Source organism: Ailuropoda melanoleuca, chromosome 12 (genome assembly GCF_002007445.2).
Source record: "Ailuropoda melanoleuca isolate Jingjing chromosome 12, ASM200744v2, whole genome shotgun sequence".
NCBI classification, from domain to species: Eukaryota; Metazoa; Chordata; class Mammalia; order Carnivora; family Ursidae; genus Ailuropoda; species Ailuropoda melanoleuca.
In genome coordinates this window covers 79,102,111-79,172,200 of record NC_048229.1, presented here as the reverse complement: position 1 = coordinate 79,172,200, position 70,090 = coordinate 79,102,111, and the positions used below count along the sequence as shown (strand labels likewise).

The window sequence follows — 70,090 nt, the reverse complement described above, 5'->3', positions numbered from 1 at the left end:
CTCGCTAAGAGGTGCCCGAGGCGCCGGACACGCTGGGTTTCCAAGACTTAGTACCGAGACTTAGTAGCACAAAGAAAATGTAAAGTACCCCCATACAGTCTGGTATTCAGGGACTTGTTGGAATGGACCTATTTCGGATGTGTGGGGTTAAATAAAATACATGGCTAAAATTAATTGCACCTGCTTTTTTAGTTTTTTTTTTTTTTTTTAAGGTGGCTACTAAACATCGTGAAATTACTCTTTCTTGGCTCACCGGTCTGGGAGGTGAAGAGGCCCGTTAGCTTGAAAATCCAAGACAGATGAGAAGATGGCAGAAATGTGGCTTATGCCATCAGCTCGTTCTTGGTTGTGGGGGTCCCACAAAGACGCACAGTGCAGGGTTTGGCGAGCCCTGGGGCTATTGACGTGTTGCGCCAGAAAACCCTGCTGCCTGGGGCTGCTCCGGGCGTGTCCATTTGCTTCCCCAGTTTTCCCCACCTGCACACAAAACCCTCGAGGACACGACCTGGGCCTGGTCCACTTATATGCTCCTAAGGAGTGTCCGCGGCCGGGCGGTTAGTGGGCACTCGCTGGTGGATAGCTGAGGAGCGCCTAGCGACTGATTACAGAAGCTGCTTGGTACAAGCCACGTTCCCATTGGCAGGAAACACGCACCCTCCCGCCGCTGCTCTCAGCATGTCCCTACATGCGTGTGCTTCCTCCACCCCGAGCGGAACGCTGTCCCGTGCAGTGGCATCGAGAAGGCGTGAAGGAGGGCGGGAGCTTCAGGAACAGCTGGCCTCCGTTTCGGACTCAGGTTCTCCCTGACCAGGTGCTCCTGGTCAGCTTCCCTTTCCAGCAACCTCAATTTCTCTCACCCATCAAGCAGGAAGACTCCAGACAAGCTCACAGGGTTGTTGAAATGCTCCAGTGAGATGATGTGTGGCGGAGATGATGTGGCCCATACCTTCTCCCGGGAGGGGAGAGTGATGGAGCCTTGAGTAACGTCAACAGCTGGTCTGCTTTATTCAGCCCCAAACCTACTTTTTTGTTTCTCCGTGCCAAGTGGTTTTTCTGGATAATCCGGGCACTTGACCTCAGACCTTCCCTTACTGATATCGAAACCACTGGTTCCTGAACTCAGCTGCACACTAGGACCATCTGGAGAGGTTTCTGACATACCACCGGGGGTTGTGACCCCGCCATCAGTATTTTGTAAAGCCCCTTCCAGAGCTCAGTCCAGGTAGAGACCCACTGAGCGCAATGGACAGCGGAAGTCCTGTTGCTCACCGGCAGGCATTTCCATGACAGCTAGAAGAATAGGAACGTACATGAAAGCAGAACTTGGGGTCTGGCATGGCTCGAACACAGAAGCCAGCGTGGCACCCCCATGACCCGGAGGGAGGGGACAGGGAGGTCATTGAGCAGATCTGTCAACCAGCCATTACTTGGTGGGGGTCTCTGTCCCCAATCCCCGGTGCCAGAAATGAAAATTAGATTGCAGAATGACTTAAGAATTCTTGTACGAGGGGTGCCTGGGTGGCACAGCGGTTGAGCGTCTGCCTTCGGCTCAGGGCGTGATCCTGGCATTATGGGATCGAGCCCCACATCAGGCTTCTCCGCTGGGAGCCTGCTTCTTCCTCTCCCACTCCCCCTGCTTGTGTTCCCTTTCTTGCTGCCTGTCTCTATCTCTGTCGAATAAATAAATAAAATCTTTAAAAAAAAAAAGAATTCTTGTACGAAATGAGTGTCTCTCACCTCCCTGGACATTTCTTTGTTCCTTCCTGTGATTCTGTAATTATATCAAAACGAAAAGTTTTAATTAAGTAAGCAAAACTTATTTGGGTTCATCTCCCTCTGTTGCTGGGCTGTCACAATGAAGGGGCGGGGCCTTACAGAGGTCTCTGTCCCCAGCACTGTGTGTGTCCCTGCACAGAGAATGTAGAGCAGCTCCTCGGTGACCGGGCGATGGCGATGAGGGTGTTGGCAGTGATGAAGCAAAAGGCAGTTTATACACACGCGTGTGCGTCCGTGCATGCGTGTGCCATGTACCTTTGCCCATCCAGAGGGACCTACCAGAACAGCCTCGAAGTGCCAGCCTTCTAGAATCTCCTGGAGGTGGGATTGTTACAGGTGATCCGGGGATTACAGGTTTGCTCCCTTTCCAGTACTTTCCTGCATGGTCCACATTTCTTTCGTGAACATGTAAACCCCAACGGCAGCTTTAGTGCAGGGCACTGCTTCCCAAAGTACAGAAGGACAGCTGAGGTCATGGAGAGAATCCAGGAGTCTCCTCCCATCACGTAGAAACTGAGTACAGTACAGACAGGTGAGAAGAAAGGATGGGATGGTCCTTCGACCCCCACGGATCAGCGAGACAGCCGTGGCCCCTCACCGGTGTGGCTCTCAATTCTGGCTGCTGAGCAGACTGGCCTGAGCAGCCTTTGGAGACACACTGTCCGGTCCCACCTCAGGCCGACCCGATGGGGGTCCCTGGGGACGTGACACTGGCCCTGGCTGTGGCTGCCCTGCAACAGAGAGAGTGGGCATCACCGCCCCCAGCATCCTTCTCCTCTCGTGTGGAAGTCCAGCCAACACCCAGAACAAGACAAGACGAGCCATGGAACGTGCTAGAAATAGATTTATTTCTCTTTAATCCTCACTTCCTTAAGTCACTGGGTGGCCCTTCCTCAGACACTGGGGTGCCCTCAACCTGACAATGTCTCCCACCCATGCCTCGTGGAAGGAAGAAGTCACTGCCAGGGGACTCGGGCACCAGCGGGAGCCCCAACGTGAATTATTCATCACAACCCCCCCACCACCATCAGGCTCCCAAGATGGAGCCCACAGTGCAGACTCAAAGTCCAAAAATGTGGGAAAGTTTATTTATTTCTTCAAAACATTCCTGATTTGTAATGTGCTTTCTAAAAATGTTCTAGCTGACCAAGCCCTTGCTATATTTAGCCACAGCATTTAAAGAAATGTCCCTTACACTTTATAAGGCGGGCTATGAAACCCAAGAGTTTAAGGAACACTGCTCCTTGGGCCGGTCCCGTTCTCCCCAGGAGAGGGCTGGGGCCTTTGCTTGGCCTGCAGGAGCAGCCCTGGTGCTGAGGGCAGAAATAAAGACTTGCATTCATTCCCAGGGCCCTTGGGTTCACCATGGCTAGATAGCGGCCCTGGGAAACCTCTCTGAACTCCCGCGTGAAGCGAGGAAATGCCAAAAGGACCTTGTTCTCTTCGGCCCGCGGAATTGGCTCTCCTGTGGTTTTCCTAGGACCCCTCGCCACGCATCGTGGCTTATTCTGCTTCCGGTTTCATGCTCAAATGGTTGGAGCACTCCAGAGGTGTAACAGGGCAATGAAGAGACGAAAACGCATCCCAGCCTACCCAGAGAAGTCAGCCCCAGAAGCCTTGTGCCACCTCCAGAATTACAGCACGTGAGCAGGGCTGTCAGGTCATGATTTCATTGCACAACTAGGAAGGCACAAACGGGCCCTGAAACCAGAGTGTTTCGATGAGAGGCTCGCTGTGTACAGACCTCCCATTTACTGAGCGCTTTCTGTGTGCAGGAGGCATCACGGTGATCGCCATTTTGAGATGGGGACCAGGGCAGGCCTTGTTTCATGAACTTATACCCATCATTTTACTTTACCCCTCAGGACAGATCTGTGAGGCCGTTACTGATGCTATCCCCATTTGTACAGATGAGTAAGTTAAGGCACAGAAGTGTTAGGTCACTTTGCTGAAGTCACACAGCAGAAAAGGGCAGAGCTGGGTAATTTGCTTCTGCCTGGTGGGCGCCAAGGACACACTCTTCACCAGGTTAACATACCCCTCCCCAGCCCCACCCCAACTCAACCTACGGAACGGTAACAAGTCAGTAAGAGAGTAACGAGAGGAATTCTTCGTGCTGGTGGGTGTGTCTAGAAACACCTGGAAAAATACTAAGTAGCACACGGTGACCAGCTGCCTGGGAAGGCGGGGACGCCAGCGTGCTGGAGAGGCGCAATATTTCTGATACTTTACGTTGCACATTATGAGGACCCAAGTCGTGCTTTGAACTTGGTGTTGTCCAAGGTGATGTGGTCCTGTGGACACCAGAGTACCCCTCCACCCTTCCCACAGGGCTTGACCTAGATGCCGTCCTGGGACCCAGACACTTCATTCGTGCCCCACTTCCTCTGCACTCGGGCTGGAGGATGCCCTCACCAGTGTGAGGTCCACACAGGCCTCAAGGAGGAGACTGCACTAGCCACAGTCAGGACACTTTTAGTAAAAGGCGACTTTGTTTTAGATTCTCAGTGAACCGAAAGATACCCATGTAGAGCCATTCACAGCCCCCAGCAACTCAGGCTCAAAGTTGTGAAGGCAAAGACTGTATGGCCAGGGACAGCGCCTCCAGGAGCTAAGTCCAGACCCAGGCCCTGCCTCCTTAAGAGGGTCTCCGATAGGTCTAGAGTCACTTCTCTTGGAAGTTTGGCAGGTAGGAGAGTCCGATCTCCTGGAAGCCCAGCGGTAGCTGCCAGTGTTGTCCAAGACACCCTAGTCTTGGCTCTTGGACCAACAGTGTGGTTCGGACAGTTTTCACGACTGGCCTTAAAAGAAAGACCCACCCTTCCCCCCCTCCCATGTGCTGGGCACAGTCTGTCTGCCCCGCTCCCACCCCTGTGCATTCTCAGCCCCTCTTGGCCTTGCAGGTCGACCCTATGTACTGCTTTACCTGGGCTCCCTTATAGGCTGGACTTCTAGCAGGGTCAGCCAATCACAGGTATCCACATGAGGCTAGAAGGCAGGAGAGCAGAGAGGTTGGGGTATTTCTCCTCGGCTCCCACCTGTGCCAACACTGTGGCTGCAACCACACTCACCCCGCTCCCCATGGAGCTGCCCTTCCCCTGCCCCCCTCATACAGTCCCCCCATCCTAGCCTTTTCCATCGGCCCATGTAAGTGGGTTTCTGTTTCTTGCTGGATCCCTGATTCTCATGCCTTATGGAAAAATGTTAGGAGCGTGTCTTTGCCCCACCACCTCCCCTCTGCTCTCCCTCCTCACCGCCAGCATAAATAAAGACAACGGAGTTGACTATGTACACCCCCAGGACCTAGAACATGTTTTCTGGTTGCCCCCCTTCCTTACAGCAGCCTTCCAGGGGCAGAACTGAATCTTGTACTCGCTCTCATCTGCCCACCATGCTGTAAACCCTGGGCTTGAATACACATCGGGCCTGTGTGCCCCTCCCGCAGTCTGCCCAGTGAAATGGGCTTTGGATGCCGTTGGGAGAGGCAGAGCCCTCCGTTCTGCCCAGCTTCCACCTCCCCTACTGCTCATCTCCAGGTTACCGCACACGTGTACGGCGTCTGCCCGGCCCTAGAGGACCCCCAGTCTGGGGTTCCTGAGCAGGGAACCCCTGCATGAGGACAAGTGGAGTAGAGAACTTGCCATTTAGTATTCAGACATATTTTTAAAAACTGCTTGAGATGTGGATCCAAAGAATTTTACCTTTCCAACAAACTCATGCGCCTTAAACAACGAACTTTGCTTATTACCATGTGCATTTTTTACCCAATGGACCCAGCTCCGCTTCCCGCAAGCAAGATATTTCCAGCTCCCATGAAGATGGCAAGTGCACAAAGTGGTTGCTCTCCCTCGAGTGCCTCCCGCTCCTGGAAACGTCACCCGCGTCTCTGATGTTACCATAGTGACATCACGTGTGGCTAGTTCCTTAACCCGCAGGTGGCTACATGCTGACCACACTTCGTGAAACGGTAAAGACCGCATGTGGCATTCTTCACGGAGCGATGCAATTAGATCCAAAGTGGGATCTCACCCTGCTCAGGTTCTGGAAAACCTTCGGAGGCATTTGAGACCCAGCAGGGCCATTAGCTGCTACAAGAGCCAACCAACAGCCAAAACCAAAGCAAACGGCCTTTGCAAAGTTCTCTTCTCCTTGCGCAAGCCATAGAGGTAAAGGTCTCGACGCTGGTGTGTCTTCCAAGGCTCTCTAATGAAATCTTTGTTAGTTTCATTAGAATAGTGCAAAACCCAATTTTTCCCTGGCTTGAACTATATGGAAAAAGAAAATCTTTCTGAAGGTATCAATACTTGGATTAATTTGAAAGGATTCAGCGCTTGATTTGAGCCCATCTGTCCTGCGTATATGCAAAAAAGATGAACTTCTGCGCATTCCTGTGTACAGAACATAAACACCCACATACACACGTGCACACATACAAATACATGCGTGCGTATACACACCCACGTGTATCTATATACACGTTTCTGTCTTTATCATTGTACACGGTTCTCCCGCTATATCCCCATTACGATCAGTGTATCCATCAGTGTGTGTGTGTGTGCACTGAGCTTGAACCAAAGATCGTTTTCAGAAAAACAGTGTCTGTTCCGTTTGTTTAGAAGGGAGCACAGAGGAGGCCTTCAGATTGCATAAGAGGAGATGATAAGGTTGCTTCTGGTTTGCCCTAAATATACAGGAGAGTTTGCTCTAAGTAAGAGTAGAAACCTTTTTTTTTTTTTTTTTTTTTTTGTCTTACTGATCTACAGCTTGGAGCCCGTGGTTAAATCCGGAGCCCTGGCACAGCTCTGTGCATTGCTCAGACTGACAGGTCCTCTTTTTCTTCAGTAGGAAGGAATCTTCATGGGACTGTAGGGATTCCATAGACTCTGTCACCGAACCGTCCGCTCCCCTCAGCCTCCCCAACCAGACGAATGCGAGGATTAGGTAACAGAGTTCCTCTTTATGTGTGCATAAACACTCTTACAAAGCAGATACCTACTCCTGCCTTTTTTTCCTGAGCCATAAAAATAATGTTTATATTATACTTCTTGGAATTTTAACTCTAAAATGCCATCTCTTTAAAATGACAGGATTGGATGATTGGCTTCTCCAGAAAACAGCCATCGTAAATTAACAGAACGCATGAGATAGCAAATCAAACACTAAAAGGAAAAATTAAAAACATAACCTACACCGTGGAGTTTCCATGATGTTCCGGCAGCACCCACTGGCCCCAGGCTTCTCTGCTTTTACTCTACGGCCTGTGGGAACCCACCCTCGGAAGCCGGAGCCCCTGAGATGCTGACAGAGCTCCTACATATAATCCCCGAGTCCTCTCTCCTGGTACACTGTGTGCTATGTCCCCCCCCCCCCAGTCATCCACTGAACCAGTCACTGAGAGGTTAATGAAAAAACAGTTTTATTCACAGAGGCTGAGACTTCGGGATAACAAAAACGCATGACAGCCCTTCCACCGCACATTGTCGGTTAATCACGGTGAACCTGGATCCCAACAATGGGATCTCATCAAAGTTCTTAAAATCAAGGACACTGTGCAGCTCACCAAAACATTCCCACCAACCTGGGCCGAATATGCTCAAGGAAACTTATGGGTCAGTAGCACATGGCTTTACGAATAAATTCTCAGAAAGTCAACTCTGCGCTTACTAATTATTAAATAATTATGCTTGTCTGCAATATCCTTTTGAGTATATTAACCAATAGGCTCTCTTGCTATAAAGTTTGTGTTCATTTTTATGTAAGTCCTGGAATTTATTTTAAAAGTAATTTTGTAGATCTATTGCAGCCTACCTCCAGAACTCATGACTTACTGTGCCTTTCCCACGTCAGATAAAGTTAAAGTAACCTGGAGGTTCAGGAAATTCAGTTTCCCTCCCAAGGCAACCCAAAGAGAGATACTGTAAGAGGTTAGATGCATTTCCCAAAAGTTCCAAGCTGAACTGGGCTATAAAAATCTCCGTCTTCTTCACCAGATCTTTGTTGCAGAACCCACGCCCCCCCAACCTTCCTGCTCCCCACCCCCCAGATTTCCAATCACCTCCATAAGGTGTTTATTTAGCTGCGGGCTCTAGGCCCACCCGGGTAGGGGCTTGGAGGGAGGAGCTGGGTGCAGGCTGGGATGTCATCAGCTGGGAATGTCTGAAAGAATCCTCTGACCTAGCCTCCTATTCTCTGGGGTCCAGAGAGACACCCTCCAGCAGGTATGACAAGACTCCCTTTCTCGGTCCAGCATGACCCATCTCTCCCGGTATCTGCCTTTTGTGTTTGTTTAATCCAACCTTTTTGATTAAAGGTGGTCTTGACTACACAATCCTGGAAAATGTAGCAAAAATCAAACCTAGATCTTGAAAAAAACATGCAAATGGGAAATCTTCTGTGTCTAAGACACCTCCCCCCACACACACACTTCCGGTGTGCTCTGCTATCTTTTGATCTTAAAAACAAAAGCAACAGGACAGGACGCCTGCTGATGTTGGTAACATGTCTTGGAGATCACGGGTACTGACTAGCAGGCTATCATAATGCAACAAAATGCTATTACATACAGTGTGCTTTCTGAATAGAGGTTGTTAATACAGACATTTTCACAGGGCAATCGTGGTAGTAAAAAGAGTCAAGCATCTAGCCAAAGAATATAACATATTCCTTTTACTGTCTAGAAAGAAAAAAGAGAGAAATTCTCTATTTAAAATACAAGTGTGGTTTCTTAGCTTCCACCTGGACATTGGTTGTAAATTCTCACCAGGCCCTGCATCTCCCAAAGAACCTGAAACACCGGGGTCACTGCCAGCGTCCCCACAACTAGACTTCAGGGACAAACCCAGCTGCGAACACCCATCGCCCCATGGATTCAAAGCCAAGGCCTGACCCACAGCCACAACCGACAACCGAGCTGGCCCCAGTCAGACTGTGGCTCTGTTTGAAAGCACCCCACTGTGTCCTTCGGTCCTGCACCCCGTTGTCTGGGCCATTGCTGCTCTGGAATGAAGGAAGATCACAACCTTAGACCGACCTAAGGCCAAGGAATTCTCCTGCTCTAGCGGTAGGAGGTCTGAGATGCCCAAGTCCTAGTCAGGCAGGGTCCTTTAAATCTCTGACGGTGCTCCGGAAAGCTGACCTCAGAGGAGGCAGGCCACCGTGCCCACCTGCGCGCAAAAGTTGGTAACACTTCCCAGGATCCACACGTTGCAGAAGAAAACATCTTTTAAAAAAAAACAAAGAAAAAAAACGTGGCTCCTTCCCCCAGCGGTGGGACCTCTGGCCGCTCACAAGTTCAGCCCAGGGTAGGGGAAGGACCCGTGCCACCGTTGGCGTTACTGGAAGTGAAGCACCGTGTCGGGAAGCTGCAGAGGGAAATAGGAGAGGAAAGGGATCCCGAGCTGGTAAAAGCCTCCTTGGACATGCGGGTCAAGCATCAGGGAAGCGTTGAAAGGCGGTCGGAGGCTTGAGGTGGTGGCCAGAAGCGAGGCACCCAGACAGCTTCCCGGCCCCGGCTTGGCGCTCCCGAAAAGCTCGTCCCCTCCAGCGGGCTTCTGACCCTGCCGCCCGGCCAGGATGCTGTCTATGCTGAAGCTCTTGGACTTGTCGGAGCTCTTCGGAGAGCCCTGGGAAGCAGGGCGTTGAGGGGACCCCGGGCCATCCACCGTGCGCTCTGGCTGGCCTATGGCCAAGGCCGCTGCGCCCTGGACAGCGTCGCCAGCGTCCTCCTCCGGAGACGCAGGCCCAGGCCAGCGGAGGGGCGCGGGTGGAGAGGAGCCGTCCCGGAGGGGCGAGGGGCGCGCGGGCTCTCCCTCCTGGCGGGGGGTCGCGGGGCCACAACGCCCTGCCCCGCTTCCCGCCCGGGGCTGCGCCTCCGAGCCGCCGCGCTCGTGCGTCTCCGCGCAGACCCGCTTGGCCTCGGGGGGCCCTGGGCCTGGCTTGGGCTTCCTCTTCCGGCGCCGGTAGTTGCCATTCTCGAACATATCCAGGCAGCGAGGGTCCAGGGTCCAGTAGCTGCCCTTGCCTGGCCGCCCCTTCTCGCGGGGCACCTTGACGAAGCAGTCGTTGAGCGAGAGGTTGTGGCGGATGCTGTTCTGCCAGCCCTGCCGGTTGTCGTGGTAGAAGGGGAAGCGGTCCATGATGAACTGGTAGATGCCGTTCAGCGTGACCCTCTGCTCGGGCGCGTCCTGGATCGCCATGGCTATGAGCGCGATGTAGCTGTAGGGCGGCTTCTGGGGCGGCTCCGCCCGGCCCGACGCGGCCAGAGCGGCCGCGGGGGCGAAGGCCAGAGGCAGCCCGGGTCTCTCGGGGCCGTACAGATAGAGCATGGGTGAGGCGGCCAGAGCAGGCAGCCTGGGACCGAAGAGGTGGCTCATGGCGAGCCGGAGCCGGCGCCGCGCTCCCCGCGACGCGGGCGACCCAGCGGCTTAGGGACTTCGCCGGGCGCCGCGAGGGCCCTCCCGGGGAGCCCACGGTGCGTCTGCCTCCCGCTCCGCCGCTCTCCCTGGCCGCTCCGTGCTCTGTCCCTTCATGGCTTTAAAAATGTTAAATAATTGTTGTAAGTTTGCTATTATATGTTGACTTAGCGCTGGAAAATAAATTGTCTATGATAAACAGTCGTTGTGTGCTCAGCCCACCCACATTAATTAAAATTTCATTGCTGAAAAACTCCAAGCTTTTCCCTCCACGTGTCTTTTTGATACCAGCCAATCGGTTTCAGGGCTATTCCTTCATTTGTTTATAGAATTAGTCTGTTGATAAGTCCGCCCACCCAAGTTGAATCAAGCTGTGTTTATTTGGAAAAATTTCCGGGCACCCAATATATAAACGCACTGATCTGATGTTTGAAATATCACGTCCACCCCTTGACGCTGTAAGCACACACAGTCAGTGAGGCAGGATGTGGACCGCGGTGGCTCCAAGCGGGGTCTGCGGGGCCAGGAAGGAGAGGTGGGGATGGGCAAGGGCGCAGGGGTGAGTTTTACCTCTGGCCTGGGGGAGCCCAGTTATCCGGAGCCTCCCACAAAAGGTCTTTTCTTCTCCCAGGCTTCATAGATGTGGAGATGGCACGGTCTCCTGCCTCCTGAGGTCTTTGAAATCTTTTAGATATTTGGGTGGTGGGAGCGGCGTGTCTATCTGAGAGGTCTGGGAGTCTCAGGAAAAGAGGAGAAGAGGGTGCAGCCCTCCTTGGAGAAACCATCGGGATGCCCTATGGGAGCTGGAAGTGTTCGCCCCTTGGGGCCTGGTATCCTGGAGGGGGCCAGCCTCTACCTCCAGGGCTCCCTGGGGACCCAGAAGAGGCCTCCAGGAGCCCAGCTTCTCCCGAAGCCAAGGCACAGGGTGCTGGGGCGCTAGAGAGGGCAGGGGTACCTGATCCACGGCTTGATTGAGGGTAGTTCCGAAATAAAACCGTTTGGAGAGGTCAGGGGGAGAAGCTAAGGTCTTTCTGATGGGACTGAGGTTGCAAGCGAGGAACACCATAAAAGGGGAATTTGGCAGCTGTCGCGGGAGAGCTGGTATTTGTGAATGCGGGTCTCTTGCTTTATATTCTGCGCTTTCCTGTTTATAACAAGGAGGGGGGTTATAACAACTTTACAAGTGCACGCAGCTGGCCCGTGATTACATTAAGCATTTGGGAAGCCTGCTTGCTCTCCACCCCCCCACCCACTCACCCTGGGGTGTAAGCGCCCCCACCCCTGTCTCATTTTACATTCAGCCACGTCATGCTTTGAATCAAAAACCCCGAATGATGCTGCTTCAGAAGGAAGTGTCTTCTGTCCCACCGCCGCAGCGGGGGTGGGGGCGGGGGCTTCAGTGCCATTAGTTCCTGTTTATGATCTCTGCTGAGTATTTTTTATTTTTATTTTTATTTTTTTTAAAGATTTTATTTATTTATTTGACAGAGATAGAGACAGCCAGCGAGAGAGGGAACACAAGCAGGGGGAGTGGGACAGGAAGAAGCAGGCTCATAGCGGAGGAGCCTGATGTGGGGGCTCGATCCCATAACGCCGGGATCATGCCCTGAGCCAAAGGCAGACACTTAACCACTGTGCCACCCAGGCGCCCCTGCTGAGTATTTTTTAAAAGAAAAAAAAAAACCACTTGGGGTAATTGAATTAGCGTTTCATTGAGTAAACCCTGTGGGGATGCCAAAGAAGAGAGGGAGGGGTGAGGGTGGCAGGTGGGCGAAGGAGCGGCCCGCCGCCCTGCTCTGCAGGGAAGGGAGCAGGAGCCATTGCCGTGCATGGGGCCACAGGTCAGCCCCCGCCGCTGTCACGGAGAGGCGACATCTGCTTGCAAAAGGCCAGGTCACCCCTGAACAAGGGAAAGACGGGAGAATCCCACGCCAAAATGGGGAATCCATAAAGTAACTCGTATGTTCAGGGGTTCCAGATAGCAGGGAAGTGGCTAAGTTTGACACACGCAAAAGGAAGTCCAAATCAGGGTCAAAAAACCGGTTTGGGTGCAGGGGAGCCTTGAGGGAGAACCAGGCCAGGCGCTGGGACACCCCCGGGGCCTCCCTCGGGGGCTGCATTTCTAACTTAGGCCAACCGTCCAGCCCAGCATGGCTCAGGCCTAGGTGTTGAGGCTGGCCCTCTAGCTGGGAGGGGGCGAGGCTCTGTCCTCTCTCGGGATCTCTGGCTTTCATCGGAGCACCCCTTTCAACCCTGGGGTGAAAAAAACACCCCAGTGCCTGAGCGTATGCAACCCGCGGTTCCATAGTCCGCTGGGTCACCCAACCTCTCCAGACCAGAGCGCCCCGGCAAGCTCAAGCTTGGATCTAGCTCGAAGTCCAGCCTCAACTCCCGCTCTAACAGACCCAGAGGAGGACACCAGTGGGTGTCACTACGCACCAACCCCTGCGCCCCCGGAGCCCTCCCTGGAGCTCGCCCGGCACCCAAAGTCCAGCACGCAATCCCTTCCTCTCCCGAAAGGCGCGCCTCCGCAGCGCTGCTTCTAAACTCCAAGGCAAATCTGAGCTTGAATTCGTACGATAATAAACACCGCCCCGTTTGGGCAGGGGCCGGACGGAGGCGGAGACCGCGCGGCTGGTGGGCGGGGCACTGTTAGGAAAGAAAGAAAGAAAAAAAACCCCACTTCTAGCCTGCGTCTGGAGAGGCGCGTCCAGCCCCGCGCGTTTGCAGATTTGCAGCATCTCCAGGAGGTTCCTTCTGGCCTTAGAACTGCGTGGCGCCCCTGCCCGGCTCCCGCGTGGGGTGGAACCCTGGGCTCCCAGGCCAGGAGTCTGTAACTTGAGCCTAGGAGGAGCCCGCTGTCGGAAGGAGCCCCGCTCTGGGGCATGTTTCCGGGGAGTGCAGGGCACAAGCCTCTGGCGTCCGAGTGCGGATGCGCCCTCGTGCGGAAGCTCGGTGTGTTGAGGCCCTATCTGAGGCCTGCTGGGGGAGGGGGGGGGGCGCAGAAGAGCCTGGGAGGCAGCCAGGCTGACTGAGTATCCCAGAGAGCCAGATGGGGACACTAAGAGTTCTCCCTAGGCTCGTAGTCTTCAGATCGCCCCAAACATGCATTCGTCTCTGAAGTCAGTGCCAGCGCATCTCCCAGCCCGCAGCAAAGCCCTGAGAGTTCCAGCCTGCACAGATGCTCCCTGAAGGACTGTGGGGGTTCCTACTCTGGGATCAGCGTGGAATGAGGGCAGAGAATACAGTTCCCAGCCCCCAGGGAGAAAGCCTGCTCCTTGGGCAGGCTGGGCAGAGGAGGGCACCAGGCAAGACCAAAGAGACCTCAGAGAAAAAGGCTGAGGGGAGGGGAGAGACAGGAGTTCTTCCTACCCCACCCGCCCGGAGGCATCTACCCTTCCTCTGCTCCTTAAGCAAACACTCAAGTTAAGGATGACCTATGTCACCTCCCAAATACCGGCCTTACTTTTCTCTGAGCGCAGACAGTTGACAAGGCATACAATATATACACGAATGAACGATCTCCCACGCTTGCAGTAGGTGTGAGGAGGGGGTGGAAAGATACAGGACCTGCTCAGCCAGGTCCCCTTACTGACATCCTAAACATTTTGGAGGTGGTGATGACAAGGACGATAGTAATAACTAAGATGTCTTGAACGCTACTATGTGCTGGCACCTTCCTAAGATGCCCCTTGGATTGTCACTCCTCCTCTCGGCTCTAAGAAACAGGGGTCTTCATTATTCCCCTTCTGCAGACCAGGACACCGAGGCCAGGACGTCAACACCAGGAGGTGTAACAGCCCCATTATAATAGGACCACTGTGTGTGGATGCCAAGGGTCCCGTGGAAGCTCTCTCGAGAACCCTCACAGCATCGATGAAAGACAGGGGTGATGGATTCGCCCATTTTACAGATGAGATTTGGAATGGGCAGCGAACACCCCCGACAGTGGAGGCCGTAAGTAGCAGCACAGGGTGTTGGAGTGCACACGGGTTCCTGCAAAGGTGGATTCTCTGAGGCCTGACGTCCGCCGGTGTCCGGTGTCGGCAGAGGCTCAGAGAGGGGTGTCTGGAGCAGGGTTTTCTGCTGCTTCTCTTGGGGGAGCTGAGGCACGAATGTAGCACTCAGCAGGTCTGCTGAAGCCCAGAGAGCAGGGCAGGATTTTCCAAACTACTGATTTCTTCAGAGCTCATCTTGTTCCCAGCAATAATTTGAAGGGTCTAAAACGGGGGCGGTTAAGGCACATCAGCCTGCAGCCTGACACACACAGTCACCTGAGACCAATGAATCCGAGCTCTTCTGGGGTTGGGGTGAATCCCGACAGCTCACAACGAGTCCCTCCTGCGGCCTGGGCACTACCAGAGGACTTTCCTGTCGTGTGTTGGGTTCACACATCCTCAACAATACCCCTATTTGAGGATTCTATCCCTTCTCAGTTGAGAAATGGGCCCAGAGAGCTTGAGGCAGCACGGCCGAGGTCGTGTGAACCCTCCGTGGGCCTTCGAAGAGGCCCTGAGTTGGTGTGTGTGGATTCGGCTTAGAAGCTGCCTGTAAAAACAAGATGCAGGCAGAGAGCGAGCCCCCACGGGGCCATTGGGAAAGGTAAGACCCAGGGCCCAGGGCCACTAAGCCAGGGGTCAGAGGGGCCTCTCTGGCCTCCGTGACCTCCAGCCTGGGTGGGCATACAGACTGAGCACAGAGCTGTCCCCCAGGCTGGGGCAGCCCTCCCCAAGCTCCCCAAGTCCATCTCCTTAAAGGGACATGTGTGGCCAGGGAGCTGGTCCATCTGCCAGCCCACCCCCTTCCCTTCACGCCAGCTTTTCATACACACATACGCACACGGACACGCACGTGCACACACACACACGCAGCCCCGGGATGAGGTCCCACCAGCCTGCCACTGGCAGAACCACCTGAGCACAGAGCCACACATTTGAGAATCAGAATTCTACACAGGCCGTGTCCTCCTGTGTTTGCTGTGAAGCAGGAATGTTGCCGAAGCCCGGAACAGGCTGGCACAAATCAAGGCAGGGGCGTCCACTCGGGCCCGGTGGCGGTCCTGACTGCAAACTCTCTGAAACATCCCACCCCCTTCCCTACATGCCTCTGTCAAAAAGCAAACATTTCAAAAGCCTTGGCAAGCCGAGGCCAGGCAACAAGGAGGCAGGCAGGGAATGCTTCTCAGAGTTTGGGAAAGCATTTCGAGTATGTGGTGCCAGAAGGCCCTCTCTGGTGGCACTGGCCCCATGGGTCCTGCTCACCTAGAGTCTAGCCCGCCAGCCATCCCTGGCCTGGCTGCACCGAAGGCCTAAAACCTCAGGTCTCTCTCTCCGCATCCACCACACCCTGAGAGTCAGGAGTGTCCCCCAGGGACAACGCAGGCACCCATGCCCTGACATACCAGGCACAGGTCCTGAGACCCCAGCACATTCCTGAGAAACCCGGTTCTGCCCGTTAATTAATGGGTCTCTTCTCGCTGTCTCCACCCACCTCAGGTTTATGGTGATCAATGAATTCCAATCACACCAACCTGGGCTAACACCCTGTGCAGTGTTTGGGATTTGGGGCAGGGGTGAGGAGGGACGAGGCAAGTGCTCAGGCACCAGGGGCTCAGGGAATTCTGCTGTCTCTGCTTTGAATGCAGCTCACAAGTCTCTCCCAGGCCCAAGGGTGACCCCAGGCAGTCTTGGAGTAAAGGAGAGGGGATGGACCCCGAAAGATTTATGAGCCAAGCACCAAAGTTCCCAGGACCCCACGTCTGCTCCTCCCTCCCACTTCTGATATTTATTTCTTGCCAGCCAGGTAGGGGAGTGGGGATAAGTGAGGGCCCATCATCATGGCAGCATGGCTCTGCTAGAAAGGAAGGTACTGGGCTGCCCCAAATGCCCTTCCAGGCACCTGGTCATTTTACAGATGAGAAGACTGAGACCAGGGAGGGAAGTGGTATGTTCACACAGCATCACCTGGCCTTGGGATTCCTAGCCTGGTGTTCCAGCAATTAGAGGACACATGTCACCACTGATTTTGGTGTGGGTGGGGATAGGCTACTTGAACCAGGGGATGAAGACCACCTGGCCACAGGCCCAAGTCCGGCCTGGGGAGAGAGACCTGGGCTGGGCCACACACACAGTCCCTCTCCTGGAAAGCGGTGAGCTTGGGGCATGTCTCCGAGTCTTACAAGAAGCAGAGGCTACTGAAACTGCAGCCTCTGTGGGTCTGGGAATGTGCAGGATTCTCAGAGGCCATGGAGTCTTTCCCAGCCGCCCATGTCTGTCAGAACGGGGCCCTGGTTAGAAACAGTGGCAGCCAAGGCCAATAGGGCAGGCAGGGTTAACTCAGTGGGCAGTGGTCTCTGCCACGGTGTTGGGGTTGCTTGCATTTTATTTGCAGTATCTTTGAGACCTGCCTCGCTAACTCCATGTTACTGGATCAGGAAGGAACGTGGTTATGCGACGTGCCTTTGTGCAAATTGCGCCTGGCGGACCGCAGAGCTGCTCCGCGGACGAGTCCTGGGAGCCTGCGACCAACATTTCGGTCCTTCCATCCCAACCAACTTTCCCCTTTTCCTGATAGGCCCTGGGTCTCCCGAGGACCGAGGACCGAGCGGCCCAGGCGAGGGGAGGCTAGTGGATACGTGGAGCAAGGACAGCCTGTGTCCCGCGCGCGGTGTTTGCGCGCCGGGCAACAGACACGCGGGGACGGCAGCGACCCTCAAGGCCGCCCCGGATCGTTTCCGCCCCGCGACGCTCAGCTTCGCGCTGCTGGATCTCCGTACCCCGCGGAGGAGCAACCGACGCCCCGAGGCCGCTCAGTCTCTAGGCCCGAGGTCGGAATGACTGCAAGGATGCTGAGCCCAGCCAGCTCTGACAGCGGCGCCCAGCACACAGGGCCTGCCTTCTGGCGGAGCTAACCCGCGCCTACCCTGGCCCCCGGGCCTCAGGCTCAGGAAGCTTTCGCGGGCCCGGAGACGTCCCACCGCGCCCAGGCCTTACACACCCCTCCCCTCTGCCGCCTCCAGAAGCCTGGATAAACCCCAGGCGCAATCCCTCGAGCTGCCCACGTCCCTAGCGAAATGGAAGGACCCCTGGCCATGGCCTCCACCGGGTGCCCGGACCTTTCCTGAGCTGCTCACTTGGGTGATTTGCCGGCGCACAGGGACTACTTTCAGTGGTCTCTCCAAAGATAGAAGATCCCAGTGTGGCTTCAGGGGCAGCCCGGATCTCACCCAATTCTTTCCCATTTCTCTCCTTTATTTCCTGTGTGTCTCTCAGACCTCGTCTGAATTCCAAATCGTGAGATGAGGGCAAGCTTTCAGAACCGACTCTTATGAAGAATCTGGGGAAGGAGAGAGCCAGCTAGACTAGTCTCCTCTAATCCAGCCGCAAACATCATCTCAAGAACAGGAGCAAAATGGAACCAGAGTACCGAGCTGGGCAAGGAGGGTTGGCCTCTGCTGCGGAGGGGAGAGGGGACTATCTGTCTCCCTCGCTTTCCTAGCTGGCTGGTCCGGCTCACTCCACCAAAGCATGGGGGCCTGGGGGCCTGCTGGAGGTCCAGCAGCCAGCACTGGGGCTCCCAGATCCTGAGCACTACAAAAAGGAATAAAACTCTGCATTTATGTCTTACCCGCCAGCCACCTCCGGGACTACAGATCGAAAGACTCTGTGTTGCACATGTGGGGAAATTTATTATGCTCACACGTCCCCCAGTTTTATCTCAGCGTGACTTCGAGACAAAACTGCCATGGTTCAAACAGCAACACAAACCCAGGTTATGTTCAGCGGCACTGCGTCAAGGAAGATCACTTTTTGGAAAACTCATCATCATGTGAAATGTTAAGTTCACAAGGAGCTTCCCTCTTAGCAAAGTACAGCTCACCTACTTGGGTGGGAAACTCATTCCCAGTTTGGAGCTCTGGCCTCAAAATTCACACGCGGAGACCAGCAGGAGAGTTGTGCATTTGGGCCAGTGAAACAGATAACAAAACCGTCCCCTGCCCCAGCCACACCGAACAACGGTTTCATGGCTCTTAAATTTTTTTAAAAGACAAGATACCAAAATTGAAAAGGCAAATAATCTCCCTGTTACTTAAACTCCTGAGAGTTGATAAATTTAGAACTCTAAAAGCATTGTCAATTATTTTTGAAGGCCAATGAGCCTTCACAATTTTTCACTGCAATAGGGTAAGGATTAAGAAATCCAACCAAGAAGTAAAGAAGCTCTGAAACCCACCTCTGATCTAGCCACCACCGGGAGTGGTCGTTAAATGCTCAGGAATCAATCCCCTTTGGACCTTCTCCTGCCCACTTCAAATTCTTTTCTGGAAAACCATTACAGTGGGGAAGGAAGTCCGCATTTTAGGAAATGGAGGGAAAGCAGGACTCCCCCTGGTTCCTAGTAGTTAGCTAATGGAACACGCTTATCTTTCCCCTCCTTTGCCTCCTCAATTGGGGGTGGCTGGACATTGAGATGTAATGGTGCTGTTTGTTTGGACAATCAACGTGTTTTGTTGCATCTTAGCAAAAAGCATATACAGCAAAAGGCAGGACTGTGCCCAGCCCCTCAGGCAACCACATCCAGCCAGGGCTGTTTCTCCACTGCCTAGGCCAGGGTGGGATCTAAATTAATTGAAAGTCTTTTCCACCACTAACAAGACAATAGGGGAGTGCCCCCATTCCTCTGTGAGCCTCTGTGTACGTCTATGAGTTAACCCACCTGTGTAACAAAAATAATCAAAACAGGTGGATTTGCAAATGCACTTTGTTTTTTAAAAACTCGAGAACACAAACACACCGTCCGGACTTTGGGCAGAGAAACAACATGGGTTTATTTTAAGGTAAGTACAACAATTAAGACCACATAAGACAAACACAGGTGAAGTTAAATTTTTAAAGTTTTTTTTTTTCTTTTAGGAATGCTCAGGGAGGAATCTACTATACAAAAGCATCACGCTTTGTAAATAAAAAGTATCAGATACTTGACTTCTTTATCCGCCAACAACAACAAAAAATAAATTATTTCCTTGTTTTGTAAAAGACCTACCACCGGGAAAAGAATGGTATCTCGTAAGTGTACAGGGGGTAAAAACCCCACATAGGTTTCTTGAATTTTCATTTTGGCAGTTAGAAACGGTTGGGCAAGATGAAAAAATTATCCAGTGAACTCAACTTTAAATATTATATTAATGGCTCTGAACAACAACAACAAAATAGCCTGATTACAAATCCACACATTTGTACAGCATGGTTAGAGAAATTTAAAATTACACACAGCACAAACGTAATCTATAGAAGCCCCCATAGACCTATGGGAGTCTCTACAGAGAGTCATTACTGGGTCGCTATGGGATTTGGTCCGTAACTTAATTTTTTGAAACCCCAGCTGGAGCAGTGAGCACAACCATCCTGGTATGGGAGGGGGGTTTAAAATCAATATTCATTTCGCTGGGCTGCGTCCCTTCACGGGGGGGCTTCTTAGGATCTCAGAAACGGGGCAGCGAATTAAAGTTACCTGCAGCTTCACGGAGGGCTGAGGCTGGCGCGTGCTCTCTCTGCTCCGGGGTCTGAGAAAAAGCTGGTGGGTATGTTTTGGTTCTTTTTGCGTCTCTGCAGCCTGAACTGTCTGAGAGGTCCGGGTGTGGGAGGCGAAGCCGGAGCAGGCTAGGCAGGTCAGTATTTCGTGCAGTCATAGGAATAGGGGGCGGCGTGGCGGTAGAGAGACGGCGTGGATCTGTAGGGTAGCTGACAGCTCGCGTTGGCGCTCACCTGCGGTTCCCCGAGGGTCGAGTTCTCCATCCCCAGCCGGTGGGAATTGAACATCTCCCGGACGTTGGGGAAAGTCTGCTGCTGGGCCGCGAACGTGTGGCCCGGGAGGTGGTTCAGGTCCCCGCTGTGGTTGAGATACCAGGAGGCCGCCTGGGCCGCGGCGGCCCCGGGCTGTGGCGCCGGCTGGGGCTNCCCAGCCTCTAGGCCCTGCGCGCACGGCTGGCCGTAGGCGGCGGGCGGCGCGGTGGCGTAGGACAGCGCCAGCGGCGGCACCACCAGGCCCGCGCGCCCGGACGCGGGGCTCAGCTCGCCGCCCGGCGGCGACGTTCTCAGCGTCATGATGTTCTCCACGCTGAAGCCCGGCAGACCGTTGGGCGCGCCAGCGTGGTGCTCCGGCAGCGAGCCGTCGGGGGAGCCGGCGGGCGTGGAGGCCGTGCTGCGCGGGCTGCCCTGCAGCGCGCTCTCGGGGCTCAGCGTCTCCACCTTGGTGATGACCGGCAGCGCCGGCGACGCCGCCTCGCTCTTGATCACCACCTTCTTCTCGACCTCCTTGGGGGCGTCCGCTAGAGGGGGCCCGGCCGGGGCGCCCTTGGCCGTCGCCGGGGGCGGCTCCTTGAGGTGGGCCCGCTCCTCCTTCTCTTTGGGCACGTCCTTTTTCTTGAAGCGCCGGCGGCGCCGCAGGAAGCTGCCGTTCTCGAACATGTTGTAGGAGTCCGGGTCCAGCGTCCAGTAGCTGCCTTTGCCAGGTTTCTTGTCGTCGCGGGGCACCTTGACAAAGCATTCGTTGAGCGAGAGGTTGTGGCGAATACTGTTCTGCCAGCCCTGCTTGTTCTCCCGGTAGAAGGGGAAACGGTCCATGATGAACTGGTAGATGCCATTCAGGGTGATCTTCTTCTCGGGCGCGTTCTGGATCGCCATGGTTATGAGTGCGATGTAGCTGTAGGGCGGCTTTACGAGGTCCTTGGGCGCCGCGGGCTGGTGGTGGTGGTAGGGCGCGTAGGAGCGGCCCATGCCCGCGCCGTACTGCTCCGGGTGGCCGGAGTAGACGCCCATGGGGCTGGCCATGCCGCCGTAGCTGCCCGCCGCCCGGTAGTAATTTTGCTCGCTCAAATAGGGCACCACTCCCAGGGCGTTGGGGTCGGACACCGAGTAGCGCGCCTGCATGCTGCGTCCGAGACGGCTCGCCGCCGCCTGCGCGCACGCACAGCGAGGAAGGCCCTGCGAGAGCGAGAGAGTGCGAGAGAGCGAGGGAGCGAGAGAGCGAGAGGAAGGGAGCCGGCGGGGGGAGCCCCGGGCGCCGGGAAGCCTTGGGGGCGAGGTGGGGGAGGCGCCGGCACTCGGCGCCGGCCTGCGCGCGGAGAAGGGACGCTCGTTGTCAGCGGACCGGGCGGATCGGCATCCTGGAGGGCGCGCCCCGGCGAGCGCAGCGCCGGCGCCTGCTCGCTCGCTTGCTCTCGGGACCGGTTGGTGGCAGCCGGAGCTGGCGGCCGGGGACGCAGTGGAGACGCCACGCGCGCAGTGGACCGAGGCCGGCCGCTCTCTCCGCGCCAGGAGGGTGAAGGCGGCTCTCCTAGCCCCCCAGCAAAGAAGCAGCCCTGAGGGTCAGCGAGCCGGGGTCCAGAGTGGCTGCCCTGCCGAGCCCGGAAAAAGAGGCAAAGTCCCTTTTAGGGATTGGGAAAAGTTTCAAAAGTCTTCTTGCTGAAAGCAAGTTTTTACTTTCCTCCGGCCACGCCCCCTCCGGGAACTTCGGACCAATAACCCGGCAGCTGTGTGGAGTTGGCACCAATCAGGGCGAGGAGCGCCGGAATCCGTCGGCTCTAAGACCCAGCTGCTCAGAACCAGAGTTTTCTGCAGTTCAGTGTTAACTTGAAAAGATTTTTTTAAAAGAGTGATATCTTATTAAAATTTATTCTATTATCACATCTTGGTTCATGGTCCTACATGCCCAGAGCAAAACAAACAAACAAACAAAACAAAACAAAAAACCCAACCCAAAATCCCGTGCTCCTTTGCAGATAAAGTTAGTTTGAAATATAAAATCGAATTGATTAATGTAGTCAAATATCTCCCCAAAGACCTTGCAAGTAGCAAAGACCCTGGGACTATTTTTCTTATTAATGAGTGATGAGGCGAATAATTAGATTTCCTAATTATGGGGGCCCAGGTGTAATGGATTCAAAGCAAGTGTGCTGGATTGGTATGGAAGGGGCCTCCCCTGGATGTTGTCATCATCTAAACAAAAAAAAAATTATTAATTTTCAACAGAGAGTTTCCAGGTTCAGGGCCGTCAAGAATAACATAAAAGCTTTTAGAGGCGAATTATAGAAACTGAATGAATGTCCCTCACCTCCACAGGGGGAGGCAGGCCGAGGCACCTATAGGGGAAAGGCGGTGGAGTGGGGAAAGTAGCAGTATCTTGAGAATTTAATCCTCAAGTGCGCCGCGGATTCGGTAAATCGCCCGGGTCACCGTGAGCAGTTTTGTAGGGTTTGGGGAAAGAGAGTGGAATAATTCCGCTAATTTTCCGCATTCCCCTCCCGCGTAGATGCTCGCAGACCACCTTCTCCAGCTTTGCAGTGCCTCTCCTTTTCCCAGAGATAAATTCCCTTTGACACGCTGACTCCCGCGCTCCCCAAGGACGGGAACAATGAAGCCAGCCACCCGGCCCAGGCAGAGCCGGGGTTCCTCTGCCGGCGAGGAGAAACCCAAGCCTGCTTTCCGCGGGGTCTGTGCCCCAAGGCGCGCGTCCGTAGCGCGGCACAGGGCGGGCTCCGGGCGAGGAAGCTGCCCCCAGCCCCGTCTGCTGGATCGCCCACCCCGGGGCGCAGTCGCCACCTCCCGCTCCCGGCAAAGCCCCTTAGGGACTCTCCAAATTGACTTTCTGTACGTCGTCCTTTTTGGTTGGCTGGTGTTTGATAAGGTGATTTGGGCACCAGAGCTCAGTGGAAGGACGGGGTTAGTGATAGCGAACGGTTAAGACGCCTCCAGAGGTTATGCAGTCGGGATATTGACCTGGAGCGACTCGAAGTCTTCGCCCTTCAAAATGCTCCCCTCTCCTCCGGGTACCTCGAAAAGTTAATCTGTGGACTGAGTATTTATTCCTCCAACACCTCGAACACTCGGCTCACCCTTCCCCGCTTCCCCTCGAAGGGGGAAGGACACTCGTAAGAAGGGCTAAAGACTGGTCAGAATTCTTCTGGAAGCTGTCCCTCAGTTGAGTAGGGAAGACCAAAGATAAAACTTTTGTTTTTATCCTCCCCCCACCCCCCCAGCCCGCCCCTCTTCCATCACTTGCTCACTTGATTCCCAGGGAAAGGGTGTGAGACAAGCCACCCGAGCTCAGCTTTGGGAGGTGAGGAGAAGACATTGGAGACATCTCATTTATTTTCAGTAAAGGGACAAAAGAAAAAAATATGCATGTGCATTATCTATGAATGGAATCACCTCCTGGTAAAATCTAAATCAGAGGGCAAATGCAAACCGGGTTCCTAGTACCTTGAATATTCTACTTTTGAAACACGATTTTTTTTTTATGGGTGCTCTGAGTCTTCCTCCAACTTGATTTTTTTTTTCCGCAACGAAATAAAATCAAGCTTCCCAGTCCTCCGCTCACAGGTGAACGGTCTGAGTGTTCCTCCACCCGACTACGACTTTATTATTTTTTAATATGTTCAGATCCATCTTTTTTTTTTTAATGCCTTCCTCCTGGACTGCATGACAGGCACCTCGAGTTCTTACAGTTTTACGGGAAATGCAGACTATTGATCAAGAAACACCCCTCGGTCTGTCGGCTTCCTGGAGAAATATTCACTCTGCTTTTATGAGGTGCTTTAAAAAAAAAAAAGTTTATCACAGCACAGGGCAAAACCCCCAAAAAACCTGAGGACCATGGAAAATAAAATCCAAAATGGCAGTTTCTGCCTGAGTTTGTATTTACAAGGGTGTCCAGGTTTAAAATAATGTCATCTGAAAAGCACTAGGTTGAGTGGCCAAAATTTTTACCCCCCCTCAAAAAAAAAAAAGCTGGGCTGGGAGGAAAGAAATCCTTATAATCTAGATAGAAAAGGTGAGAGAGACATTTTCCTTTGCCCCTGGAATTAGGTTTCCTCTCCGCTCAGTAGGACTCCGGGAGAGATGTTTGCACAGGTTATTATAACAACACCTTCCGCACACCTGGACCTTGCAAAAACCGTATTTCCGATCTTTTCTTTAACCCGCCAGGGTATTTTGAATTGGGGGCTTCTAATTCACTGATGATTTCTTCCCCTCCTGATCTTGTGGTCACGGCGCCGAGAGCGGAATCGGGCCCCAGAGAGTCCTGTGTGTTACTAGAATCGTGAGCGATGATGACGGCCGGAGAAATTCAAGTCACTCCCCCGCCCTCGCACACATCCCCCCACCGCGCAGCCTCCCGGCCCCGGCGCCGCGGGCTCCTGCACCTGGACGCGGCTCGGGCCGACCTGTGGTGTTGGCGCCATCTGAAGGCCAATCGGGGAACTGTTCCAAAAAATTTTTAATAAGGAACCCGGCCGTTCTTGTTGCCAGGAAAGTGCTGACACCGTGTGGGTGCACCGCAGCATTGCACGGCAGGAATAACGCCTTGGAAAAACCTCTAAACTGTGTGCGGCACAATGAAGAAGAGGCAAAACATTTTCCATAGCTAGGCAATGTGTCAAGAACATGATCTATTGGAAAACAGGAATGTCTTTGAAACTTCTCGGGGGCAAGAAATCCTCTCTAGGGAGATTCGCTGAAGTTCTGCGCCAATTAACTCTGTGTCTCTTCGGTGGCTTTAAGTCTAGGCATCCCCCCGACCCCACCTAAACCCCCGTCTTGTGGAACAGGTTGCTTGTCTCTCGGTGTCTTCCCACCCCAGCGGTCCTTCTGCCCAAGGTGTGCTGTGGGTTTCGGGGGATGCATCATGAAAATGTGTGCCCTGGGTGTGCGGGTATGGCTTTGGCTTGAACGAGAGGGAGGGTTTTAAACACGTCTGCAGCTCCTTCCGCTTTTGAGGTGCAACAGAGAATTCAAAGAGGCCACAAATGAAAGCAGACTGCATCTTTCTCTCACCGTTTTCAAGACATTTGTCCCAGAGCCCTTTCAACATCTCCCTCTGGGCTCACGAGGTATCTTGGGTTTTTGGGAAAGGGACCAGGGATAAGAGCCATCCCAGGCTTCCAAGATCTACTGGGGATCTGATGCACCCTTGGGATGAACAGAATCAATGGTGCTGTGCAGAACTCCAGTGCAACCCACCTCCTAGCCATGATCTTTTTCCAGGACAACAAGCGTGTCCCTGATGAAAACCATCCGAGCATGGCCATCCCCGGGAGTTAAAGCCGATTCGACGCTCTTCACAGACAGCTGTGCCAGGAACAGCATAGTAACGGGAGAGGATTGTCCTTGCTCGAAAGATGGAAGGAACGTGATAACTAAATGCAATACTTGATCCTGAGTGGGGGAAATTTAAAAGGTTAATAAAGGACAGTTTTGTGAGTTCCTGGGAAATTTTGAATCTGGAGTGCAAATTAGATAATAATCTTGCATCGGGGTTAAAATTCCTGAGTGTAATCACTCTATGCAGTCAAGCAAGAACATGTCCTTGTTTCTGGAAGGTACACGTCACCGTGTTTAGGGTTGGTATCATCATCCCTGCAATTTCTAAAAAGATTCCGCTGCAGGTGGGGGTGGGGGAGGAGCGAGTGGGAGTGACACACCTGAAATGTCAAACGGGAGCAATCGCTGAGCCCGAGGTGTGTGGGCATTCGCCGTGCACCGTTCTTGCAACATTTCCGTAAGTTTGAAATCTTTTTAAAAGACTTTATTCATTTATTTTAAAGATTGTATTTATTTATTTGTCAGAAAGAGAGAAAGAGCATAAGCAGAGGGAGCAGCAGGCAGGGGAGAGGGAGAAGCAGGCTCCCTGCTGAGCAAGGAGCCCCATGCGGGACTTGATCCAAGGACCCTGGGGATCATGACCTGAGCCAAAGATAGATGCTTAACTGACTGAGCCACCCAGGCGTCCCAAAGATTCCATTTATTTATTTATTTAAGAGAGAGGAAGAAAGAGCTAGCATAAGCGGGGGGGGGGGCAGAGGGAGAGGGAGAAGCAGACCCCCCCTCCCCCGCCGCTGAGCAGGGAGCCCTACCTGGGGCTCAATCCTGGGATCATGACCTGAGCCCAAGGCAGATGCTTAATCAACTGAGCCACCCAGGCGTTCCTTGAAATTTTTCAAAATTAAAAACAAAGGGGGGGAGAAAAACACCTCTGTTACTCTGAAAGTTTAAAGAGGGATGTGACACAAAGCAAACATCCTTCCACAGAAGGAGTTGTAAGACTTAATGTGGGGGCCAACTCGGCCCGGGCATCCCTTCTGCTTGTGTTCTGAACGTTTCTGAAAAATAATCAACAGCTGTGCATTTTATCATTATTAACTTGTGGTTGTTAAAGTAAAAAAAAAAAAAAAGCTGATTCTCTAAGGAGCTTTTCTGTCTTATAATTGAAGCATTGCGGTAATTAATACAAAGACACAAGAAATCCAGCAGAGCGGTGTAGATGTTTTCCAAACAGAATGTTAACGATATACATAGGTTTCTTCTTAAAGAGAGTTAGTTACATGAGGGGCGCTCAGCCAGATGGCTGCGGGAGTGATTTGCCTGCTCAGTGTATCGGTCAGTTGAGGCTGGTGGACGCTGCAGTGAGAAACACCCCCACGTCTCCGCGGCTTCCTGCTGAGCCAGTCCCAGCTCGGCGGGGGTTCTGTTCCTCCAAGTCACTCAGGAGCCCGAGTTTTCATAAGCTCTCTCTCCTGCCATCCTAGCAGGGGCAAGGGAGGGAGATCCTGCTCTGGGAATTACGTGGTCCCACCCTCCAGCGCCACGTATCCCTGTCGTTCAGCACTCATTGGCCAGCGCCGGTCACATGGCCCCAACCCACCCAGGGAACAGGTCGGCACCGTGCCCAGGCACATTTGTTACACAGTCACCCACTCGCGCACATCCTACCTTTCTAGGCAGGTAGCAACTGCCTTATTTCTCTCTGCAGCCTCGCTGCCTTGCGTGATACCTTGGCACATGATAGGTGCACAGGAATGTTTGTTGAATGCATGTGTGACTTTTCCAAGATTTTTTCCCGGATGTATAAAAGAACGGGTAATATGTGCATACTGTGTGCCAAGTGCTGTGCTAGATGATACGCCCGTGACAGCTCCTTTAATCCTCTTCCGGAGTAAGGACTATTAATATCACCACCTTACAGGGAGGGTTTAAGCTCCATCTAGAGGCCTTAAATTACTGGCCCACGTCTTGCAGCTGCCACGTGATCGAACTGGGTCTCTTAACCCGTCACTTTGGAATTAGGGTCAGGACCTTGGAAATTAGAGGAGACTTAAAAAGTTAAAATAGAAACTTCTATATATGTATAAAAATAGTCAAATGGAAACATATAGATATATAATTTTATAACTATATATACACAGTGAATAGTGTATGCACGCAGGCGTGACTTCTGAACACACATGACTCAATGTCTCTGAAATTTCAGCTTTCTATATCACCACTGGAAACCCTGTAATTAACCCTGTGGGGGTAAATAGACTCATTATCGCAGCCTGTGAAAAGCGGACTATATCCTGGGAGGTGCAGACAGGGCTCTGATTGTGTGGACAAGGGCAGGGAGAAAAAGAGGGGAGGAAGTGTGGGATGGGTGTTCTGAGCCCCAGGGAATAAGCCAGACTTGGAATCAGAGTCCAGGGGTAGCTTTGAGCAGTGCCTCAAAGTGACGGTGGGGTCTCACGGTGGCAATAACCTAGGGAGGCCCCAGGGGGACCTCTAAAGGACTGAACAAAGTCAGGGGTGCAGAACAGCTCCCCCAAAGGAGTCAGACCACAGTGGGCACTGGATGCTCTTCACCCTTTAGGAATCCTATGAAAGCAAAGAACGTTCCCCTGCTGGACCCCAACCTTTGCACATGAGTGTCCACACTGGGGACTTCTAATGCCAGACCAGCCGGGACCCTCCACAGGGTCTTTGCATGTGCAGTTCCTTTTGCCTAGGTCCCTGGTCCTCAATCCTTTGCTGCCTTGCCACCTCCTCTGAGACCTCACCTCCCATCTGCTTCCTCCCGTCCTTCACCCCACCCCATCTGGATTCACCCTCTCTGAGATGATCCTGTTAGTCCGTGGTCAGCCTCACCCCACCCCCCATGCCAGGATAGAAGCAGCAGGAAAGCAGGCAGGACCTGGTCTGTCTCGTGCAGCCACTGCCCGCCACACCCCACTGCTCTGCTCGGCACAGACTCCATTCTCCAAACTCAACGAATGGATGTCACCTGGGACTTCAGAAACACCCTGTCCCTCCTGCCTTAACCACAGGCCTTGTTCCCCATTCAGTGTTTGAAACCCAGGATTCAGTTCAAACATTTACCTGTGCTTATTTTAGGCAGAGACTGCCCAGGGAATGGGAAAGCATTGTCAAGTGCTCCAAGCCTGTCCTGGAAGGGCTCACAGGCTGAAACTTTTATTTGGGCAAAACACATACAGACCTTTTTCCTGATTAGCTTATTAAACAACTCTACGCCTATTAAGTCTTAGACGTGGTTCCAAATAACCAGGTACCTTTAAAGTTCAGAGTTCAAGGAAGCACAACAGGAGAAGGTCTTTACTCGGCTCTGTGAAGGTAGGACAGGTGTCAGTGGGTTGCTGGCAGCTCAAAATAGGAAAGAAATTACACTGATGCTTTTAAAGAATGAGCACCCTACTGCACATGGCTAAAAATCCCAACAGCACAGAAGACTTTAAAACCAAAAGAGAATCTTCTCGCCACTCTCCTCCACTCAGAGACCACGAAACCCTCCCTCTGCGTCTTCGGCCGGTACCCACATGTCTTGGAAAAACAGGCTTTGCTGCTCCTTCTCCTTGGTGAGGATGACTGTGGCTCTCTGCCTGCCTGCTCTATGTTTGAAGATGGGAATACGTGTACTGGGAAGAAGCCGGCTGGTTCCTGTGTGCCACGGGATGTTTTAAAACGTGACCCAAATGGCCCCCGGCTGTCCCTGTTGCGTAACTGCAGTGCACTGTGTATATTTTCAGTTAGCATCTGGGTTCACCCAAGGATGCCAGAGCCTGTGCGGGCGCTGCTCCGCCCTCCCCCCCGCTCCAGCTCCCAGAGGAGGTCTGTTTAGACCCAGTGCAGGTCCTCTTTGTGCCTTGAAGTAAGGCCGCTTCAAGTCCATACCCACTTTGTTAGAGGAGTTTCTTGGCGCCCCATCCTTCCCTCCTGCTAGCCACCAGGCCAATTTGGGGTGTGGGAGGGCATTTCTGGGATGGGAAAAACACCAACAAAAGCAGGAGAGAGGAGAAGGGCAAAGTCGAATTGATAGAGACAAAATTTGGCTGAGAGAGCAGGCTGAGTGTGCGAGCTGGTGGCCTCACAAGGCCGGGACAGCCAGCTGAGAAGTGTGTGCTCTGCCAGGTGGGAGGCCATAGGGAGCCGTGAGGTCACAGCTGGAAGATATGCAGGGGGAATGCAGGTGGGGCAAGACAGAGGGTAAGCAGAGGAGGGGGGGAGGAAGGAGGAAGAAGGGGAAGAAGGGAGGAGGGAGGGAAGGAGGAAGAGAGAGGAGGAGGAGGAAGGGGGAGGAGGAGGAGGCAGCACCTGGAAGCGGACAGAATTGGGAGTCAGGATGGGGCACCTGGGTGGCTCAGTTGGTTAAGCATCTGCCTTTGGCTCGGGTCATGATTTCAGGGTCCTGGGATTGAGCCCCGCATACTCTGCAGGGGAGCCCACTTCTCCCTCTCCCTCTCCCTCTGCCTCTCCCCTCACTCGTGTTCTCTCTCTCTCTCTCTTTCTCAAATAAATAAATAAAATCTTATATGGGGCGCCTGGGTGGCACAGCGGTTAAGCGTCTGCCTTCAGCTCAGGGCGTGATCCCGGCGTTCTGGGATCGAGCCCCATCGGGCTCCTCCGCTATGAGCCTGCTTCTTCCTCTCCCCACTCCCCCTGCTTGTGTTCCCTCTCTCGCTGGCTGTCTCTGTCTCTGTCGAATAAATAAATAAAATCTTTTAAAAAAATCTTATAAAAAAATAATTGGGAGACAGGAGACAGTTGCAGTCTGAAGCATGGTGACACACCCTTGGCCTGGGTGGTGACAGCAGGAATAGTGAGCCGTCACTGTGACACTTCAGGCATCGTCATCTTGCTATAGTGGAATCTCCCATGAAATGCCAGGTGCTGACAGACGGCCTCACCTGATCCCAGGGGGGCCAAGTCACGTAACTGAGGAGCAGAGCCAGATGACAGAGGAATGCCAGAAGGGGGAAGCTCCCGGCAGCTTCTAGCTCCTCAGGAACCAGTCTTTCTTGCTACTAAAATTATTTCTGTGTGTGTTTCTTTTTAGCACTTCAGGAGTTGTGCGCCTGGTGCACCTGATGCAGGGGGGGTCGGGGAGCAGAAAGCGGAAGGTGGCGTTTAATAGTTTAAGTCCTACTTGTAAAGTTTAAGGGCTGGAGTGTTGGCATTTCAGAAGCACACATGGGGAGAGGTCTGGCTGTCAGCACCCCAGCACCTCGGGTGAATCATTGGACCTCTCCTCTCAACACCTTCTCTTGTCTGTCCAGCAGGATGGTTATGGGACGATGACAGCGTGCTTGCTGTGGGCTGGGTGCGCTCAGACTCCCAGTGCACCAGCCCGCTCTGTCCTCTCACCGACGCTCATGGAGGAATCACTTCCCCACATTGTACGGAGAAGGGAACAGAAGGCCAGAGAGGTGGGGTTAATTAGCCAGCATCACACAGCTTGGAGATCCATGGCCAAGCTCTTCAGGCTCTTGCCTTTCTCACTAGGTGCTCCTGCTGGCCGGGCTTGAAGGGGTTGTGGGAATTCATAAGGCAATGCCGTGACAAGCTGTAAAACCCTCAAGTCAACGAAAACACTGTGTCCCGGCAGCTCGTTCATCATCGCCAGACCCTGGGGGCCACCAAGGCGTCCTTCAGTAGGCGATGGATACACTGTGGCCTATCCCGACAATGGACAGTTATTCACTAAAAAGAAAAGGTCTACCAAGCCCTGAAAAGATACGGAAGAAGCTTACATGCATGTCACTGAGTGAGATAAGGTGATCTGAAAGGCTCCATCCTGTGCAACTCCAACTCTATGACATCCTGGAAAAGACACAAGTGTGGAGACGGTAGAACGTGTGCTTGCCAGGGCCTGGGGTGGGGGGGGTAGGCAAGTGGGGAATGTTTAGCGCAGTAGGACCACTCCGTGATACTAGAATGATGGATACACGTCATTATACATTTGTCCAAACCCACAGAATGTCCACCACCAAGAGTGACCCCTACGGTAAACTGCGGACTTTGGGTGTCCAGTTTGGTGTCCTTAGGTCAGGCTGCTATGACAAAATACCATAGACCGGGCAGCTTAAACAAACATTTCTTTCTCACAGTTCTGGAGGCTGGCAAGGGTGAAGGCAGATTTTGTGTCTGGTGAGAGCCCGCGTCCTGGTTCACAGATGACCCTCTCCTTTCTGCATCCTCCCATGGTGGAAGGGACAGGGCGAGGGAGCTCTCTGGAGTGCCCTTTGTAAGGGCACGAACTGCAATAGGGAGCCTCTGCCCTCATGACCTGTCACCTCCCAAAGACTCCACCTACTAAGGCCCCCACATTGGGCATTAGTCTTCGACATACGAAGGGGGGAACACAAACATTCCGTCCATGGTGATAATGATGTGTCAGAGGTGATGGTGACAAAGGTGCTGTTGTGGTGTGGGATGTCGATCCTGGGGGAGGCTGTGCCAGGCAGGGCAGGCAGTGGTGGTGTATGGGATCTCTCTGCTCCCTCGTGCTGTGCACCTAAAATGGTTGTTTTGAGACTATTTAAAAAAACTCTCAAGTGACCCAAGTGCAAATTTACATGTAGGATTGAGTTTGAAGCATTTGGGTCAAAGTTCTAGAACATCTTTTTACAGGAGAGCCAACTAATTTCTTCTTAAGGGGTCTCTCTTGTAACTGCTTATTCTTTTAAGTGCCTGGGTTTTGGGAGCACCTCTAATTTGGCAACAGGGAATGAAGGAGCCCAGGGGAAGGTCCTGGGGAACACCCGCCTGCTTTCCAACGTTGCCAGTGAGGGAGTTTGTCCCTGGTGGGTGGCTTGTTACTCTCTGGGGGATGCACCAGGGGGTCCACCTGAGGGACTTGGGCTGTCAGTTAGCACCCTGGGCGCTGCTCTGACCACAGCTGGCTAGCAGTGAATCCCGCACGTGTTTCCGCAGCTGCAGCCAGGCCTGTTTGCGTAAAATATTGTCTACAGATCTATTGTGTTTTCCTGAAAGTTGGGAAGGGACACCGACCTCCCTGAGAGATTTTATTTGACAACCTTCTATTGTCCAAAGCAAAGTTTTATACTCCTTTTTGCGAGTTTGTAAGAGACATGGCCACCCTCGTGTGTTAATGTCTTTCTGTATTAACGCCACGAGAACCACCCAGAAATGTAGAGCGGGGACCAGGAGCCGCAGGATTTGTAATTAAGCACAGGTGCTGCCCTTTCCCAGCTGGGCCGCTCTGGGCAAGGCTCTTCTAACATCCTGAGCCTCTGTTTCCTCCCCTGTAAAATGCCAGTCACATTTGCTGCCCACGGTTAGTTGTGAGGACTGTATTTAGGTCTGATTTTTCAGGCCCTTAGCCTGGTGCCTGGCACGTTTGTAATTGTCATTGGTTATGTTCTATCTGATCAAGGATTAGTTCTGCGGGAACGTCAATAAGTTGCTGCAACACCCAGGACCTCGTTTCCCCTATCTTGAAGCTGGTATTAAAATGCTTTGTCTGTTTCACAAGTTTGTTGCGTGGACCTTATCAAGTATTGGATATACATTTTCGAAAAGTATCTGCCACTTCTTGCATGCTTGTGATGCATGAGGCACACTGCTAACGGCATGCAATCACTAATTGAGAGGTGGTCACTGCTGACTTGGTTTGTGACAGCCTCATTTTGGGAGGAGGGGTCATCTTCCTAAAGCGTGAGTGTGCCTCTTTCTCTCTCCTACTGGAGTGGAGCCCAGAGAGGGCTCCAACTGGGCAGGGTCTATTCAGCCTGTCTCCCCAGCCACCAGCCCCTAGACTGACAACACCCTACGTGTTGAAGGAATGATACAAGCCAGCAAAGGTAGGCTGCCACGTTCTTCCAGTACCTAGGAGATCCAGAGGCCACAGTAAAATCAAGGGATGTTTCTCAACTCATCCAGCAACCAGGCTGGTCACCATCCCACCTGCAGTGAATCCCACTCCAGCAACCGGACATTTTACTTTTTTAATTTAAAATTATTTATTTATTTATTTATTTATTTATTTATTTGAGAGAGAGGAGGAAAAGGGAGACTCTGAAGAAGACTCCACGCTGAGTGCAGAGCCTGACACGGGGCTCGATCCCAAGATCATCAGATCATGACCTGAGCAACAAGCGCTCGACATTGAGTTGCTCCACCGACAAACCAGGCTCCCCCGGCAAGCCGCTCCACCCTGGCCGCGGAGACGCACGCGCATGCGCGCCCCGGACCGTGCCCTCGGCCTCCGCGCCTCCGTCCCCCCCCCCCCCCCCCCCNCCCGCCTCGCGGTCAGCGCGCAGGCGCGGGGAGAGCGCGCGAGCGGGTGACGTCACTCCGCGCCGGATTCGGCTTCTGGAAACGTCGCTCACTGACTGCGTGAGCATGGAGCTGAGGACGGGTAAGGAACCGCGGGAGAAGCTAGCGGGGACCCACCTGAGGGGCAAGCGGCGGGCAGGCGGGCGAGTGAGGAGCCGGGGCGGGTGAGGGTCCGCCGGGGACCCACCTGAGGGGCAGGCAGGCGGGTGAGGGGCCGGCGGGGGACCTTTCGGACGGGCGGTATCACCGGACAGGCGGGAGGGGACGCGGAGAGGTCTGAGCGGGGCTAGGGGTCCAACCCGCGGCGGTCTCGGACCCTGATGCCCGACGCTGTCGGCGGAGTGACAGTCCTGGGGAGAAGAGAGCGAGGGCTATTTGCCGTGCGCATGGTGGTGTCCGTGGGCCCCTACCGATCGTAAGCACCGTCTGTGAGATCTGCATTAGCAGCCCCACGGTGCGGCGGGGGGACTGAGGCTCACAGCTGGTGGCGGGGTAGGAGCGGAAACCAGCTTAGCCGCCGGGCCGCTTAATCCCTGTCGTCTGAAATGCTTTCCAAGGCCTCGCTGTGCCAGGCGCTGCCCAGGCTTGCTTCATGGCCCCTGGGCATTAGGAGGTCAGCCTCTGTGGAGAAGAGCTTTGGTGATTGTTGCTGGATTGCTTGGCAAAGGTAATGGCCAGTACTGAAGCCCACGTTGAGCCGGAGTCTGTTAAAGCCAGGTTCCACCACGGGGAACACACTTCTGCCCTCGCCAGTGTGCAGCTGTCAACAGCCCGTCCACAGATGCTGCTAATCCAGATGCCTGCCGAGTGCCGGCACTGAGCTCAGAGCTAGAGGTGAAAGGATGGGTGAGACCCTCGTTGGCTCGACAGAGCCCACAACCTGTTAAGGGAAGTAAATAGGCAATCACACAACAGAGTTCAGGCATTTCACACAAATACAGGTCGCCTTTTATTATCCTAATCATTTCCCATGTTTTTATAACTTTTCCAAGGGCAAGGATGTGCCCTTTTACTCTCCCTGCTCCTCCTAATCAGCGTTATTGCTTTCTAAATGGGAGTCACTCAGATATTTGTGATTGATTGATTCTCCAGAGCGAGGGCCACAACTTCTTACATTTCTTGTGGCCCACACAGTACCCTGCACGGTGTTGGGAATATTGTAGCGCCTATGGGTTATTAGTGAAAGTAATAAGTGTAAGAACCTTAAAGTTGTATCAACATAATTGTGTTTGGAAAAAACAGGGTTCTCCGGGTTCCTAAAGGAGGGACAGCTGCCTGTGACTGGGCACTCTAAATACCTCCAGTGGGATGTGGTGTGTCAGGCAGACCTGAAGGGAGAGGAGGTACCAAGGCCTGAAAGGCAGAAAGAGATAGGCAGGTGTGTGGAAGCAAGGACTAGTAGTGCTTGAGCCACGTTTTGAATCCACAGAGAGGAGTGATAGGAGGCGAGGCTGAAGTGGGCAGCAGGACGTTGTAGGCCAGAGCTCCTTGTGACTCTGTGACCAAGGGATCCCCGGGCAGTGGAGCAGAAGGCGGAGGAGAAGCTTCCTGGAGTTGGTGCTGAAGCCGAGCCTTGAAGAGTGAGGGTTTGTCGAAGGGACAGAGAGCTGAGCAGATTTGGCAGTGGACACCAGTGTAGAGCTCCCAGCAGGAAAGAACAAGCCAAGTGCTGGAAACTGGCCATATGGGCCTACACAGGCTGCATCTTACAGATGTGTGTTCCCTAAGCACACCCAAATCTGGAGTTTTGATTTCTGGAGTGGCTTAGTAGCACAGCTAGGTGCAGGAGGCACCAGCGGTGTTCGTAGTGAGCTCCAAGAGGCTCTGGGACTGGGCTGCATGCCATGCTGAGAAGATCCAGGCCTAGCCAGAGGGCGTAGTTAGTGGAAGCCTTTAGCTCTTGGCCCTTATGCCTTAGAACTACATGTGCGGGGTTAGCAAATTGAAGTAAAATGGGCAGGCGACGAAGTAACAAGATTGGAAACCACCTGTTGCCCTTCAGAAGGGGACTTTCTGAGTAAATTTTGGCCTGTCCCTACAATGGAATACTGTGCAACTTCAGAAAAGGACGGAGGTACTCTTGTATACCACGTGGGCTGATCTGCAAGCTGTTTGGCGAGAACACCAACGTGCAGGGCAGTGTGTGCTCTGTAGTGCACCACCTCAGGTAAGGACATGCCAGGGAGGTCTTCTGTGTGGGCCAGAGGTACTTGGGGAGGGATTCATGAGGAAAAACGGGTGTGCTGATTGCCCTGGGGAACGGGAGCTGGTACCCAGCAGGCAGCGGGGAGAGAGGCTTGTCAATATAGTTCCCTCTGCATGTTTTCAAAATCCATTTATGAAAAATAAACTCTTAGAATATAATTGATTCACATGATTCAAAGTCACACCAATCAGAAATGTCTGGTGAGAAGCCAGCTGCCAGCCGCACTACACCACCCATCCAGGTGATTCCCAGCTGTCTCTGGCCCTGGGCTGCTCCCTTGGGTTGCTTTTCAATGTCCTGCACTCATTTAAGGAAGACTGAGGACCTGTGAGGTTATACCTGCCCCTCCTTCCCACTCAGCTGATGAGAGGCGCCCCAGCCACACGCAGTACGTGTAGAACCGCACATCTAGCTTCGTGAGCACCGAGTTCTCTGAAAGGAAGAGGTCGGCTTTCACTGCCAGCTTTGGCAGTTAGGGCAGGTTGGTGTTGAGAATTTACCAGTGAATGAGATGACCTCATGGGGAGTTCCTTGCCTCATGATTCTCAGTGCCAGCTTCATGACAGATTGTTACAAAAACATCAATAGGTAAAGTGATGTGAAACAGACTTCTGTACAAGTATGAGGATATCCTTTAGGACCAACGAAAATGAAAATTCAGTGAATATTTTAAAAATACGTCTTTGTGAAAGTGCCGGTCTTAGGTTTGTCTATCTAACTGGAAACTGCTTTTTATAGTTCTCCGCTCCCAAGAGGAACACATGATTAATGAACATTTTATTAAAACTGCTCCTATCAAATAATTAAAGAATATTTGTTGCCAAAAAATATGCTTCTAAAGTTGGGTATAGAATGAGAAATTACTATACTAATAAAGGGGATTGTAATTGGTAATCCAAAATAATAGGTGGTTTACAAAGCACTTAGGTTTAAGGCAAGCTTTCTGGATTTGTAGTCTGCGTGCACTAATCATAGCTGTGTCGAAACTAATTGGACTGAGGATTGCAGTGCCTTGACTGAACAGAATGTGCGTTTCCAAGCAAGGACCTGAGGAATGCTTGGGTACGTGGCTCGCTTTGCATTTTGTTCTGCTGCCTCTGCTGCTGCAGCTCAGCAGAGCTTGGTCAGACACCTGGGTTGTCTTGAATTTACTCTTGTTTTTGGACTTTAGCAATTTGTTGTGAGTTTATCACTAACCCTGATTTTTCACTGTAGAGCTGAGAAGCCCTGGATTGGTCTGGTGTGATGGGGTGCTGAGGGTGCAGCTGGGGCAGGCCCCCAGCAGCACCAGACCTGCGCCTGAGGCGGGACTCCTTTCTGCTGCATTAACTAGGCCCACTCTTTGTTGCCATAGGTGTTTCCAAACAGGACATTCGTGAACAGATTTGGGACTACATGGAATCACAAAATTTAGCTGATTTTCCCCGGCCTGTTCATCACAGGATTCCCAACTTCAAGGTACTGAAGCATTCCTGGAGCATTCAAAAGGAAAACAGGCTGTTCCTAAATGACAGAGTTAGTAATGCAGTTACTGTCCTGCTTCGTGGTGGATCCGAGTTGGGCCAACGTTGAGTAGTAGTGTAAAATCCACACCACTGGTCTGCTTGTCCTTTGTGTTTTGAGATATCCCTCATCTGTGTTCCTTGACCTTCACTCACGGCCTCTTGCCCGTCTGTGCAGGTTTGGTGGGTTGGTCGTGTCTTGCCGTGAGGCGATGCTCCATCTTCTGTTCATCCCCTGACAGGGAGTAGGATATTCGTCCTGGCTGCAAGCGTGTTATTTTTGTGGTCCCTTTGCTCAAAATTGGCTCCCTTAAGAACAGCAAGGAGGGATCCCCTCTGAGAGGGGGCCCCGGCCATTGCCTTTGGAAAGAGAAAGACCTCGTTGGTCTCTGATGGACTCCAGGCCTCAGTTTCTGCACTGTTCAGAATAGAAGATAATCAAAGATGTCTGTTTATGACACTGTTCATAGGAAACAAATTTGCTTGAAGGAGCAAACATACACAGCTCATAGTTTCAGCATGCATGTTTTCCACAAGGAAAACAAAGTGCTTTTGAAAGTACACTGATTGCTCTATCAGGCCCAAAGGATGTGTGGCTCGTTTACTTGCCATCATCCCCCATTTTGGCTGGACTTCTCTCCCTATGCCTGGCTTCTTGGAAACAAGCTCCCACCCTTCTGCAGTCTTCAGCTAAACTGGTTTCTGAGGCCCTCCTGTACCTTTATAAAACTGTTCTTTTTGTATGTGTTTGTTGCTACTTTGTTTTGCTTTAGTGCTTGTTATCCCAGGGAGAGAAATGTACATGAAGTACAGGAAAAAGAGAAAGATGGACAGAATCAGTCAAAAATGTTTAAAAAGGAACCAACTTGGAGAGGGATGGAAATTCTGGGTTAATGGTAATATACTCCTGATTTAGGCAGTTATTACACAGGTGTGTTCGTTTTGTGAAAATTCATCATACTATACGCTTTCTACACCTTTTTGGAATATATGTTTTATTTTGGTTTAACATAAATTGGGGCTAGCTTTTTTAGCCCCTCTCTACCCTGACTGCTTTCCCAGACTTCTTTGGGCAACTCCTAGATCTTGTCGCATACTTAGTGCACCCCACCTGTGTGGGTGAGATGCTAGACCAATCTGCTCATGCACGCAGTAGGCCCAGGATCGTGCTGTCCTGACAGTAATGTGCAATTGCATTTGAAAACAGGGTGCTTCTCGTGCTGCTGAGCATTTCCCACGCTTGCAAGCTTTCAAAACGGCCAGAACCGTTAAAGTCAACCCTGATGCTCCCCAGACGAATGCTCGCTTCTTCGTCCTTGACGTAAGTGCAGCTCTGTCTGTTTGCCTAACTAGGGCTCTTACCTGGCTTGCCAAAACATCAGAGACCTAGAAGTTTTTGCCAGAACGCAGGAAGTTAAAGTGGACCCGGATAAACCGCTGGAAGGTGTTCGGCTGCTGGCGCTACAGGTAATCCCATTTTCCCGAGCCAGAGCCCCGGCCACTGATAAAATGCATTCTCCCGGTCCCTGACAAATGTGTGCAACTCCTGTGTTTAGGAGGATGGTGCTTCTGACTCCCTCCCACACAGAGCATACCCTTGGAGTTGTTTTTTTCCAGGAACAGTCCAGAAGTCTTTCATTTGTTTGTCAGAGGTCATGAATGTTCCTAAATTCAAAGATAAAGGACGTTCCAAACGATGACCTTGAGGCACTCTTTAATCTGGTCTGTTTCATCAGAAGGGAAAGGTTATGTTTATTTCCTTCTGCTACTTTTATAATTCTTTGACACTTGATAACCCGTGAGTAAGAAATCTGATGGAGTCCCCAAAATCTATAAATCAGAACGGTGTTTCTTAACTTACATACATAGGCCCCTGTTCAAGGAAAAAAAAAAAAAAAACCAGCCAAACTCCCCCAGGGTTGCTTTAAATTCACTAACTTAATTTAATGAGTATAAACAGAAAACTTGGTATAAATTTAAATGTTCATAGCTCTTAATGCAGCTGTAAAACCACAATAAACCTATAAGTTAAGTACAAACAAAATCGTACAAGCAGTAACATCCATATATCAGCACTGATTTAATGTAACAGCTGCTGCTGCTTTTGCTGAGACAGCTTACTGCTGATGATGTGAATCCAGATCTTCGGAATTCCTCCTTAGGTGACCATGCCTTGTGTCGCCACTCAGCTTTCCCACAGCTCCTGGGGGGCCCTGGTCACGCAGTGCACCTTGCAGCCTGTGTGGAGAAGAGAATGCCAGAAAGTGACTTTACAGGGAATGAGGAGGGTGTAGGAATCCTCCTCTGGTTCTTTCAAGGATTGCGTGTAGGGGATCATTCTGTTTGCTGATTGCAGTTCAGCCCCAAGAGGAGCACCTCATTCAGGCCCTCTGGAAGCATTCTTTTTTGCCAGCTGTATTTCCCAGTCAGTAATTCACTTTAGTGAATAGAGGAAATAACAGCAGAGAAGAGCCCGAAGTGAGTGGTTGCCTTGTGTGAGGACAAAACTCTTATCTAAACACTGCACTGTATGACCTCATTTCATTCAGCCAACAGCCCTGTAGGAGTGATCTCTGTTCCCATATGACGTGGAATAAGCTAGACACGGAGAGGTCAAGTGACTTGGCCAAGTCCCCTGTTTGGTAATGATGGAGCTGGGATTCCAACCCACACTGTGACTCCAGAGCCGGCTGTCTACATGTATGAGGTTCTTACCAGTCAGCCCATCAGAGCACAAATCAAAGCCTTGAGTGTGTGGGAGATTAGTCAAGACATCCTGTAGGAGGACCGCAGCCAGGTAGCAGGATGGAATAACAGGGTCCTCACTGTCTCTTTGTTTATTCAGGAGAAAGAAAGGCAAGCTTTGAGAATCTTGTATTCCAGGCTCTCTGCTGGGCACAGGGATATAGTGGTGAAAAAGACATAAGACGTGTGTGGTCCCTGCGTTCTAGGGCTACAGATTCCTCCGTGTTTCTGGAAACGGAAATTTTGGTGGTTTAAGAATCACGTGGGAAGCAGGTAAACCTGCGTGATCCACAGCACCACCTAAGTGTAGGCAGGGACCCTGATGCACGTGGCCGTAGTCCGTGCCTGGGCACACAGTGGCCCGGGTTTGGGAATACGCAGTTTCCTGGCTCAATCCCAGACCTTCAAGAGGTTTCTAGAGTCTGTGTTTTGTTTTTTTTTTTAAAGGTTTTTTTTTTGGAGGTTTTTTGTTTTGTTTTGTTTTGTTTTTGAGAGAATGCATATGAGCAACGGGGAGGAGTAGGGGAGAGGGAGATGGAGAAGCAGACTCCCCACTGAGCGGAAGGCCTGATGTGGGGCTTGATTCTGGGATCCCGGGATCGTGGTCTGAGCCAAAGGCAGATGCTTAATCGCCTGAGCCACCCAGGCGCCCCTCCAGTCTGTTTTTAATAGACACCCTGTTGGTACCTTAAGAACCACTGGCCTGGCCAGCATTTGCCAACCCTGGCTGTATGTACCCAGGGAACTTTGAAAATTATCTGTTGCTGATGTCAGGTTCTGAATCAGATGCTTTGAGTGGGTCTGCACTCCCACTCCCCAGGTGATTCTAAAGTACAAGCAGCTTCCAGAAAAGAGGGAGTAACCAGCATAATGCGCAGTACACCAGAATCTTCAGACTGCTAGTGAACCCAAACCTCTTTCACACTCCAGAGGGAAAGAGCACGTGATCATGACTTGTGTTGAAATATTTCTTCTCTCATGGCCTTAAGGAAGCCAGCCTGTGATTTTACAGGTCTTATATTGGTCTCAGGCTGTCATCTCCTGCACAAAAACTGAAATATACTCTTTTTACACCAACGATTTTGTAATTTTACAATTGACTTATGGCTTGCCCTGGCAAAATCTTCAGGGATGCCTGTGGCAGTGGTTCTGGAACTTTCCTGGGCATCAGAATCACCTGGCAGGCTTGTGAAAGCAGATTGCTGTGTCTGCCCCCACCCCCACCCCAAGCTTCTGGTCCTTTCTCACAGGTGCCCAGGGGCTGCAGCTTCTGGTTGGGAACCTGCAGTTTGCGAATCCCTGCTGTGGGACTCCCACCAAGGTGTTTGGGAACTAAATAGAAGAAAAGGGGCTGTGAACTCAGGTCAATATAAAATATCGATTATAATGAGTACTAATCTCTGAGACTAGAACTTATTGAAAGCAAACTGGTTATGAAGGCTTGAGACCGTGAAATGCAGGTTTCAAATGAAAGCATTATGGATGCCTGGGTGGCTCAGTCGGTTAAGCATCTGCCTTCGGCTCGGGTCATGATCCTGGGGTCCTGGGATTGAACCCCACATCGGGCTCCTTGCTCTCCGCCTGCCCCTCTTCCCATTCCTGCTCTCTCTCGAATAAATAAATCTTAAAAACAAAACAAAACAAAACAAAACATTGTGACTGTAGTGTGTGAGCTGGGAGGGGAGGACACAGGAAGGTCCTGGTTGGGATTCTAATGAGAATGGACCTTCATTTGGATTTACATTGTCATTGTATATCTAGTGATTTTGAGTGGCAAGTAAAGTAGAATTCAGGAGTTTGACGACACACTGCCCCTTCATCCTAAGTGGGGTAAAGTAATGGTCCTGAGTAAGATTGAACACCATGCATTTAATTGGGTTTGCAAAGAAGTCATTTCCTTGGTAAACACCAAAAGATGCCAATAATAGTAACTTACTTCTGCCCCTGAAATGTTAACGTATGCAAGGAATTTCCTATGTTTAAATTTGTAATTTATTGATTGTCTTTTTTTAAAAGAGCAAAAAAACATTGTTGGTTCCAACACCACGACTGAGAACGGGGTTATTTAATAAGATCACACCACCTCCCGGGGCAACTAAAGACATCTTGAGAAAATGTGCCACCTCTCAGGTAAGTGCAGGAGGCAGCATCACCCACAAGGAGAGCGCTGTTCTCAGCCGAGACTTCTGGTGAGTTAGAACGCATAAAATACACCACAGAATTGAAATTAATTTTTCACAAAGCCAGATGAGTAGAGATGGGAAAGTATTCAGCAATCCTATCAGTAAAGGAGCCAAGTAGAAAAACCAAGAATGCGTGTGTTCTGTTTGAGTCACCTGGTTTCTGTTTTGCACCAAGTTGGCAGATTGTATATTCTCTATTCAAAATGAAGAGAAAACGAGTTATCTGGTACTCTGGCGCCTTCTCGTGTTAACTTGTGCCATAGTCTGGTGGCCCCTAGCCTTTTCTTAAGTGCCACCAGAGCAACTGGGGACTCAGAGGAATTTCCAAAATACTTGGATTGGAAATTGCCTCACCAGTTCTGAATAATGGCTTTAGTGATTCAGTGATGTGGTTTTCTTGAGTGTTTACAATGTAATAAAACTAAAGTTTATAGGGAGGGAGGTTAAGATGGCGGAGGAGTAGGGGACACCTTTTTCAGCCGGTCCCCTGAGTTGAGCTGGATAGGTACCAGACCAGCAGGAATATCCACGGAATCAGCCTGAGACGCAGGAAGATACATCTGGATCTCTACAAATGAACATCTCCAGCGCTGAGTATCGAGGTACGAAGCGGGGAGCCGTGAAACCGCGCACAGATATCGGAAGCTAAACAGAAGGGGGAGGGAGCCGCCGTGTCAGGGCGCCGGGAAGCGGTAGCCACCTGCAAGGGGGAGCGGACAGACCGCGGACCCGCACGCTTGAGACAGCAGGCTGAGAAGGGAGCTCCGGGAGCGCACGCGGGACGGCTGGCGGTTGGCGGGCCACCTGCACGGGGGAGCAGGCGGACTCGCGGACGGCACCCGCGAGACAACAGACTTAGAACGCGAGCTCCAGGAGCGCGCGCGCAGGGCGGCTGGCGGGCCACCTGCACCGGGGAGCGGGCGGACCGCGGACCCGCACTCTGGAAACGGCAGACTGAGTCCGTGAGCCGGGAGCGTGCACCACCAAGCATCTCACGGAGCTCCGGAGCTCCGGTGTGCTCACTGGATCGAGGCTGAGACCGGGAGCTCCGGGAGCGTCCGCGGGGCGGCTGGCGGCTGGAGGGCCACCTGCACGGGGGAGCAGGCGGACTCGCGGTCAGCACCCGTGAGACACCAGACTGAGACGGGGAGCTCCGGGAGCCCGCGCGGGGCGGCTGGCGGCGGGCGGGGTTGGAAACACAAAGGACAGAGACGTGCCGGCCCTGGAAGTGAGGGCTGGGACGCCGGGTGTGGGGCGCACAGCCCGGGATGCTGCAGGGTTGAGCAGCACCAACAGAAACAGAGTTAAAGTGGCCAGAACATCAGTGGAGAACGATCCGCGATCCCTCTGTTCTGAGACAGAGGCTGAATTTCAGCCGCTGCTGCTCTCTCAGAAGAGGCATAGCAAACCGCCAGGGAAAGCCGCCAGAGAACAAAAGCCCGGAAATACCGGCTCACAGGGTGCCCATCCCCATCCCCCCTCGCAAGGGACACAGAGACTCTACCCAAACAGGGTTTTCTGAGTACCTGCAGGCAGGCCCCTCCCCCAGAAGGCAGGCTGAAAAATCAAGAAGCCCACAACCCGGAGCGCCTGAGTGGCGCAGTCACCAAGCACCTGTCTTCGGATTAGGGTGTGATCACAACGCTCCGTAAGGAGTCCTTCATCGGGCTTCTCCACCGGGAACCTGCTTCTTCCTCTCCCACTCCTCTGCTTGGGTTCCCTTTCTTGCTGACTGTCTCTCTCTCTCTCAAATAAATAAATAAACTCTTTAAGGAAGAAGCCCACATCCCTAAGATCTCTATAAAACAAGGGCGCACGGCCTGGGTCCCAGTCAACACTTGGGCTCTGGACAACCCTGCAATCTCTCTTCATCAGAATGACGAGAAGGAGAAGTCCCCCCCAGCAAAGAAAAGATAATGAGTCTGTGGCCTCTGCCACAGAATTGGCCTCGGCCACAGAATTAATACATATGGATGTATCCCAATTATCAGAAATGGAATTCAGAGCAACAATGGTCAAGATGATGAGTAAACTTGAAAAAAGCATCAGAGAAAGCGTTGCTGAGAATATAGAATCCCTAAGGGCAGAAATGAGAGCGAATCTGACAGAAATTAAAAATTCTATGAGCCAAATGCAGTCAAAACTAGAGGCTCTGACGGCCAGGGTCACCGAGGCAGAGGAACGCGTTAGCGAATTGGAGGATGGGTTAGTAGAAGAAAAAACGAAAATAGAAGCTGGTCTTAAAAAAATCCACGCCCACGAATGTAGATTACGGGAGATTACTGACTCTATGAAACGATCCAATGTCAGAATCATCGGCATCCCTGAAGGGGTGGAGAAAAACAGAGGTCTAGAAGAGATATTTGAACAAATTGTAGCTGAAAACTTCCCTAATCTAGCAAGGGAAACAAGCATTCGTGTCCAAGAGGCAGAGAGGACCCCATCCAAGCTCAACCAGGACAAACCTACGCCACGGCATGTCATAGTGCAATTCGCAAATATTAGATCCAAGGATACAGTATTGAAAGCGGCCAGGGCAAAGAAATTTCTCACGTACCAAGGCAAAGGTATCAGGATTACGTCAGACCTGTCTACAGAGACCTGGAATGAGAGAAAGGCTTGGGGGGGCATTTTTAAAGCTCTTTCAGAGAAAAACATGCAGCCAAGGATCCTTTATCCAGCAAAGCTGTCATTCAGAATTGATGGAGAAATAAAGACGTTCCAAAATCGCCAATCATTAACCAATTTCGTAACCACGAAACCAGCCCTACAGGAGATATTAAGGGGGGCTCTATAAAGGTAAAAAGGCCCCAAGAGTGATACAGAGCAGCAAGTCACAACCGATACAAAGACTTTAAAGAGAAATGGCATCATTAAAATCATATCTGTCAATAATCTCTATCAATCTAAATGGCTTAAACTCTCCCATAAAACGCCACAGGGTTGCAGATTGGATAAAAAGACATGACCCATCCATTTGCTGTCTACAAGAGACTCATTTTGAACCCAAAGATGCATTCAGACTTAGAGTAAGGGGATGGAGTACCATCTTCCACGCAAATGGACCTCAAAAGAAAGCTGGAGTAGCAATTCTCATATCAGATAGACTGGATTTTAAACTAGAGGCCATAGAGAGAGATACAGAAGGGCACTATATTATTCTTAAAGGAAGTATTCAACAAGTGGATATGACAATTATTAATATATATGCCCCCAACAGGGGAGCAGCAAGATACACAAGCCAACTCTTAACCAAAATAAAGAGACATATAGATAAGAACACAGTAATAGTAGGGGACCTCAACACCCCACTATCAGAAATAGACAGAACACCCTGGCAAAAACTAAGCAAAGAATCAAAGGCTTTGAATGCCATACTCGACGAGTTGGACCTCATAGATATATATAGAACACTACACCCCAGAACCAAAGAATACTCATTCTATTCAAATGCCCATGGAACATTCTCAAGAATAGATCATGCTCTGGGACACAAAACAGGTCTCAGCCAATACCAAAAGATTGAAATTATCCCCTGCATATTCTCAGACCACAACGCTCTGAAATTGGAACTCAACCACAAGGAAAAACCTGGAAGAAACTCAAACACTTGGAGGCTAAGAACCATCCTGCTCAAGAATGACTCGATAAACCAGGAAATCAAAAAACAAATTAAACAATTTATGGAGACCAACGAGAATGAATACACAACGGTCCAAAACCTATGGGATACTGCAAAGGCAGTCCTAAGGGGGAAATACATAGCCATCCAAGCCTCACTCAAAAGAATAGAAAAATCTAAAATGCAGTTTCTATATTCTCACCTCAAGAAACTGGAACAGCAACAGAGGGACAGGCCTAACCCACTGACAAGGAAGGAGTTGACCAAGATTAGAGCAGAAATCAATGAATTAGAGACCAGAACCACAGTAGAGCAGATCAACAGGACTAGAAGCTGGTTCTTTGAGAGAATCCATAAAATTGATAGACCACTGGCAAAACTTGTCCAAAAACAAAGAGAAAGGACTGAGATTATTAAAATTATGACTGAAAAGGGAGAGGTCACGACCAGCACCATTGAAATTGCAAGGATTATTAGAAACTTTTATCAACAGCTATATGCCAAAAAACTAAACAATCTGGAAGAGATGGAGGCCTTCCTGGAAACCTATAAACTACCAAGACTGAAACAGGAAGAAATAGATTTCTTAAATAGGCCAATTAACTATGAAGAAATTGAGTCAGTGATAAACAACCTTCCAAATAATAAAACTCCAGGCCCAGACGGTTTTCCTGGGGAATTCTACCAAACATTCAAAGAAGAAATAATACCTATTCTCCTAAAGCTATTTCAAAAAATAGAAACAGAAGGAAAGCTACCAAACTCATTCTATGAGGCTAATATTACCTTGATCCCCAAACCAGGCAAAGACCCCCTCAAAAAGGAGAATTACAGACCGATTTCTCTAATGAATATGGATGCCAAAATCCTCAACAAGATCCTTGCTAATAGAATCCAACAGTACATTAAAAGGATTATCCATCATGACCAAGTGGGATTCATACCTGGGATGCAAGCATGGTTCAACACTCGCAAATCAATCAATGTGATACATCATATCAACAAGAAAAGACTCAAGAACCATATGATCCTCTCAATTGATGCAGAAAAAGCATTTGACAAAATACAGCATCCTTTCCTGATTAAAACCCTTCAGAGTGTAGGAATAGAGGGTACATTTCTCAATCTCATAAAAGCCATCTATGAAAAGCCTACTGCAAGCATTATTCTCAATGGGGAAAAGCTGGAAGCCTTTCCCTTAAGATCAGGAACACGACAAGGATGCCCACTCTCGCCACTATTATTCAACATAGTACTAGAAGTCCTTGCAACAGCAATCAGAAGACAAAAAGGGATCAAAGGTATCCAAATCGGCAAAGAAGAAGTCAAACTGTCTCTCTTTGCAGATGACATGATACTCTATATGGAAAACCCAAAGGAATCCACTCCCAAACTATTAGAAGTTATAGAACAATTCAGTAAGGTGGCAGGATACAAAATCAATGCCCAGAAATCAGTTGCATTTCTATACACGAATAACGAGACTGAAGAAAGAGAAATTAGGGAATCCATCCCATTTACAATAACACCAAAAACCATGCGTTACCTTGGAATTAACTTAACCAGAGACGTAAAGGACCTATATGCTAGAAACTATAGATCACTTTTGAAAGATATTGAGGAAGACATAAAAAGATGGAAAAATATTCCATGCTCATGGATTGGAAGAATTAACATAGTTAAAATGTCCATACTACCCAGAGCAATCTACACTTTCAATGCTATCCCGATCAAAATACCGAGGACATTTTTCAAAGAACTGGAACAAATAGTCCTTAAATTTGTATGGAACCAGAAAAGGCCCCGAATCTCCAAGGAACTGTTGAAAAGGAAAAACAAAGCTGGGGGCATCACAATGCCGGATTTCGAGCTGTACTACAAAGCTGTGATCACAAAGACAGCATGGTACTGGCACAAAAACAGACACATCGACCAATGGAACAGAATAGAGAACCCAGAAATGGACCCTCGGCTCTTTGGGCAACTAATCTTTGATAAAGCAGGAAAAAACATCCGGTGGAAAAAAGACAGTCTCTTCAATAAATGGTGCTGGGAAAATTGGACAGCTACATGCAAAAGAATGAAACTTGACCACTCTCTCACACCATACACAAAAATAAACTCCAAATGGATGAAAGACCTCAATGTGAGACAGGAATCCATCAAAATTCTAGAGGAGAACATAGGCAACAACTTCTATGACATCGGCCAGAGCAACCTTTTTCACGACACATCTCCAAAGGCAAGAGAAATAAAAGATAAAATGAACTTATGGGACTTTATCAGGATAAAGAGCTTCTGCACAGCCAAGGAAACAGTCAAAAAAACTAAGAGACAGCCCACGGAATGGGAGAATATATTTGCAAAGGACACCACAGATAAAGGACTGGTATCCAAGATCTACAAAGAACTTCTCAAACTCAATACACGAGAAACAAATAAACAAATCATAAAATGGGCAGAAGATATGAACAGACACTTTTCCAATGAAGACATACAAATGGCTAACAGACACATGAAAAAATGTTCAAAATCATTAGCCATCAGGGAAATTCAAATCAAAACCACACTGAGATACCACCTTACGCCAGTTAGAATGGCAAAGATAGACAAGGCAAGAAACAACAATTGTTGGAGAGGATGTGGAGAAAGGGGATCCCTCCTACATTGTTGGTGGGAATGCAAGTTGGTACAGCCACTCTGGAAAACAGTGTGGAGGTCCCTTAAAAAGTTAAAAATTGAACTACCCTATGACCCAGCCATTGCACTACTGGGTGTTTACCCCAAAGATACAGACGTAGTAAAGAGAAGGGCCATATGCACCCCAATGTTCATAGCTGCATTGTCCACAATAGCCAAATCATGGAAGGAGCCGAGATGCCCTTCAACAGATGACTGGATTAAGAAGCTGTGGTCCATATATACAATGGAATATTACTCAGCTATCAGAAAGAACGAATTCTCAACATTTGCTGCAACATGGACGGCACTGGAGGAGATAATGCTAAGTGAAATAAGTCAAGCAGAGAAAGACAATTATCATATGATTTCTCTCATCTATGGAACATAAGAACTGGGAGGATCGGTGGGGGAAGGGGGGGATGGAGGGGGGGTAATCAGAGGGGGGAATGAAACATGAGAGACTATGGACTATGGGAAACAAACTGGGGACTTCAGAGGGGAGGGGGTGGGGGAAGGGGATGGACTGGTGGTGGGTAGTAAGGAGGGCACGTATTGCATGGTGCACTGGGTGTTATAAGCAACTAATGAAGCATCAAACTTTACATCAGAATCAGGGGATGTACTGTATGGTGATTAACATAATATAATAAAATAAAATTAATTATTAAAAAAAAAAAAAAACAAAAACAAAAAAAACAAAAAAAAACTAAAGTTTATAAATACTACATTCAGGTGCCCTGTGGTGGGATTTGTCTTGTATTTTGCAGATAAAGAAATAGAATTTGGTGACTTTTTTCAGAGTCCTAGATGCAGGTCATTTAATTCCTGATCTTTTGGGAGTAAAAAATAGGGCATCAAGATAACTCCTTTTTAAAAAAGATTTTCCACTTAAGTCTGATGTTTAAAAATTGAATGTTTATTATTATTTATTGGTAACCTTATTTCAAAAATAGAATTTGATACAGCGTTCAAAAGTACGTGTAATAAAGTGAAACAAATATGTGTAGAAAAAAGTGCAAAGGGAAAATAAAAGAAAAATAAGAGATAATCATGGTTCTGGTCAGTGTTCAAAAATGCAAACTGTGTGATCGTCTGCAGTTGGCAGATGGGGGCCACGGATGAGAGCTCACATTACCCAGAGCCAGCAGGGAGTGTGTTCTGTGGTTCAGAAGTCATAGGTTTGGGACGGTCCCAGCAGTTCCCTTCCTGGGGTTGAGGTCTAGGTCAGTGTATCTAAGGGTCCCTCACAGGCGCCTGTGGTGGGTGTAGTGGTCTGTGTCTCCCTTAACAGCATCTCCTCCCCTCTGAAAGGTGACCGCCACGTTGTGTGTTGGCAGTAGTTTCTGTGATGCACTGGCACTGGCTTGTCCCTTACACGTGTCCCTGAAAGTGGCTGGGCCCAGGGTAGAGCAGGACCAGCTCTCATGACTGAACTTCACTAGGGATTGAGCAGTGGAGTTTGGGCTCTGTCAGCACATGAGACACTGGAACCTGAAAAGGACGTTTCCATTTTCTTGATGGCACAGGGGAGAGAAGCTCTTAGAGCCACGTCTACGAGCAGGTGTGTGTCATGGTGCAGTCATTATTTACACTGCTAGAGCTTAGTGGCAGAAATACTGCCCCTATGTGGGTCAGTTCTAGGGGAGTCACATGCGGCCTTACTTTTTGGCAGATAAGTCTCTGAATTTGTCCCTTACCACTTCGCCACCAGCCATCTGTGTGATCTTGGTGTCTTTATCCTCTAACTTAGGAGTGTTCCAGTAATCATCTCCATGGGCAAACAGAAATGTTTGTCAGCTGAGTTTTTGTGGAATCAAATGAAACTTTGGAGAATCAGGGAGACTCCTGGTTGCTCACACTCTGTCTGGCCAACAGAGCAGGTGAAGCTGACCGAGGGAGGGAGGAGGAAGTCTGATGGACAGCGTTTCAACACAGGAGTCTGCTCACCAAGGCTGCCAGGCACCAAGCGGATTAAAACAGGGTTGAAGATGTGGGCCGTAGGTGTGAGATGCCAGCTGCCGTGGCCATTGTGAGATTAAGCAAAGCAGGCCTTACCACTGTGGGGCACAGTGGGCCGGTGACTGTGGTCTGACTGTTGAGAGGCCCCAAACCAACCCCCTGTACTGATCCCATAAGTGACTTGTCACGTTCTTGTAGACGAGGTGTAATACCACATGCAGTGACCCTCCAGTTCTGGGCACTTGTCTGTACAATGTCCTAATTTGGCTCTTAGGTGGATCTGTAGCCCTCGTTATCTGAGACTCATGGTCGTATAGCCTCCTTCCTCTATGAATGCAAGCCTCCGTTAGATAGTGTAAATGTATGTACTTTTGGTACATTTTGGTTGAACAAGTAGTATTTCATAAATGAAGATGCCACACGTGAAGGTAACAGCCCAAATATCTTATACATAATCAATCTGTCTCACACTTTCACTGACCACATCTACGTGCTAAATGCATCACCACCATGATCTCCTTCCATTCCAGCACCAGTCCGACAAGGCAGCAGGTGGCACCTCTGCCTTAGAAGTGAAGAAACTGAAGATCAGCTTCTTCCTCTTGAGGTCACAGGGCTAAGAGGGGTCTGGACCCCGTTCTGTGTGACCTCTGAGCCTGTGATCTAACCACTGTGCTCTTCTGCTTTGTGGGAAGAAATGATTTGCTCAGTATTGGGAACTTAACATCTTAGTCATTTGTGCTATCAGTTCCAAATGGCATCTTTCCTGGGGAACAACTTGTGGGAAATTATCCTAAGATGGTTTCTGAGCCGTGGTTTTCCTAAAATGCCACTTCCACAATGCTGCTTGTTCGTTGTAGGGTATGAGTTTGCCTCATGCAGAAGGTTGATTCGGACCCTGAGTGTTCCTCGCCTGTGAGCTGTGAGGTGGGGCAGCCGCTCGCTGCCCAGGAACCATTCAGGCCCACATCTGTGTTCACAGGGCGTGAGGAACTACAGCACTCCCGTGGGCTTGGATTCCAGGGTCCTTGTGGACTTAGTAGTGGTGGGGTCCGTTGCTGTTTCTGAAAAAGGTAAGATTAAAATTGGAAACTCTTGGATGTGACCTGCAGCTTGACGTTCTGCTGTCTGTTGATCTTTTAAACAATAGACGGTAAGTAATTTCAGTTTTCTGGGCACATGTCTGTCCTCTGAAACCACTGTATCTCTCGTTCATTTTGAAGAATTAACTCAGTCCCTCATACTCAATACCATCACAGTATTTTCATTTTTCTTAGGAAAAATAAAGTGAGATCATCTCTCTTACAGGTAGTGAAAGAGATTTCCTCTATTCTTAAGCTACCTGGAACTGGAGCTGGATTTATTTGTAGTATGTCAGTAGATAGTTGGTTTTGGAGAATCTCCAGTGAATGGAAAAACATTAGGTTCTAAACCTTGTTTCTGTTAGGAAGCAGCAGCCTCTGGGCAACACGGGGTGTCCCGAGCCTGCCTGGGGAGGCCTGGTGCTGTGCTCTTCAGGCTGGTGAGGGGGGAGGGTGTCCCATGCTGTTGCTTGCTGTTTGCCTTCTGCCAAGCTGCCTGAGGGACTTGGGTCCCTGTGATTCCCCTGGGACCTCTTCCCCCTCCGCTGCTCTACCCCAGGCCTGGCTCGATACTCTTCGGAGATGATCTGGTTATATTGCTGCTTATACTGCCACAGCCTCAGTGAGTTCCAGGCGAGGTCAGCCTGTCACAGATGTGCGCCTGCACAGTGTGGTCGGGCCCCTTGCTGGGAAAGCGTTGTCTCTCCTCCTTCCCTTCCAAGCGGAAAAAACACTGTTCTAAGATGCACATTCTTAAAACTGTCCCTTTGGAAATTAACCAGCCAGAGCCAAGTTCTTCCTTCAGGTGAGCTTTCCAACAAACAGTTGGTAAGAGATGCTCTTAAGTCATTCATTCCAAATCCTGAGCATCGTGTTTTTAAATATTGGCCTTTCATATCTTCACCTGGAATGTACGGTGTTTGCCAGCTCTCTGCACTAATATGTGAGACACTGTAGTGCTTCATTCTTTGCTTTCTCTGTATTCGCAGTTACAGCGCTTTGTCTGTGTCATCAGGGATGGGTTCCCATGAGCACACGTTTCCTGGGTGCCTACTGTGGGCCAGGTATCAGGCCAGCCCTGGGTTGTCCCTGCCTTGGGCCCACAGTGAGCTGGAAGAGCAGACACATCATCTGAACTCTGGTATGATGTGCTCGGTTCTTCACTCAGGGCTGGGTGTTTTGGAGAGAGGTGGAGTAGGAGAGGACTTTAGGACAGAAGTGGCAGTGTGTTCAGATAGCATGGCCCTTCAGTAGGTTGGGGTTGGCTTTCCAGAGGCCGTGAGGCCAGAGGACAGGATTGGGGTCATACCCTTCTGGCAGTGGGAAATTAACAAAAGTCTTCTTTTAAAAGATCGGGAGTTTTCTTTCTTAGCTGAGGGTGTATGAAGAAGAAAACAGTGCTCTGTAAATGTCGTCATTCAGGTAACCCCCAATTAACAATAAAAGTCACCATGCGCATGTGTAGAAAATTGGAATAGCACAGAAAACACCACCTGTGCTCTTCCCAGATGCCCACGGTCAGCGGTTCCTTGTGTCGACACAGATGCCTGTGAGTCCACACATATCCTGCATTCTGTGTGTGGGTTATGATTTTCCTGGTTCTGTTTTTCCAGGAGGGGCATCAGTGCTTCATGCCCTGCTAGATGATGTCTGGCCAGGGTCTTTGCCCGTCTGTGCAGACTGATGGGTACGTAAGTTGTCACCAGGGCTTGGTTTTGGCTTTTCCCTTACAGATCACACTAAAGTGAGGTGTAGTCCTGTGGTAGAGTTTCTGTGTGCCTTCGAGGGCCATCCATGGGATAACTCCAGCAGAGGAATTGTTGAACCAAAGCGTGGACTTGAAATCCTGGTGGCTGTTGCCAAAGAACCCACTAGAAAGGTTGCCTACCTCACATCCCCAGCACCTCTCTCCCTGCTCCCTCATAAATAGCTAGAATCATCAAACCTCCATGTTTACCAATCCAGTAGTGAATCGTGGTGGTTCATGTGCCATCTGATTGGCTTTTAATGGTGAGGGAAGGAGGTCATTGCTCATATTTGCTGCTCACCTGCCTGCCTCTGTCTGCGGACTGTTCTATCCTTTGCCATTTCTTTGCTTCACTGTCTTATGCTTATTTGCTCACGTGGTTGGAGGTTGGTAATGACAGATGAGAATCTCAGACACGTGGGCAGTAATGCCCTTGGTGAGGATGCTGCTGCTGATGTTAAGCGGAAGTTAGAATTTCTGCCGCGTCACGGGCTTCCTGATGGCAGGGTGTGTCGTTCTCATGGGAGCCAGAGGCACTGTCATGTTTTCTGTCTTGCTGCGACTTACCTGCTTTATAGCCTGTCATGCAGCTTCAGCTAAGCCTTCCGCGGGCCCCATCTAGGAGTCCACAGTATGGAACTGGCTCTGCCAGACCCGACCCTCTCCCAGGGACTGCTGGGCTTTTCAGAAGACAAGGTGATGTCCTCTTAAATCACGTATCCCTGATTTTAATTTTTATTTTCTCTCCAAGAGAAATCGATTAGAAAGATTTTGTTTTTAGTAGGAATTTGTTCTTAGTCTTTTTAAAAACTACTCTTTCATTGCTTTTAAATGTGAGTTCTCACATAAACACAGGTTCCATTTCCTTTTGTAACACATGTAAAAGGCTCAAGCTTCACATCACCGTTTGCTGACCCCTGTGCATATGCAGGGTCAGCATGCCCCTGAACCCCACTGTTGAGGGCTGCCTGTGGGCTCACTGTGGAAGTTTCTAAGGAGGTGCCAGGAATATTGAGTGCAAGTTTCTGCTTCCACTGCTACCTAATGAAACATTTCCTCCTGAGATACTGATACCCTGCATGTCTCTTAGGCTGGAGAATTGGGAAAGGAGAAGGTTACGCTGATCTGGAATATGCCATGATGGTGTCGATGGGAGCTGTCAGCCAGGGGACGCCGGTGGTCACCATCGTTCATGACTGCCAGGTGCTGCCCATGAATGGGCCAAGCAGAGCTACTGCCATACCCCTCTGAGAGAGCAGGCGGGGAGGGAAGGAGACAGACGCACAGAGACAGACTGGTCTCTGCTTTCATTCCACGTCTGCTGTGAGTGGTAGAGATCAGTCGGAGCTGGATCTGTTTGGCAGTGAGGCCTTATCCCCGTGGGTCTGGTGAGCCCTGTGCTTCCACCGTGCAGTGCCGTGAGCACAGGAGCCACATTCCCCATCAGCTCCCTCACCCACTTCTGTTTGACCAGGTCATCAACATACCTGAAGCGCTGCTTGAGGACCACGACCTAACAGTGGACTACATTCTCACTCCGACGAGAGTCATTGCCACAGGGTGCGAGCGCCCAAAGCCAACAGGAATCTTGTGGTCCAAGGTGGGTCCTGTGGCCAGCAATGGCTGTAGCTCAGAGACATCTCCTCTTGTGTGGTATTCTTTGGCATGGCAGCTATCCATAGGGCAGCATGTCTGTGCATTAGAATCATCTGTAAGCTTTGGATAACTCAGCTCCTCCATCACAATCTCCAGGCATGGGCCCAAGAATCTACTTTGCAAACCTGTGGGATTCTGATAAGCAGCCTGGTTCAGGGTCTCCCGCTGCAAGACACCTCTTCTAGATGGCAGAAGGAACAGTCCACTCAGAGGTCCAATGCCTTGACATACTGTTGGCCAGCGGGTTTCATCTCTCAGAGCTATGTCCCACCATCCTGGCCACGACAACGTACTGTCTCATCAGCTTTCCTGTTCTAAGTCCCGCGTGTCTTGCTGTGACCTGGCTCTCCAGGCAGTACCCACAGCCTTCATAAGCTGATGTCTTTGTGACTTCTGTCTGCAGCACAATCAGTGGCACACATTACATTAGTCTGCAGAAGGATTTCCATCCCAGAGGCCAACCTATAGGTTATGATCTTGCCTGCTGGCAAGCAGCCAAAGTTACTGGGGAAACAAGGAGAGTTGTGCTTCGTTTGGATTGACGCCATTGTTCCATTCTTCCATTCCTTAAACCTGAATCATCAGAGTTGGAAAGCAGCCTTCCCTTGGGCGTGGAAAACCAGTAACATCCACCTTCAAGGTTGCTACCAAAATGAAACACCACGGCACAATGGGCCTTTTGCACAAACGCCACAGTCAGGCAGTTTTGGGGCCTGTGTTCCTTCTAGATTAGCCTCGATTAAAGCAGAAAGGAGGAGCACACATGACCTGGAAGCGAGTAGATGGGTCTCTCCGAGTGTAGGCAGAGTGCCATTGGGAAGGCATTGGCACCGTTTGTGAATATTCAAATGTCCCTTGGTGTCTTCCGTAAGAACTTGGGTTTACCTTGGAATTTGGTTCCACGGCTTCTCTTTAAATGGAGACAGCTACACGGGTCACAGGAGCAAGGTGGCATTTGCTCACAGCTGAGAGGATGGGTCTGGGGAGGTTGCACAAGGGGTAGTCACAGTGAGGCTGCAGGTCCCTTGGAGGCCAGCTCTTCATAGACGTTGGCCAGCTACAGCCCACCTTAGGAAGATTCCAGGTGGTCTCTCTAGGAAGAGAGAAGGTGTGCTGCTTTGGGGAATGGCCATGGTAACATCCTGCTAATTTTAACAAAAATAGAAAAATAGCAACAGATGATGTCATTGGTCATGTTATGTTAAGAGACTCCCTCTATGTGAAAGGAAACCACATCAACTAGAGGTGCCAGTGACATAGCTGGCCACACTGTGTGTGCAGCCTGTCAGGACCAGCACTGTTTCTTCACATCCCAACCGTCTCACCCTCTTCCTGGAACATCTCATTGCTAGTGAGGCCTGGGCGAGAATCACAGACTTTTAAAATGCCGTTTCTCATCTTGGGGTCCTGTGTTCTTTGTTCTTCCACCCCTGGGCCTCCATTTGCATGAATCATGTGAGAGCAGCGACTTTCTCCAGCCCCTGGGGCTTCTGTTCTGGCCTTGCTGTGTATGCAACCAGGGTGAATTTTCATCGACATTGGGAAAACCGTCCTTGAATTCCACTGAAGATTTGGGGAGGGGTGGGGGAAGTTCAGTGCTGGGGTATGGCATTATTTCACATTGACTTTTTGATACACATTGGCATATCCTTCTGTGATTTTCTACCCATAGACCCATTATCGTGTAGGTATTAGAATCCCAGAATTTGCCTCTCGTGTATTTTGTTGGAATATATGGAATCACAGTTCCTTCTAAACACTAGACCTCTCGGATGAAGGTTATGAAATACATACAAAATGTGATGCATTTTTTTAACTCGTTCTTATTGCACAAAGATTATGCAGCATTTGACTCCCTGGTCTTTGTCCCACCTTCTCAGGGATGTGCGTGGCATCCCTGCCTGGGACCAGGCTGCTACGGACTCAGCTGTCCAGCTGTAGCTACTTCGGACAGCGGGCTTCCTTGACCCACCTCCTGCTTTTCTCTGCCTGTGCCTTGTGGTTTTAAAGATGGGAGACCAGGTGGGGCAGTGGTTTAGAGTGAGGTTAGAAGCTGCAGCAGCACGTCTCAGTCACCATGTGACCTTGGTGCGCCCTCTGCAAGCCCCCCACCATTTGTTTATCTGTAAAGTGGGGTGCTGACAGTGCTGACCTCACAGGCAGTACACACAAAGTGCCTGCTGAACTTGGCCATTGTCACTGTTGTGGGGGTCACAGGTGTGAAATGCAAGTCAATAATTGTGAGAAATGTACCTGAACACTCGCTGCTGGCAGAATCCTTATAGTTACCATCTGAGTGGTATACTGAGCCAAGACAGGGCCTTGCCCATGTCTCTCCATGGCACTGTTAACAACGTGTGCCCTTTACCGCCTCTCAGTGAAGGAGAAAGAGACACTCCTTCCAGAAGGTGCGTCTCTGTTCATGTGGGGTCCTCCTTTTCCTCAGAGCGGCCTCTCACATGGTGTGGACCCGGTGACCTGTAGAACTCTGAGGGACTTGGCCATGTCTGAGCTACAAGGTGCCATGACTGCCTCATTTCATCCACAAGCTGCCTGCCCTGAGAACCTAGAACTCCCTGAACCGTCCTCTCCCCTCCGGTCCAGCAGGTCTACCCTGGTGAAAGAAGGTGCTTTCCCCAGGATTTCTGCCTGGCTGGTGTGTGATGTCAGAGACCTGGCCGCTGAGGCGGGTGCTAAACCTCTGGGCAGCGCTTCCAGCTCAGGTGGTCTTTTAGTCTCTGGGACAGTAATCCAGATGTCCCTGCCTGTGGACAGCCGTGTGTAAGGTGATCTGTCGTGGCTCAGGATCCGTTTGCCTGCATCTTTTAGCTCTGGCAGGAGTACATGATGGTGGCTGAAGTCCCCAGCAGCTAGCTTCCGGCAGCTTCCCCACAGCCCAGTCAATTTCCAGGGCTGCAAGGTGTCAGGTGAGTCATGGCAAAGCAGTGAAGCATCCTGCTTGGGAGCCTGGCTGCCTGCTAGACCCACGTGAGTGCCTGGAAAGCAGCAGCAGGATGGAGTCCTCTGCACAGGGAAGGCATCAGGCTTCCCTAACACTTACGCTCCCCTCACACAGCCCCACTGGGCTGAGCCTCTGGACAGCCAAGACCCATACCTCTTTTATTACTTCCTGCTGAGCTAGAATGAGGCAGAGGGAAGGTGAAATATTTATTTTAACCCTGGAGACATGGTTAGGCAGCGGGGTGTGGCTGCAGCTCCAGAGAGACCCAGGGCACCCACGAGACTGCTCCTTGCCACCAAAGCCACAGATGAAAGGACTGCTTCCCAGCCCCCTTGCTTCCCACAGTAATTCTGGAAAATTGTTTTCTCCTTAGTTAAGAAAATGGGACGGACTTGTATCCGAATATTAACAGTAGTTACCTCTGCAAGCTGGGATTTCAGATTTCTTTTCATTGTTTCCTAAATTTCCCACAGAAAATACACACGTATATAGTCAACAGTATTCAGTAGAGAAAACAGGACATTTGAAACCATTTTCCAGGGGCAACCTTCTGCTCAGGCGTGTTTGCCTCCAGCTCTACAAGGAGCCTCCATTCTCCGCACTCTCCCAGGTGGTAAAAAGAGAGAACCCAAGTTGCAAGATGGTTAAATGTGTGCTGCTGCTTAGAAGTCATGTGCTTGTGCGTGGCGGTGACACTGTACTGTCCAAGCTGCTTGTGCAAAGCATATGCCTGTGTGTGAGGTGGACCACATGGGCCCCTCGTCCTCATGTGGCTGACACTTGGGTGTGGAACTGAGCCTATAGCTGCCGGGCATGGACTTGTCCCACACACGGCTCTGAACTGGCCCAGCAAGAGCGGACCTCACTGCTCTTGTGGGCCTGTTACACTGCCACCTCCCCCTGAAGAGCATAGCACAGGCAGGAGCTGTGGTTTGCAGATGGAAGCTGGCATCTTGTTGTGACAAAGGTTTTGAGGTGATCATGTATACCAGAAAATAAACAGTTTTTCTTAGTGACTTCCATGGCCACTCCCAAATAGAACCATCTCCTTGATTGTGGGCATGGTTTGAAGCAGTGATGGTGTGTGGTCATTGCCCTGCTGGTCCTTCAACAGCCACAGCAAAAGCATACTTATAAAGGACTAACGCTCTGGGGGCTTTTTTATTGATAAGTGACACCTTTGATCAGCTATGTGCAAAACAATGTCTTAAATGAGCCCTATTATCATTAAGAGAGGCTGTAATTAGAAAGCAGACAAATGCTGCAAGGCATTCAGTGGTTCTCCTGTGTTCCTGCTTGCTTACTCTATAGAATGATTTCGCCTTGGTCATTTGAAAGTGCTGTTTCTGAAAGTATTTTTGGTCAGTGAATGATAAGCATTAGTGTCATACAAGACAACTAATAATTTTTGTGGAAGTTGTGTTTCACATTAGAAATACTTACAGTGTTCCTGTTTCCTCGCCAGCAGCTGGGTCCTGGCATTTTAGAATGAGAGGGATTCTAAAGATCGTCCGTCCCAGTCTCTGTATCTTCTGGTCAAGTAAAGTGAGAGCCAGGAAGAGCAACAGGTCCAAAATTATGAAGCCATTGGGTAGTGGAGGCAAGATTAGAACCGGTATCTCTTCCTGGGTTGGCCACAGGTGCCGTGAGAGTGACATTTCTGATCTGTATTGGATTTAGCAAGTATTTCTAGGGGATAGGATTTTTCATTTAATCTTTAAAGAGGATGTATATTTATAAATGTCATTTGTAAACATCAGAGATGAGTGGTTGTAGCATATAAAAGAAAATCAAATTTGCTTTATACTATTTAATGGAATGGTTAGTTATAGAAAAGCAGAAATACTTTTTTATGTTTGATTGATGGGCAAAGTCTTTCATTTCACATGGCACACTTACAGAACGTAACAAATGTTCCTAATTGCTAGCCAGGAAAAACAGCATAGCCCTGCCGTGGACTGTCATGAGTGTGAGGCCAGCCCATCCAGTTGGTGCACAGAGGCCTCTGTGTCAGCTGTGGGGCAGCCGTCAGCCCAAGCCACTCCTCAAAGAGCACAGAAATGGCAAACAGCTGGGAAAGTGTCAGAAGCCACCTTGTAGACAGGGAGATTTTTCCATTTAGAACTTGTGGGTGCAGAAGCGTGAGCTGACATTAAGCTTTGTCATTCCTTACCCAAAAAACATCCTGCTCTCGAGATGAGCAATTTTACGTAGAAGTGACGTATTTGGCCGTTTCCATTTCTAAAGATCTCTGTGTGTGTGTCAGTGTGGCAGTGCTGTAGACTTAGTTCATAATCTGTGCACGGTTAAAACGTTTTTGTTACTCAGCTGATTATAGTTTGTCCATGTGCCAGCTTGGGATAAAGTAGCTCCCTGTGATGTCCAGAGAAGGATGTATTTTTGCCTCATATGACATGTTTTAAGTGGATTTCTGCTGCTGAGTGTGGAGCTTTGCCCCATGAGCTGGGTTTCCTGAGAACACTTGCTTTGGCCTGAGGGAACCATGTGGTTCCACCAGGCAGAAGCACGTGGGAGTTTTATTACTTGGGGGGGTCACCCAGCCGAGACAGCTCTGAGCGGGTGTTGGAGGAAGTGTGGTGTTTACCAGGGGGTTTGGCCTCCCTGCTCTTGTCTACTGGTGTCACACTGAAATGACATTCAGTTCTTCTATAAAAGAATGTAGTCACGTTTCCTCTGATTGTAATTGCAATTTTAAATTTGGTTGTCCTTTCTAAATACTAGTAACTTAAGATATCCTTAAGAATCTAATTTTGACCATTTTAGGGGCACCTGGGTGGTTTTGTCTCCTAAGCATCCCACTCTTGGTCTCAGCTTAGGTCTTGATCTGAGGGTTGTGAATTTGAGCCCCAAGTTGGACTCCACTGGAGCTCCACTGGGCATGGAGTCTACTTAAAACAAAAAAGAATCTAATTATGACTATTAGTTTAAATCTGTTTTGAAATACTCTGAAAGGACACAAGAACCTGAACTCTTTAAGAAGGTGGATGGGGGTGTGGGAAGAAGTTGGGTTGTCTGGACTTAGATCACCTTTAGGATTCTTTGGGACCAGAGCGTCTTAGGGTACTGGCCCGTGAGCTTAGTCATCTTTGGAAGAATCACTTAAAAAGAATTGCAGAGGGTCAAGTGGAAGAAATCTTCCTTTTGATTAGGAAAGAGTAGTTACATCTCCTGCATATCTCCATGGCACAGACATGGTATGTGTTTGTTTCTCTGCATCTCACTTATGGGAAACATTAGAAGGAGCAGGTCTTCCTTTGAGCAGTATATGGCAGCCAGGCATCTAAGTGCTACTTTGGTGACCCCGGTAGACAAGTGCCACCTGCAGAGGCTTCTGACGTGGCTGTGCCTGGGAGCAAGGGCACTGTCCATTTGGAGAGGGCTCTGACCGAGTGGAAAGGCTGTGCCAAGGTGGAGAGTATTGTCCACTTAGTGCCAGGAGAGAGAACCAGGTACTAAATTAATGAGGATAAGGAGCCTTAAAGTTTGTGAGAAGGTACGCGAATCGACTGTTCTTAGGTGTTTGAGTTTCTTTGAATCTTCCTCTGAAGCACTGATCCTTAACCTGGGTCCTGTGTACCTCTTGTGGTTTGGAGATCTACGAATAGAGTTTGGAAAATTGCACACAAAATTGCTGGGGACTCGTTCTTGGGAAGGAACCCCAGCTTCTCTCAAAGGTCTCGGACACCCTGGCAAGGATAAGAACCATTGCTCTAGTTACATACAATTCTGAATACAATGAGAACATTGTTACTAATCGAGCTATTTATTTTTAGAGGAAGGTTTTACCTGTCTAACTCGTATGCTGATCTGTGTTCCGACTTACCCAGGTTTGTGGGAAATCCTGTGTTTGGACCATTGCCTGCCTCTTGGTAATTGGCCATTTACAGGCTTTGTGCCCTAAAGAAAGACAGAAAGCATCTCTAAAGAATGAGGGTCACTAAGAAGGACTGAAACAGTGCGTTTCTGTATTTTTTCTGCTGTGTGATTTCTCAAGTGACAGAAAGCCGGTTCTGCCCCGGGCTTCATTGTCCGGTTCAACCTAACACGCAGGGCTGCAGCACGTGCGGCTGCCGCACTGGCCTGGGACCATCAGCCTCCACACTGCAAGCTGGATCGAGGCAACCCCTGTGCTCGCAGGCCCCGCTTGTCAATCCCAGTTCTTGAGGATCAGAAACCGCCTCGCGTAGTGCTGTTCATCTACCGTCTCCTTTGTTGCAGGGTCCCAAAAGGCCAAACATGTCCTTCGTATATAGGAATCCTATTCATTAAGACTGAACGTTTTGTGTAGTGTTATCTTGTAGCTCGACGACCCATTCATTGCTAGAAAGCGTTTTTCAAAAGTGGTGTTCTATTTCAGATTTGACTTGTTTCTGCATTTTCAGTGACACCTTGAAAGGTTTGGTCCCTGAGAAATCCTCCTCCGGTGGAGGTTGGGAGAAGGAGGAGGCCTGGGTGGCCCTGTTAAAGATCCCATCCCATCCAAAGGCATAAGTTGGGAAGAGGGGGCAGGCATGGAGGCAGAAACCCCCATTATTCTGGAGGTCGCCAGGGGTGTTGCCACTTGTGACCGTGTAATCCTCCTTCCAGTAACCTTACTTTCCCTTCCGCATAGGAAGACTTTGGTTTTCTACGTCCTGGGCCTCCAGGAGAATAGAGAAAACCATTCCTTTGCTTGCCAGCTGCCGTGTCATGTGAGGCGCAGTGCAGAAAAGACAATCCAGAGTGGCTCTGGGGATCCCAGATTTCACTTAATCTGGGGCAGTGTGGGGGCTGGGGTCAAAGTGATGGATTAAGACAGAGGGGTCCTTCTTCCCAAAGAGCCAGGTTGGGCCGCTGGTACAGCATGGCAGAGAGACTGCTCACCTGGATAGAAGCAGAGGGTGCTGTACGACTCTGATTTCTCCTCCCTCCTGACCAACTTTGGACACCCGGAGAGTAGCTGGAACTGCTTTGCTTTTTCAGATCAGCTGTGAGGTGATGGGGAAAATCCCAATACTCAGAAGCCTTCGTTACCGAGAGAGGCAGGCTGGGAAAGATGTCACCCTTCAGGATGAGCCCCGGCACCTTCTGGGAACCAGCAGCCAGCAGCCACCTCCCCTGGGCACTGTCAGAAGACCCCAGGACCCACACCAGCCCGGATCCTGTTCCGGGCAGGGGGAGGATGGGCCTGCTAACACTGTTTACATCGGTAACCTTCCCCGGGACGCCCGAGTGAGTGAGCTGAAGAAAGCCCTCCGAGAACTGGGCGCAGTCCCCCAGAGGCTCACGTGGCAGGGGCCACAGCGCAGGGCCTTCCTCCACTACCAGACCCCCGCCTCAGCCCAGCAGGCTGTCTCCTGCTTGCAGGGCTTGCGCCTGGGTGCTGCCACCTTGAAGGTGGCACTGGCCAGGCAGCAGAGGGCCGGAGACGTGACAGGCAGCTGCTCAGAGGAGCCATACCCTGACTTCCGCTCGGCTGTCTCCGACCTGTGATGATGTGCTGCTCTGGTCCCCGTGGAACTTAAGGGGCCCGTACAGTGGGACTCGGCGAAGTGTTTCTGCATGAGCTGCTTTGCGCCCAGTCCTTTCCAGGATGGCCCAGCCTTCTGTTACTATCTGGGACCTCCTGACGAGTAGCAAGGTAGCCAGTAGTGCACTGCCGACATGTCCAGGCCTTGCCCTGAGTCCTTCAGCCTGCCTGCTGGATGTTACAGCTGTGCTGGTTTCTCTGTAGTAGTTCAGAGGCTGTGGGGAACCAAGCGGGTGATGAACAAGTGGGAGTAGATGGTAACAGCGGTTAGGAGCGCCTGCGCCCTTGATTTCGGGGGGGGGGGGCAGGGATTAGTGGGGAGAGGCCCTAGCAGGGATCAGGTGCCAAGCACACCGTGCTGTCCTTGGATCCTTGGTCTGGTATGACTACAGCAGGAGAGCTGTATTCACATCGCAGAAGCCAAGTCCCCTGAGTGCAAACTGCTTGTCACAGCTCAGTGCTAGTGCCAGTGATGGAGAGCCAGTGTGTCGTGCGGGTGGCATGCATCTCACTTCTGTGCCCTCCTCGCCTTTCCAGCCTCCCGCCGTGTCTGGGTGAACGCCCTGCACACCTCGCTGTCTTGTAGGAGGTGCTGGTTGTGGAGAAAGCTGTCCCAGCCTGCGTCTCAGTGACAGAGATGCTCGTGCTGGTTTGCCCAATGCCTGATGTTTCTTGGGATTTTCCTCCAGTTTTCTGTTCCTAAAAAACAAAACTAGATTTTGGCTGAACTATGCTTTCTAAACAGAAGTATTTTTGCATTTGATCCTGAGCAAAAAGTCAAAGTAAGCATTTTAATGGAGATTCCATTTTTTTTTTAATGTATATGTGTTCAAAATTTTGATTTTTTTTTTCACCAGAGGGTCTTACTGAGCATGTTTTAAGCATACGATCATACCTCAAGAGGGTAGGCCTTACATGTACTTTCAATAAAACCTTGAGGTACTATCTCCCTTTGCAAAAGCATTTTACTGTTGGTTTTACAATGAAAATATTGTGGAGATGTCAGAAGGGAAGTCTGCGTTTAGATTGCTCATTAAGTGCGGGCTCCTTTCCCCAGGCGTCATGAATAAAGCGAAGGGCAGAAATATCTGAAAAACAGGCCAGCACCTCTCCTTTGGGCTTCTGGGCCCACTCTTCTCCGCCTGAACCATCTACCGAATCCACGTGGCTGGTTTCATTTTGTCACCCGGCGCTCAGCTCAGACAAATCTGGTCATCTAACTCCTCGCATTTGGGGGTTTTTTGGGGGAGGGGGTGGTGGTTTGCCTTGCTGTTGTTTTGTTTGTTTCCTTTTTTTCATAATTTTTTCCTGTATTTGACATATTCTTGTTTAGTCCTTGTTGATTTTTTTTTGTCATTGATCTTTCACCATTTGAGTAGTACTCCAGGAGATCAGGAAATGAGTCTGTGGCTGTCTTGTTCACTCCTCACGGCGCCCCAGCTGTGAGGGCACCTGGCAGACACAGAGCAGCTCAGGAAAAATGGGAGACGTGGATGGATGCATCAGAGCCAAGAGGGAGGAGCGCGCCTGATCACAGCACTGGGAGTGTGTCCCGCACCCGACACCAGCCAGCCTCCCAGTTAGGCCAGCTTGCTTGACTTTGCTGTCGGTTACAGCCGGAATCATCCAGATATGTTGATGTACAGATCATCTGAATGAATTCATTGTTTTTATATTTGTGGTAAACAGTTTAGTATAAGCAAAACCCAAGATCCAAGTGTCTGAAATGTAAGTATCCCAAACGTACCAGCCTGCATGCCTTTTCTCCTCCTCCTGTCACAGACAGCCTGGGAGTGACAGTCTGTCAGGGCCTCCGGGACGAGTGCTCTCAGTATAAGGCGGGTGCTTGTAACCTGGCTTTTTGTTCCCAAGACTTGAGTATCAGTGATGGTGGTGATGGCCCTGGAGCCACTTTCCAGGTGACAGAGTGTCACGGATGCTGAGCCTAGTGGAAGTGGGCAGGGGAGGCAGCAGCACTGAGCTTGTTGGAGAGCACGTTCGTGAGGGTCTCTGTTGGGCACACCATCTAGAGAGGCCCGGGAGAAGAGCCATTTCTGCCTCGGGGGAGGCCGGGTGTGGTGTGGTTTGGCCCTGGCATATGGGCTTCTCCCGGTTCAGAGGAAGGCACACACAACCTATGTTTCCCGGCCTGAGAACCCGTGGTCAGTCCCCTCCCTAGCCCCCAGATGACTAGATTGTCGAACTGGGTGCAGTCCCTCCCGTTTGAGATCAGAGTCTGTGACCGCACAGTGAGAAAGCACAACCTGAGGAGAAGCCAGTTAGCCAGTTTCTGGAAAACATGCAATCCACATACGGGTGAGTAAACAGAAGGGTCAACACAGGACCTTTGAAAGACCGTCTCGGTGTAAAGGTACCTGATATGTGAGGTGTGAAGGAAGAGCACATAACGAAAAAGCTTTACTCCATGAAACAAGCAAGTTCCCAGCCCACCTCTGCTCTGTATGACTGAAAAATTTCAGAAACCAGTTTCTGTGAAAAAGTTGAGTAAATTTTTGCACTTTTCTGCTCGGATCCCGAGTGGGATTAAGTTATTTTTTAAATGTACAAATACATGGTATGACGTTGAAATCTGTACTAGAAGATGTGACCTAGAGAAGAGAGAAGGAAGTCCTCCAGCAAGAAGGCTAGAGAACGAGAGGCAAGGCCCCGGCCAGCCAGTTGAGGAGCCCCCACCGCAGGAGATGGCGCCGAACCCGCTCTGCGGTAAGCCACACGTGCCCTCTCAGGGAGGGGCGCCTCTGCAGACAGGAGCATGTGCCAGAGTCCCCTCCCCCGTCATCTCAGGACAGACAGCATCTTGAAACAGTGTCCAACCCTTGTAGAAATATCAGTACAGGAATCAGAAGGTGATTCAACGGCCATCTTATCTGTTAAAAAGAGACTAAACTGTAAGGAAAATACTCAGTTTTTAGAAATGAAAAACATCATAAAGTTAGCCCAGCAGAAGGCAGAATAGATGTGCATACAATGATCTGGAAGATGAAGGCACACGATTCTTTCTGACAGTGCGAAGGGAACAGAAGTATGGAACAGTGGAGGAGATAATCAAAACTTCCTTTAGCTAAAGAAAGATTTGACTTAGTGTTGCAAAGTCTTCAAAGTCCAAACCAATGGAAGCATATAAATTCGTGGCCTGCCCCAACAGTGTCATTGACTTAATGAAAACTTCTTAATGGAGTAGCAATAAAAACTATTAAGTATTTGGGAATACACCCAATGAGCTGTCCGGGGCTTGGATGGATAAAATTATAAAACTTTGCTGAAAAAAAATGGATCTGAATGAAAGGACAGGCTGTGTTCTAGCTGGAGGAGTTCAATATTCTAAGGATAGTAGTTCTCCCTGTAGTTAGACATTGTGTCCCTGACAGAATCCCAGCTCTCATGGAGCTTCTGTGGGTGGGCAGTGATGAATGGTCAGGAGCGAGGGAAGGGGCTTTGCCCTTGGATGCCAGAACCTCAAGCAGCCTGGTGTCTGTGAGTCCTCGCGGCAGTGAGGCAGCACAGAAAGTTCTGAAGCAGGTGGAAAGCTGGAACAAAAGAGTGATTGCAGAGGGAGGAAGGGTTCCTGGACGATGGAATGAGACCTACCGGCTGCTGTTCCGAAGGGTGCCTACAGCAACTCTGATTCCTAAATCCTGCCGCACATAAAGTAAATTCCAGGCTAGTCGGATATCCAAACATGAAGTATGAAAGAATACCAGAGAACGTATTATCCCATTATAGTGCCGGGGTAGGGATGAACATCATAAAAAAACAAAACAACCCCGAATTTAAGGAGGAATTTATTCCTTTGCTCCCCCTTGGAATGTCAGATTTTGGTTGGGACAGAATCCCAAGGAGCCTCCACAGTGAGCTCTCTGAGGAACACTCCAATTGGCAAGAGTAACCGGTGCATTTCATGCAGTTATGCAGTTAGTATTATAGTATTTTTATATAAAAATCTGGTCCACCAGCCTGGGCAATGGGTCGCCCCTCCCACTCTGCCTGGAGCCTCAGTAGTTCTCTTCCAGTGGCCCTCCCGTGCTTCACCCCAGACGCCACATAAGGGGAAGGAAACCCGTGATGTCACAGGACCGCAGGTAAGAATGCTGAGAACAAATGTGCCTGAGAAGAGCCAGCACAGCTGAAGCCACAAAAGCTGGCGTTGGGCGACAGGATACCGGAGAGGGTGAGACGTCAGGGGAGAGCAGCGAAGAGAAGCAGTAACCAGGTCTAGGGGTGGTAAACCTGAGGCCTGCACGCCACCCCTTCTGCTCCTGCCCCACAGCAGGCCTCAGCTACTGCACTTTAGGAACCAAAGTCAGATGGTTTCACCGTGCATGAGATTATGGAGCTTTTTGCTGAAGGGACAAAAATGAGGATTCCTTCCCTTCACCACCTCTAATCTTCCTGGGGAGCATTGCCCCATATTCTCGACTGCCCTACCCTGTAGCCCCTAGGAAGCACCTGGCTTGCAGAGGACTCTGTTTCCAAAATGGCTGTTCTGGGTCTATGCCGCTGCCCCCCCTTCTCCTTTATCCAGGTTGAATCCAATCAGTGTTCCAAATAGATATTCCTGAAACTTAAGGACCATGGACTCTAGTCATTTTCAAAAATTTTGAAATGTGTGGGCGGGTGGTCCAGGGAAGCCTTCAAAATAAATCTTACACAACACCTCATGCATAAACGCGGAAGGAAGAGGCTGTTGTGTAGGTGCACTCGCAGTCACTTCCCAGCGTTACTGTTCACTGCGTGCAGCCCACCTGGCCCCTCCACCGCCAGCCGCTGAGGGAGGGAACAGCATCCTCAGCTATGCTGGCTTATGTTGTCCGCTGACACTTTCCTCCTCCTGATAACGGCTCAGATTTATTCAGTTGTTTTATTCTTTTTTTAAAGATTTTATTTATTCAACAGAGATAGAGACAGCCAGCGAGAGAGGGAACACAAGCAGGGGGAGTGGGAGAGGAAGAAGCAGGATCATAGCAGAAGAGCCTGATGCGGGGCTCGATCCCAGAACGCCGGGATCACGCCCTGAGCCGAAGGCAGACGCTTAACTGCTGTGCCACCCAGGCGCCCCTATTCTTGTTGTATAAAAATTTTTAAAATTAATCTCTGCACCCACCTTGGAGTGTGAACTCACCACCCTGAGATGGAGAGTCGAGTGCTCTACTGACTGAGCCAGCCGGATGCCCCCTATTGAGCTGTTACAAATGCTGTGGAAGTTGTAAAGTGTGGCCCCAAAGTTTTTTTGACCCGCTTTCTGTGGAGAGGAGGGGTCTGTGTCCACCCCCTTGACTCTGGGCTCTGGGACAGCCTGGTTAAGGCTAAGTGGCATTGGTGGCTTGTAGGAAGAAGCTAGGATACTGGCCACTGCGGCTTCTGCTTAGGACAGTGGTTTGAGGAGCCGAGCCACCACGCTGTGAGGAAGCCCAGGCTGCCCGGGGCCAGGCCCACGTGGAGAGGGACTGACATCGCTTCCTCACCAGCCTTGTAGGTGTACCGCCTGGGAAGTGGGTCCTCCAGCCCCACCTGGGCCGTCTCAGCGGATGCCCCCTGAGGCAGAGAGGGGCTCTTTCCACAGAGCCCTGCCCAGACTGTAGTCAGGAGTGAAATGGATGATTTTTGCTGCTTTAAATTCGGAGGGTGATTTCTTCTTCGTTAATAATCAGTTGCATAATTGTGTTTATATCGTGATATCCATATATAAACTAAATGTATTTATACATATTAAGATAAAATCTAGAAACACCAGTTATATACATAGATAAGCAAATGCATTATTTCACCTAATCCTCAATCTTTTTGGGGGGATATCCCTATTCACAGAACGGATAAGGTATAGAGAGAGGAATCCACTTCCCCTTAGCCCCCAGCTTGTCAATAGTGAGTCTGAGTCAAATGGTCACAGACCAGGCTAGAGCCAGAGCCATCTGTGTGCCTTCTGTGCCTGTGGATTGTCTTCACCTTGTCACCTGAGGTAGAGAGAGGCAGACAACACCAGGGGCATTTTCTAGCAGAGGAATGGGGGAGGTGTGGTTTCCCCAAGGCCCACGGCTCACTAGAGGCACAGTGACACTTGGGTTCAGGCCTGTTCACTTCAGAAGCTTGCGGGGGATCCTTGGCTGCAGGCCCCCGGGTGCTGTCCGCTCTGTGCTGTTTCTTCCTGCTGCCCTCACATCTGATCTTCGTCACTAAGCAGCTTCCCCTGTTGCAAGCCCGTGGTGTGATGGGCGCTGAGCCAGCGTGGCCTCTGCTGCTGGATGTAGTCTGTGTCCCATGACATTCTTGGTTGAGGAACCAAAGCGCGGCATGGTGTCTTGTTCCTGGTGTGCGGCGCAGCTCCTGCAGACACCCGCCCCCCATCCCCGGTGGGCCCTGACCACTTTGCCAGGCCTTGTCATCGTCCTGGTTTCTCACCAGAGACCGCCTGGGCGATCTTTCAAACAGGCTCACACTCCTGTTCCTCTGACAAGGCAGGATTCCTTCCTGTGAATGGAACCCTTTATTTTCAACGTCCATAAATCACAAAGGTTAAAATGGAAGCTGACATGTGACCATGTAAAGTGGACGTTTTGCACTTTGGATGGTTTGGAAGCAATAAACTCAGGCCCTGAAGTGCTGAGTT

General features: G+C 50.6%; 3 protein-coding genes across 11 annotated transcripts; 1 reads left to right on the top strand and 2 right to left on the bottom strand.

Annotated features, from left to right (window-relative positions):
• Positions 1–6,886: 6,886 nt before the first annotated feature.
• FOXL1 (forkhead box L1) lies at positions 6,887–10,478 on the bottom strand. Its single transcript, XM_002913382.4, has one exon. The coding sequence runs from the start codon at positions 10,146–10,148 to the stop codon at positions 9,108–9,110; it is 1,041 nt and encodes a 346-aa protein (XP_002913428.1). The 5' UTR covers positions 10,149–10,478; the 3' UTR covers positions 6,887–9,107.
• Positions 10,479–19,002: 8,524 nt separating this feature from the next.
• On the bottom strand, positions 19,003–21,723 carry FOXC2 (forkhead box C2). Its single transcript, XM_034639325.1, has one exon. It carries the CDS (start codon positions 21,113–21,115, stop codon positions 19,856–19,858), a length of 1,260 nt encoding a protein of 419 aa, XP_034495216.1. The 5' UTR covers positions 21,116–21,723; the 3' UTR covers positions 19,003–19,855.
• Positions 21,724–33,601: 11,878 nt separating this feature from the next.
• On the top strand, positions 33,602–65,138 carry MTHFSD (methenyltetrahydrofolate synthetase domain containing). Of its 9 annotated transcripts, XM_034672758.1 has the most exons (9): positions 33,648–33,671; positions 35,652–35,756; positions 37,150–37,253; positions 38,651–38,764; positions 42,059–42,172; positions 51,471–51,561; positions 54,408–54,520; positions 54,792–54,917; positions 62,919–65,138. In XM_034672758.1, the coding sequence occupies exons 3-9, from the start codon at positions 37,191–37,193 to the stop codon at positions 63,426–63,428; spliced, it is 1,131 nt and encodes a 376-aa protein (XP_034528649.1). In that variant the 5' UTR covers positions 33,648–33,671; positions 35,652–35,756; positions 37,150–37,190; the 3' UTR covers positions 63,429–65,138. The 9 variants fall into 9 exon arrangements, with proteins under 9 accessions (XP_019659237.1, XP_011227982.2, XP_034528651.1 ...); XM_019803678.2 differs by lacking the exon at positions 35,652–35,756 and having other exon boundaries at positions 33,602–33,671; XM_011229680.3 differs by lacking the exons at positions 35,652–35,756; positions 38,651–38,764 and adding an exon at positions 38,505–38,618 and having other exon boundaries at positions 33,602–33,671.
• Positions 65,139–70,090: the final 4,952 nt, after the last annotated feature.

Excerpts from the sequence above, each read along its gene's own strand:
- FOXL1 (XM_002913382.4), bottom strand. The coding sequence starts at position 10,148 with ATGAGCCACCTCTTCGGTCCCAGGCTGCCTGCTCTGGCCGCCTCACCC.
- MTHFSD (XM_019803678.2), top strand. Across the intron at positions 37,254-38,650 it reads ACAGGATTCCCAACTTCAAG|GGCTCTTACCTGGCTTGCCA; the intron begins GTACTGAAGCAT and ends TTGCCTAACTAG. Across the intron at positions 42,173-51,470 it reads GAAAATGTGCCACCTCTCAG|GGCGTGAGGAACTACAGCAC; the intron begins GTAAGTGCAGGA and ends CTGTGTTCACAG.